This window comes from Agelaius phoeniceus, chromosome 14, assembly GCF_051311805.1.
Source record: "Agelaius phoeniceus isolate bAgePho1 chromosome 14, bAgePho1.hap1, whole genome shotgun sequence".
Taxonomy (NCBI): domain Eukaryota; kingdom Metazoa; phylum Chordata; class Aves; order Passeriformes; family Icteridae; genus Agelaius; species Agelaius phoeniceus.
Window position 1 is genome coordinate 16,381,889 of NC_135278.1, and position 68,845 is coordinate 16,450,733.

The 68,845-nt window shown below is 44.2% G+C and overlaps 1 protein-coding gene across 2 annotated transcripts; it reads right to left on the bottom strand.

Annotated features, from left to right (window-relative positions):
- Window positions 1-22,165: 22,165 nt before the first annotated feature.
- RPS6KA6 (ribosomal protein S6 kinase A6) lies at window positions 22,166-60,007 on the bottom strand. Of its 2 annotated transcripts, none has more exons than XM_077185880.1 (22): window positions 59,802-60,007; window positions 51,067-51,126; window positions 47,380-47,496; window positions 44,635-44,716; window positions 43,771-43,851; window positions 42,801-42,880; window positions 39,769-39,875; window positions 39,465-39,502; window positions 38,290-38,432; window positions 37,454-37,524; window positions 36,096-36,184; window positions 35,617-35,681; window positions 34,774-34,876; window positions 33,608-33,732; window positions 33,169-33,291; window positions 32,634-32,723; window positions 31,856-32,014; window positions 30,441-30,602; window positions 29,964-30,040; window positions 29,137-29,254; window positions 27,962-28,102; window positions 22,166-27,079 (listed from the first exon to the last, which is right to left on the bottom strand). In XM_077185880.1, exons 1-22 carry the CDS (start codon window positions 59,874-59,876, stop codon window positions 26,954-26,956), a joined length of 2,232 nt encoding a protein of 743 aa, XP_077041995.1. In that variant the 5' UTR covers window positions 59,877-60,007; the 3' UTR covers window positions 22,166-26,953. The 2 variants fall into 2 exon arrangements, with proteins under 2 accessions (XP_077041995.1, XP_054497348.1); XM_054641373.2 differs by having other exon boundaries at window positions 33,169-33,294.
- Between the last annotated feature and the right edge of the window lie 8,838 nt (window positions 60,008-68,845).

Consider the following 68,845-nt stretch of genomic DNA (forward strand, 5'->3'; position numbering starts at 1 on the left):
CAGAAACTGAGTCCCTCTGGAAAGGTGAAAACTATCAAGGAGAACAACCACAATCAATGCAAAAACCAATATGGGCATAAATTGCCATCAATGTACATCAAGTCTATAAGGATAGGGGGGATATACAGGGTGTTAAGCCAGTTATTTAAAGAAAGAAGACTTTAAAAATGTGTGAAATTATCCCTGTGGTTGAAGACAACTCTCCCACAGTGTTTCCTAAAAGGTGCATAACCTAAAACTGTAAGAACTGCTCTGGTTACCCAGCAATAACAAGAGCTCAGGTGAGCAGCACAGAGCTGGCAGGACATCACAATTTGTTCTAAGAACAGTAAATAACACAGCTTTAGAACAGCTTTATTCTCTCTTATTCCATGGCAGAGTTCAAGTTTTGGTGCTGTGACAAGGAAAAGAGCACCTGAACGTGAACAGCATCACCCTGGCTTAGTCACTTTTAGTGACTTTTCTTCAAATGCAGTCACAGATACAATGATGTAGGGGAATTCCTCTTGCCATTATGGACATATTGAAGACCCCATGGCCCCCAGACCAGCCCCTAATCCCTGAGTCAGGACATGAGAGAGGCTGAAGGTGCAGGACTGTCCCTGCAATGAGATCAGCAGCACCAGACTCACCTGCAGGCTGGTGCCACAGCTCCCAGTGAAGTACAAATCTCAGGAATTGCTGTACAAATACACCATCATGATCTTTTCGGATCTACTTGCTTTTTTTTTTTCAAAGCTTAAGTAGGAATTAAGCTCTGTGATTTCTCTCCATGCAGGGATGACTTTAGCACAGGTGTCATCTGTCCCTGAGGCACCAGAACGACCAGACTGACCTCAAAGTGCACATGGAAAATTACAAAATACATACAAAAAAAAGGAAATTTAACCTGGAAGAACAAAACTATGGGCAAACATTGCTGCCCAAATATAACTCACTTTGCATTCCCTCCCAGAAGGTGATCAGTGCATCCCCAAAGGAGGGCTCACCTGGGGAAGTTCAGGTGGCACCCACGGGCGCAGCTCCATAACCTGGGAGCTCCCAGTAATTCCCAGTCCTTGGGAAGGAGCAGCCTGGAGTGACAGCAGGGAGGCACCACAAGGAGCTGCTCTTTGTGTGCCACACCAAGCTCGGCTGGAGCATGTGAGGCACAAAGGGTGGAAGTTATTTCTTATGAAATAAACTTTGCAAAGGCTTAGTGAGACACCTTTGATGTTTCCAAAGAGCCCATCTGAGCTCAGTTTTGGAATAAAGTAGCCAGCTCAATGATATCTTAATTTCTTGAAGACAGTTGTTCAGTCTCTTTTCTATACTGTATGTTCCACATTAAGTCATTATCTATGCTGTTCACTCCATTAATTCTGCTAGTTTTATTAGCAAAGTTCTGCTGCCTGGTCCTGTAGCAGTGACAAGCATTTCTAAAAGCTAATCTGACAGATAATGACTCCATTAAGTGTTGAATACTAATTGGTTTACATCAGGGGCCTGAAATTAATTGATGTAAATAAATTAGCACCTGAGCATGCATCACCCCAGCTTTGGATTTTCCTAAATACCAATGATTTTTAAAGCTTGTATCTTCAGCAAAACGCAGCAGAATATAAACAGACAGGATGAGTAATTAAAATGTGGCAACAAAATAAGACTATCAAGATGAGCTTAACAAAGATTGTTTACCTATTGATGGAAAGGGTAGTGCCTGCCTGTACAGTCTGTTTACACTGCTCTGACTCCTGGAAAAGATACTTTTCTGACAGCTTCCCAAAGATATAATTATCATTTCTATAATAACAGTGACACTGACCCCCACACCATTACTAAGATTTAGTAAAGTTCTGTGATACACAGGGAATGTGTCCTATTAATCACAACAAACACCTGCCCCCCCCTTAAAAGTCAAGGCTTCAATTATTAAATCAAGGAATTAATACAAGTTATTTTGTTTTAAAAGGATAAAACCTCATTATAGTGGTGATTTGTCATTGGAGTGACACAAGTAATGACTGATTCCTAAAGCCTGGGAGAGTGAGAGGGAGCCTGGGCTCCTTGGCCATGTCCAGAGCAGTCCATAGGTTAGAAGACACCAGCAAATATGGTTTATTTTTATATACAGATTTACTGTGTTCACTTGCACCTTTATAAGCAAAATAAAATCTAATATAAAGCAATAAAAATCTGAGAAGAATTCACTTGCCTTGGGACAGTGGATGTCATTTGGAGCAGTGAAGGAAGCTCAGCCCAGGACAATACAGAATCACAGAATTGTTTAGGTTGGAAAAGCCCTCTGAGATCATCCAGTCAAATCATTAATCCAGCACTGCCAGGGCCACCACTGAGCCATGTCCCCAAGTGCCACATCCACAGGGCTGTGAGTCCCTCAGGGATGGGGACTGAGCCCCTGCCCTGGGCAATTCTGCCAGGGCTGGCCAGCACCTCCCATGAGGAATATCTGGGCAATTTGAGGAGCCTGTGGGCACGAGCTCCATCTCCACCAGGGAACTCACCTGGATCTCTGCAGGGCTGCTGGGAAGCTTTGGGGCAACCCCTGAGGTTGCTCAGAACACCCCCATTAACTCCAGTCTGCCTTGGATCAATTCCTCATCAATCCATTGACTCCAGGTCAGAGGCACTGATGATTTCTCATGCACTGAAGAACCCTTGGTTTGACAGAACTGTGAAAACACTGAATGACTTAAAACTATCCTGCAAAGGACAAGATCAAAATTCCTTCCCAAATACCCCACCCGTCCCTGCCCTTTGGCAGTGGGAAGCCATTCCTGTGTCCTGTCTCTCCATCCCTTGTCCCAAGTCCCTGCCCAGCTCTCCTGGAGCTGCTTTGAGCACTGGGAGGGCTCTGAGCTCTAATTTCAGGTAGAATTCCATGACTGAACACACAAGGAGCTGTGGCAGTCTGAAGGGAGATGGGATGCTCTGGAGCTGTCTGGGGGAGCCGGGGGGCTCTGGAGCTGTCTGGGGGAGCTGGGATGCTCCATCCCCAGAGGAGCTGGGTCCGTCCCCTGTGGCAGCCGGGGTTGTCACTCCCTCTGTGCTCCAGGATTGTCATTCCCGTTGTGCTCCAGGGTTGTCATTCCTGTTGTGCTCCGGGATTGTCACTCCCTCTTGTGCTCCAGGATTGTCACTCCCGTTGTGCTCCAGGATTGTCATTCCCGTTGTGCTCTGGGATTGTCATTCCCTCTGTGCTCCAGGATTGTCATTCCTGTTGTGCTCCAGGACTGTCATTCCCTCTGTGCTCCAAGACTGTCATTCCTGTTGTGCTCCGGGATTGTCATTCCCTCTGTGCTCCAAGACTGTCATTCCCTCTGTGCTCCAAGATTGTCATTCCTGTTGTGCTCCGGGATTGTCATTCCCTCTGTGCTCCTTTCAGGATCTGCTTTGATCCAATGCCAAGCACCAGCCCATGGCAAACGGGCAGCCCGGGCTCTGTGACAACAGCTCAAGTGTTCCTCTCCTCTGGCTGCTCCAGGGCCAGGGAGCACCAGGAATGGCTCATCCCACCTTCCAGGGGACAGGGAGCTCCTGGATGAGCCATTTGTCACCACTTTGGCTCTGAGTTCAAGTTTATCAGCTGCCTTTCAATCCCTGAACCACTGCAGAATTCCCACCTGGACAAAACTGCCCAGCCCCGGGTCCAGGTCCTGTCCCACACCAGAGAACCATTGCTGGCATTTGCATCATGAGCTGGGGGTTTTGGGGGGCTGGCACCCCCCAGAGCACCTGACAGACAAGACATTGCCCCTGAACATTCCTCCCACACCCCCAAAGCTGAGCTGCAGGGGAAGGAGGTCCCTGGAAAGCAGCTGTGATAAAAGCAGTCATTTCTTGGCTCCAGCACCCCAGAGATTCCTTCCAGAGCTATCAGCCAGCTTTAGTAATAAAGGTAAAAGACAAAAAGTGTTAACAACTGGGAAGAGATACAGGAATGAACAAACCCTTTGCCACCTATGGAGTAAAATACAGCTCCAAGCAATTAAACATTTTAAAGTTTTAAAACATTGCCTTAAGCTACATAAGAAGTCAGAAGGATTTAGTAATTCCACATTCCCTGACACAGCCTTCCTTTGAAAGATTTCTCCCAAGAGTGTGGAAAACTGCAAAGCATCAGCTATGGGAAAACTTCAGCCAAAATTCACCATCATTCAAGTACTGGGCCCAAAACAGCAAACACCACTTAAAATCCCAGGTTGGTTTGGCTGAGAAGGACCTTAAAGCTCATCCAGCTCCACCCCTGCCATGACAGGGACACCTCCCACTGTCCCTGGGTGCTCCAAGCCCTGTCCAGCCTGGCCTTGGCCACCTCCAGGGATTCAGATGGATAAAAAGCTTCCCCCCCTATAAAAAAGCAGCAGAGCCCCTCAAACCTGAAGCAGCATCCTTGAGTTGGGGAGAATGGGGCCCTGTGTGGGTGTGGAGAGGTTTGGGTGGGGTCCATCCTCTTCTCCATCTTCAAATCACTTTTAGAGCAGCTTCTCTCTGACCTCACCTGTGCCAGGATTTTGATTCAGCCACCACCAGCAGCTCTGGAAAATCATCAGGAGTTAACCAGGGAAAATTAATTACAGGAATAAAACTTCCTCGAGTCTCCTCAACAGTATTTAAGTATAATGACTATTTATTAGTCAGGGTAATGGACAACAGAGCTGAAAGGGTGCAGGTTTCCAGTAGTCACCATGCATATGCTTAATGAGAATTCAAAAGACATAATGAATTAGGATTCCCCTGTTGGGCACTGAGTATTTCTTCATTAAATTCTAATGAACTGGGAAGAGTATCAGGTTTGCTCATGCAGTGTAATTTCCCCCCTTTTTATGGTTATGTTTACATGCATTTAGTTAATCCTCATCATCCTTATGACAAAGAAGTGCTGAAAAAACAAGTTTGTTGGGAATGGAAGGAAGATAAATATGCAGAGGCAGAAGAGTCAGCAGCACAAATTGTGTGAAATAATAGAATTTGTACTGTACCCCACAGAGCCCATAGCCCCCAACCAGACATTGCTTTTTTTCTTCAGGAATTGCAGGATGAGATGAAATCTCATTTAGTAATAAGATAATGGCAAATGATGATGTGGTTTCATTGATTACCACCTTTAGGAAAAAGAAGGACTCATTCCTAAAAACACACCCAGCACATGAGAGGGGTCAGTGCAGATAAATCCAAATTTCAGATAAATCCAAATTGCTCATCACAGAACTGATGGCAAAAACAGTTTGCCCAGGAAAGAAAAAATCCATCTCACTGAATGAGTGCCTCAAAGTGACCATGCTGTCCCCAGGACAGGGCCCTGGACAGGGGTGGCTGGGCTGTGCACACCTGTACCAGGCAGCCAGAGGAACACACCCAGGAGCCTGAGGTGCTGTGGATTCTTCTGCAGGGCATCAAGAGGAGCTCCTGTGGCTTTGGGAGCTGATATCTGCACATCCCCAGTTCCTCTGAGTGAGTTCCTACCAGTAATTTCCTATAAGTATGTGGTTGTTACAGAGCAAGAAGCATAAAACCAATAATCTGTGCTGGCATTAAGTCAAAAAATATTTTCAAAAGGGTAAGAGGGTTTGAAAGAGAGGATGAAAGCAGCTGCAGTAATCCCATGGTGTCTTCATGCTCTTCCAGAATCGTGGCAAGCTGGAAATCCATTTGCAAGCCACTTGTGGTCCCTGTATCCCTGCCGGGGTCGGAGCCACCGCCCCTGCCCTGCTCCTCCTGGTGGCAGCTGCTCAGGTGACAGTGGCACCTGGAGGGGACCGGGCCCGGTGGTGGCACCGCCCCTGCAGAGCCCAGCGTGTCTCCTTCATCAGCACCTCCCACGTGGAAATGCGGGGGATTAGAACTCTTCATCTCCTCCCTGCCTGGTGGCAAGAGTAGCAAAGCAATTAGGCTGCTATGGCAATTTTATGGTGCTTAAAAATTAATTAGCCACTTATTAATTAAAATTTGTCATTAATATTATTATTATTATCTTTTCTTTTAATTCTTTCTCTTCTCGAGCTTAGGTTTTTTTTCTGTTTTGTTTTTTTTTTCCTCCTCTTCCTTTGTGTTTCTTGTTTTCTTCCCAGGATGGACACGTCCCACCCCAGCTCTCCAACCACAGGGAGGCCCTGGATGGGGAGCTTGGATATTCAGGATGAACATCCTGGAGTTGACAGAGCCCCACGATGTCCAGAGAGTGGACACAGCCTGGCAGGGCACGTGCAGGACTTACCAGGGAAAGCCTTGGCATAAATCAGTGTTTAGGTCAAAGGACAAATCCTCTTTTTTTCAGAGACCTGGGATGTCTCCATTTCTTTAAGCAGAGGATGCAGATAAAGCCTGGTGATATGGAATCTTCCCAAAGAGGCAGTTCCTGGAGGATAATGTCGTTCAGAGGTTGGAAACCACAGCACTTGTTCTTTGTGGACACCAGCCAGAGAGTTTTTTGTTGTTGTTGCTTTTTGTTTGCTTGTTTGTTTTTTAACTCCACATTGGGAATAATCTCCGAGAGACAGTTTCATAAAATTTTACATTAATTTAAGACCAAAGTGTATTTTATTTGTACCCTTGCCAGGATTTTGAAGTCTCCCTCCCAGGCTCCTGTCCTCTGTTAAAGCATCTCCAGAGACTCCTTTGATGCTCCTAGCATGAGAGATCCCACCACCCCACAACGCCAGAGATTGTCGGAGTTGGAAACTTTCCCAGAACAAGTTTGTTGGTTAAAGGGCTCTGTTTGTGATGAAATATGGCTCAGTCCACAGGGTCTTACCTTCAGTGCTCTCACACTGTTGTCTCAGACACGTTAAGCAGCATCACACTTGACACGCTCCTCTCTCCTGTAAGAGACACCAAAGAACTTTATTATTGCCCATAAAACCCCTACTGGGGCTCAGCGTGGCTCTGCCTGTTCTGTCCTCAGCTCTCCTGGAGTTTTACAGCCCAAGTTTGAGGCCAGGCAGTGCCCTGGGGATGCGGATGTGACCTGGTGATGCCCCAGGGTGGCACTGGCAGTGACAATCCTGGGCATGGAGTGCCAGCCACGGCCTGGGCTCACCCCCAGCAGGTCAGGGAGGGGATTCTGCCCTGCTCAGGTGGGATCCTGACCAGGGATCCCAAAGGAGAGAAAGGATGTGGAGCTGCTGGAGTGAGTCCAACAGAGCCCACGGAGCTGCTCCAAGGCTGGAGCCCCTCTGGAGCCAGGCTGGGAGAGCTGGAGAGGAGAAGATCCAGGGTGACCTGAGAACCCTCCCAGAGCCTAAAGGGGCTCCAGGAGAGCTGGAGAGGGACTGGGGACAAGGGATGGAGGGACAGGACAGGGAATGGCTCCCACTGGGTTAGATTAGATGGGCCACAGCCACTCCTGTGGGCCTGGGGGAGCAGGAGGGGCAGAGCTGTGAGGGGCAGGGGGTGAGGGGCAGTTTTGGGGCTGGGTGAGTTGGGGTGCAGAGGGTACAGGGGGGAGAAGCTGTTCAGGACCAGTGCTAAGAGTGGGATCAGAGCTGAGCTGCTCAGCAGTGCTGGGTGCAGGGTCAGTGCTGGGTTCAGGGCAGTTTTGGGGTGCAGGGTCAGAACCGTAGCTGCAGGATGGGTGCTGTGGGTACAGGATTGGTCTTGGGTACAGGGCAGTTTTGGGGCTCACTCTGATGCCGTGTCAGGGCAGTTTTGGGGTGCAGTTTTGGGGTTCAGGGCAGTTTTGGGGCTCAGGGCAGTTTTGGGGTGCATTTTTGGGGCTCAGGGCAGTCTCGGGGTGCAGTTTCGGGGCTCGGGGCCGTTTCGGGCCCACTCCGGGGCCGGGCCCGCAGCGCCGCCCGCTCTCGGTGCAGCAGCGCCATCTGCAGCCGCTCCCGGGCACTGCAGCCGCTCCCGCCCGCCCTCGGCGCCGCTGCCCTGGAATGAAAACAGCAGCGCTCCCTTCCCTGGGCTGCATCCTTCCCTTCCCCGAAATAAAAACAGCAGCGCTCCCTTCCCTGGGCTGCATCCTTCCCTTCCCTGGAATGAAAACAGCAGCGCTCCCTTCCCTGGGCTGCATCCTTCCCTTCGCTGGAATAAAAACAGCAGCGCTCTCTTTTTTTCCTGGGCTGCATTCTTCACTTCCCTGGGCTGCATCCTTCTCTTCCCTGTGCTCCATCCTCCTTCCCTGTGCTCCATCCTCCTTCCCTGTGCTCCATCCTCCCCTTCCCTGGGCTGCATCCTCCTTCCCTGTGCTGTTGATGCCTCAAGTTTTGGCTTTTATACTTTTCAGATTCTGTGCTGTTTTAGCCTGTAGGTCTGGGCTTCATATCAGGGGTTGCTGAGCTCTCTGCACAGAGCAGGGAGACAAAACAATTCCTGCTCCAGCTGGGGACCAAGGACAAATGATCCAAATCTCAGGCCCAAGAGCACAAACAACGTGAGCTGAAGAGAGAAAAACAAGAAGGATGGGACTGCATGGGATAAAGCTGTAATTGGACAATTAACTCCAACATGCAAATGGAGCAGAACTGATCAAAGTGAGAGACCCCATGACCAGCTGAGCATTTTGTGACCATTTTGGGTTGTGCTGCCAAAGGTGGATCCATTGAGGCCTCTTAATAAATCCCTACTTTATTCTTTAGCCCATCTAGCCTCTCTTTTAGGTCAGCCTGCACAAGGCATCGCTGTATCCTTCTTTTTCCTGTGCTGCATCTTTCTTTCTCCTGTGCTGTATCCTTCTTTCCTGTGCTGCTCAGGAGTCCTCTGGGATGTTCCCCAGGATGGGGGAACCTCCAGACTGACTTTCCTGCCAGCTCTGACACCAATAACCTGATGACAAACCTGCTCTGGAAGTGTTTTTCCAGGATGTGAAGCTCTCTGAGGCTGATGAACACAGAGCAGCCTCACACTGTGGCAGGGAAAAGGCCTAAATTCAAACATTTCAACATTCTGTTTGGCAAAGCCATGTCAAAGCCCTGATATCTGGCAGCTGTGATATCCCAATCCAATGTTGCTGTGGGTGACATTTGATGAACTCCTGTGAGATGTCATTCTAAGGGCTGTTAAAGCATTGAAGAATTCAACTTGCTGCTTACCAAAGTCACCCTTCTGGCTGAAGTCACTCTAAAATAGCTCTGTTACCTCAAAAATAATTTGTATCTGCAAGCAATGACCTTTATTTTCCATTAAAATCTCTTTTAAAGTTTCTAACCCACTTTTCTGCAAGTCCAAAGCCTTGTTGTTCTTAAATAACAGCCAAAACCTGCCCGAAAGTTCCTGCCTTCACCCTTGGCTCTGGGTAAAACTGACCATTTTTACCATTGCCCACTTGTGTCAGGACTTCTAATAAATGAAATTTTTGGGTCCAAGCTGAGCTCTGGGGGTTACAGCAGCTGTCCCTGGCCTGGTGACCCCTGGAAATGTCCTGGGGACAGCTCCAGTGCCAGCTCACCCTGAAGGAATGTCCCAGCTGTGCCACCTTCCTCCTCCATTCTGCAAATCTGAATTGCACCAAAGGTAGTAATAAAATAAGCCTTCCCTCCTGCAGCAGAAAAATTAAATTTGCCATTATTACACCTTGACACAAGCCCTGGTGGAAGAGTGGGTTCCACTTGTGTGGAGCAATATTTCATTTTGCACTGGTTAATACCAATGTCTTTGGAGGTCATCAAACTCAACAGTTAAAAAAAAATTAATCTGAGAATTTACAGCAGTTAAATACAGCTAAATAATTAATGATGAGGAAATTGAACTTCCCATTGAGATTGGATTAGGAGCCAATGTGGGACACCAGTGCTGTAGAGCAACTTTCCCTGGGGAACCTCCCAGCAAAAATCAGCTCCTTTATTGCTTTCCATATCACTAATAAAATATGAAAGGAGAGAATACAATAATATTTCCATATCATATTAATGACCTTCAGAATGCAATCAGACTTGCAGCTCTGGCAGAGCAATTTGCTAACATAATATAAAACTGTTAATATGATATGAAGGTCACTGAGATGGTACAAAAATTAGTGTAAAGACAGCAACTAACCTGGGCCCTTCAGCAGCAGGAACAATTAACTTCCAACTTCATTTCTGCAGCCTGCACCTCACGTGGCAGGGGCTGCTGGATCCCAGGCTGCTTCTTCACAGGCTTGGAGCTCACTTTTCTCCTTCTGCAGGGCTGGAAAAATATTTTTAAGAGGCCCTGCCATGCTGACCTAGTGCCTTGAGCTCCTTGGAAGGACATCACTGCAGCCCTGTAAAGCAGATTTCTGAAGGAGGTGGAAATCTCTAAAAGATCCAGTGGGAAAAGCTCAGGTTCCAGGGGATTTATGAGAAATAAAAGAATAATGATATTTTTAATGGAACAGAGCATTTAAAATTAAAATATTTCAATATTTTATTATTTTTGCTCCTGCCAAAAGCTCATCTGTTTAGTTTTGGTAGTTTAAACATGAAAACGTCCAATAAAAAAGTACTAAACAACTTGAAAATCAAGGATTTTAAAATTATTTTAAAGAAAGCCCTACTCTGAAGCAGGAAAACTTTGCTTTTCACCATTTAATGTTTCTGAAGCACTACAGAGCATGGAGGACAGGGACCATGTTCAAATCATTCTTTTAGGGTCTTCTAAAGAACTAAGCCCAGATAGAAGAGAGACTAAACTCTGCTCTTGATCCAGTGTAAACTTTTAGGCCTCTTATTCCAAGTCTGTCCATGGCTTAAAAGCCACCAATGCAGAGCACAAACTCCAGATTTCTCTCTGAAAATTCCCAAAATGTTCCCTTGTGGGAACACAGAACAGGGGAAAAGAATATTAACATTACATGAGGCTTCTCCAGTGTTGGACTCCTCTTCCAGACCCTCCAAAATTTCTCCCTGGAGCTCCCCTCAATTTCAGCATGCACAATACCCTACAACAAGGCACTTAGAGCTTAACATGTTCCATGAAAAGTCATCTTGTTTTATTAACTTTGGATACTCTGGATCCCTTTGATGCCCCTATAAAGGACCTTCTCAATAATTTTTGGGGAGAACAAAAATATTTTTTAATCAATGAGAGATTTTTTTCTAATTACACCAACATCACCATAACAAAGTGGTGATGGAAAAGTCCCTGTGAAATCTCTTCTGAACAGCAGGAGTGGGTCAGAGCATGGCTTTGTTTCCATAAAAACAGCTTTTCTGCAGGGCTTCAGTATCCTGGATGGCAAACACAGCAAGGAAAAGAGTGTGGGAAGCCACTCTGCAGCTGCACAGTGAGCAAGAGGGGAATCTCCTCCTGGAGGTTCTTTTACTGCCTGAGCCAAAGCCCCTTTAGATGTATTTTATACAGGGATTGATTGGTATTTAATTAACCTCCACTTTATGCCATAGTCAATCTTTAATTAAATGCATCCTTAAGCGTGGAATTTAGAGCATCACCAGAATGAGTTTAAGTGCAGAAAGGGATTTTATGTTTTCCTCATAAACAAGAGACAAGGAAGGAAGGAAGGAAATTACTGCTTGGAAGAAGGAGCCTCCTCAGCCAAAGACAAAACTCTTTGCAGGAGCCATTCCCCTGGAAGGAGACATCCCAATTTCCCAGTGGCTGGGGATTTATGGAGTGGGAACACAGAGCAGCAGCAAGGCTTGGAAGGAAGGAGACCCCCTGAGCTCTTTGGAGCCTCCATTCTTTGTGCAGCCTTTGAAAAACAAACTCCAGGAAAGAAACAAGTGGGGAAAAAACCAAAGGTATTGTGGATGATTTTCCAATGTACATGATTTTAAAATATCTTAAGTAGGTAAATATTTTCTAATGATTTTCTAATATCTTAAGTAGGTAAATATTGTTTAAATAAGACCAAGCAGTGAAAAGAACATCATTATTTTGTAATTTGTAATAAAAGCCTATGTCTGCTTTCTCTGCAAAATTCTGAGCCTTCTTACACAAAAATGCTGAACATGCTGAAGATTATGGATACATAAACCAATAAATGAGTTTAACAACTTATTTTCCATTGTAACACTCATCCTGCTCTGATTGCCCTGAGTGGAGCCCCCACTCTGGTCACACCACAGCCCGATTTCAAACAAATGTGATGGCTCCAAATTTTGCCTTACACAGAGGTCAAGATTCAGCACTCAGGTTTTGAGTCATTATTAGCCAATTTACTGATATCAAAGTGATGATTTAGGAGGAATTCCCATCATGGATCATTCACATGAGTAAAAGATGTTTTTACCAAACAAGGCAATTTCGAACCATTTCCAAAGAGAAAAAAATCCCTGTATCCCCCACAGAAAAGAACCTCCTCTACAGGGCAGTGTATGCCCTCCATTTTCATTCAGATTTTCTTAAAAAAGACACTTCTCAGGCATCCCATGGGCAACTGTTGAGGGTTTTCCCTGGATGGAGCCTGACATGGAAATCCAATGAGCCCCAGAGCCCTGCTGGATTTCCCTGACAGCAGTGGGGGCTCAGAACGAGCCCAAGCAATGCCCCTCTGCTTCAATCCCACAATAAACACCAAATTAATGGGCAGAAACACAAAGACTGGCATGAAATTATCTGTTCTCTCACCTTGTTTGGTATCTGTATTCCTGTGATATGGAGAAATGAACTCTGCAGGTTAATCCTGTCCTTTTAACACCATTGGGAAGGGTTGGAAGGGACCTAAAACATCTTCAGGTTCCAACTCCCTGCTCTGGGTTGGAGATGCTGTCCTGCTTTAGAAGAAGATTTAAAACCCAAAACAAAACAACTTTTCTGGTGTTATTGACAAACCAGGAATTATTGAGTGTCACAAGTGACAAGCAGGAATTTTGTTTACTGGAAAGAGGAGCTCCACACAATGTCAGTCCACAGCTCAGTCTAGGGCAACACTGTTTATTTTTATGTGTCAAGAACAGGGAAGGAAGGAGAGAGAAGTAGAAAAGGATAATTCCCAGCTCAAGGAAGGAGGATTTGGTTTTGACCAGTGTGGGATCACAGACTATGAGAAGGAAACTTAAGAGATACTTACATTTACCTTAACCCCAGAGTTTCATCTCGCCCAGAGCAAGTGATGGTGCAGATCAGCCCAGATTTCATCTCCATTAGTGCAGAAGTGCCTTTGGGGCTGGTGGCCACGTGTTTGGGTTGGGCATTTCTCTCTGCACACAAGTATTGCTCCCCAGAGGAGAGGCCCCCATGCCAAGTTCTCATATGGAGCATTTGTCAACCCTGTTTTTCTCCCAGGATTAAAAGCATATTTGTTTTGCTTCCAGAAAACCAATTACACACAAAGCTCACCTCGCCTGAATTAAAAATAAGAAGATTGAATGTTTTCCTTGTCATATCCTAAAAGCTCAGACACCCCAGCTGAGTTCCATATTTTATTTGAAAGGAAAAAGGAACCCATGTGTCCTGGCAGATCTGTGCTAAAATCACGCCTCATTGTGGCTCCAGATTGAGGGAATTTTCCAAGGAAAGGATCTCAAGTGCAACCATTTCTTTTCAAAGCTGACAAACATTTCTATGGCTCCAGACTTGCAGTGGTGGAAGGTCACAGGCTCCCTTCAGTCCCTTTGGGTCTCTTTGCCATCGATGAAAGTCTCACTGAGCAACTCAGCTTGGAGACAATGATCCATGAAGAGACTCAAGGCTTTCCAAGAAAATAAAGTCTGTCTAAATCATTTAGGCAGGATAACGCCTTCTTCCTTCGTGGAAAAAAGTGTCTTTCACTGCCTGTCTTATCTTTGTTATGAAAAAAACCTCCTTTCATTCAGCTTGCAGCACAATGATCTCGTCCTACCAGCGCTAGACATTCCCTCTGCCCGGGCCCATGTCTCCTAGCATTGGGTCTCCAGCATGAATAATTGCTGTGCACAGGCTGGCAGTGGGCAGGGAGCAGGGACAGGTTTTCCTGTCACCCCCACCCAGGCAGCCTCCCTCCATGCCCTGGCCCTGCTCCCTCCATCCCCTGGCCCTGCTCCCTCCATCCCCAGGCCCTGCTCCCTGCATCCCCTGGCCCCTCTCCCTCCATCCCCAGGCCCTGCTCCCTCCATCCCAGGTCCTGCTCCCTGCATCCCCTGGCCCTGCTCCCTCCATCCCCTGGCCCTGCTCCCTCCATCCCAGGTCCTGCTCCCTCCATCCCCAGGCCCTTCTCCCTCCATCCCAGGTCCTGCTCCCTCCATCCCAGGTCCTGCTCCCTCCATCCCCTGGCCCTGCTCCCTCCATGCCCTGGCCCCTCTCCCTCCATGCCCTGGCCCTGCTCCCTCTGCCAGGCTGCCTGGGAAGGTGGGGAACAAGAGACCCATGTGGTGCCACAGGACCCTGAAACAAGCACTTCTGCCAGCATCCCTCACTGCCCCACAGTGGAGAGGCTCCCAAATTCCCCCAGCTGCCCCAAACCCAGGCACAGCCCTGCCCTTCCAACCTGTGGCTGCTTCCATAGCTGGTGAAACAGCATGAACTCCCTCCCCTCTCTGGGGCTGTATCCTGCTCCTCCTCCACCCTAAAAGGAGCTCATGGATTCAGCTTCACGTCCCTCCTCCAAGATTAGCCAGAAAGAGAAGCCATTTTTGGCAGAGTTAATTAAAGGGGGGGATGAAAACGCTGGTTGAAGGCAATAAATAATGAAAGCAACTCTTGGGTCAGCTGTGATGTGCTCACACAATTCCTGATGTCCCTACAAATCAGCCCAGATGGAAACATGAACCTTTCTAAAGGATAAGGGATTGTGCTAACAAAGAGTGAGCAGGATCCTTGATATTCTGACATTTGAAATATTCAAAGTGAGGAGAATTTCTCTATTTAAGTGTCAGCCTTAATTCAGCCAGAAACTCAGCACCTGCCACAGCAAACAAAACTCAACCTCACCTTTAGGATCAATCACCCCTTACAGCACATGATATGCCAGTCCCACACCATCCACACACTAAAAAAAGAGCTTTTTCCCAATAAATCAGCAACCTGAGGGCCATCCTGGCCACCTTCAGCCCAAAATTGCTGCCAAACAAAACTTTCTGCCTGCCTAAAACAGATATCCCAGGTGAGCACCTGCCTCTGCTCCACTCTTCATTTTTATGTTATATTCAGTAATTTGCTTTGTTTTCCTGATATTTAGGATTAAGTTATTACATTTCCAGATATTTCCCCATAGACATTTTCTTAAATAGCTTATGTTGCAATTGTAATAATCCTTTGGATGGTCCAGCTGATTGTTCACCTGATTTCTTTTCACTGGGGTAGGGCTGGAAATTAGATCTCTCTTCTCCAAAGTTTTCTTGGATGAATGGTTTCATTAATAAGAAAAGAAACAGAAATCGATTCCAGCATTCAAAAGGCTCTGAAGAAAAATAATTTCAAAGTGAAGAGAATTTAGGAAATTTCAAATCCCAGAGGACAAAAAAAAAAAAAAAAGGACTTAATCATTTTTCTATAAATCCTAGCTTAAAAATAAGGGAGAAATCCAGCAGGGTAAAGAAACTTGCCAAGAAATGCAAAAAATTTCACAGGTAGAGATTTTCTGTGTTGCTTTTTAGAATAACTTTATCCTCCAAGCCTTTAAGAATTTTTTTGTTTTGTTTTGTTTTAAATCTCCCTTTCTAGTCTCCTCCAATTACTGAATCCCATCTGGCCTTTTATCCCTGCATCCCAAACAATGTTTATTTCCCACCTTTGTCAAGCAGCAGGGACACCCAGCTCACACCTCATCTTGTTGGTCCTTCAAGGTTTTGTGTCTTCTGCTGAGAAGGAGCAGGGGCTGTGAGGTGTAAACCCAGCCCTGCTCAGAGGTTACTCCTTGTTGAAGAGGTGCTGGGATGTTCATGCACTTGTGCACTCCCAAAAAAAAGGGAAATTTGGAAGGAATTCCTGTTTTGTTGACCCCACTGCTGAGCAGGAGTTTCCTACAACAGGAGCTGCTGGAAAACACTTCTGCTGCACGGTCTCCAAAGTGCAGCAAATCATCCCCTTCTTAGCCCTGGGTAATTTGTGGGGACGTTTGGAGGCCTGTGCAGGGGCATCAATCACTGGCAGCACACCACTGATTCATGGGGAGTCTCAGTGAGTTCACTCTCAACTCCAAACAATTACCACTGGGCTGATTCCAGAAAATGTCTCTTCCCTTGGGATGAAAGCATCTAAATCAAGCTCAGTTTCAAGCCACAAACAATTAATGGCAGGTGTTGCCATCCCACTGTGCAGGGAGCTGTGCACATAAATCCCACCTCGTGGAATTTTACACATCACACAAGCCCCAGGTTCAAAATTTATATTAAAAGCTCACCTAAAGTATGAAAACCTCATTCTCACTATTTCATTTTCACTTAAAGAAACCCCACCACATTAAAATAATCAGAAAGTCATGGGTTTATCAAAACATGTACCTTTGATGTTGTATTATCCCAGGAAAAACTTGGATATATCAATTTTTAACAGGGCAGAGTGCTGCTCATCCAGGGAGCTGGGCTTCAGAGCAAGGTGTCTCCAGAGCATGCTTTTGTCACCACCTTGTCTAAAGGACACAAAAAATGGATTGGAGACTCCTGGAAGGACTGGAGACTCATGGAAGAACATGTGGCCACAGCAAAACTATTTGGGATTTAGTAAATTATTCCAGAATTCAATTGATCCACTTTGTATTTTCTTTCTCTTTACTTTCCAACAATTTAGGGCACTTTAAAAAAATTAAATACAAAGGCCTTTGCACGTTTCAAAAAATTAATCACTTTTGGCATTTATTAGCTATTCATTTCTGTTTAAAACATGTTTTATAATTCATTAAAGTACCTCAAAAATTAAATTCTTAACAGCCGTAGGCCCAAATTATATTTAAGTAAGAAAATTAAGCACAGTAATAAATAGTGAAGAATTCTGAAATATTAATTTGGCCTGTAGCATTTCAAATGTTTACTTGCAATAATTAATTTGAAACCAAGTTTACATTGCCTTTGCCAGGAGTTTGCTGGGAACTTTGAGTTACGTTATTAATTTCCTCAAATCTGCCCTTATTCCCTCCCTGACAAGCACTGCCAGCTCATTTAAATTAATTCTTTCAGCTATTTTGGAGTTTGATCATTTTCCATGGGGTACAGGCAATGAACAAGCTCACTCTTCCTGGGTTGGTGCGGGGGGAATTAGCAGCTGGAGCTGTTAATTAACTTGAGGTTCGTTTTCTGCTCCCCCTTCTGCAGCAGGAGCCTGAGCAGCACAAGGAAATCCCTTCTTTTGGGCTGGAAGGGACCTTTAAAATCCATTTAGTCCAACCCTCCTGTCACAAACAGGAACACCTTCAGCTTGATCAGAATGTGATTTTCTAAGCTGGCAAAGCAAGATCTTAACTAATTTTTATTCCTAAATTGTTGTCTTACGATCAGAATTTAATGAGAGTTTTTCTACCATACATTTTACTCCAGATGCTGAACCCTGGAGTACCAGAGCCTTTTAAATTGCAATAAATTTCCTAATGAAAACAGTAAACATGCACAAAGTTCTGTTTCAAAGTATACAGGTGTTGAAATCAAAAAAATCACTAAAAACATACACCTTATCTCTACTTGGACCCAAAATATTTCTATTTACCTCAAAAGACTGCATGTTGAGGTTTTTGCTCTAGATGAGAAACTTCCAGATTTGCCTGGTGCTGCTGTTTCCAAATCAGAAGTTTTTGTGCTCGGTTGTACTAATTCTGGCTGCTCAGGAGGAGCAGAGGGAAGGAAGTTCCACATCCCAGGATCCCTGCCCTCCCTCCTGCATGGAGCAGCTGCCCCGGGAATGCTCCCAGCCCAAACCCTCCCAGAGCTCAGGAGAGGCTGGGAAATGCTCCAGGCACAGGGAGGGATTGGTGGGGTGTGTGCAGGGACAGGAGCTGCACTCAGAGATCCACAGGGATCCCTCCTGTTGGGAAGGATGAGAGTTTGACAAGAAAGTCTCACAGATGTCTGTGTGTGTGCTTAGCAGAAAGATTTTTAAATGTAGAATCTGATGAAGGAATAGAGATGGAAGCAAGTTTTGATATAGAAGAAAAGAATTGCTGAGCCAGTCTCACTGGATAACCAAGGAGGCACAGGGTGTGTTAGTTAGAAGGGGTTTTTATGGCTTAGAGCTAAGGATAAACCCATCCCAAACAAGAAGATGTTTTTACCCAGCAGAAAAATAGCACAGGCAAACAAGTCAGCAAAGCTGCAAGTAGAAAAAAGGTCTCAGAATTTTCCACTGCAAGACTGAAAAACAACTTCTAGCTTAAACTGTAATGCACTGACCTTTAGTGATTGCAGAACAGTAACATGAATATGGTAATTACAGTAGTTATGATAGGCTATAGATAATAGTTAAGGGATAGATTGGTTCTGCTGTATTAAGATGCTAAGCAAAGAAAAGTCTATAATGCAATGGAACCAAAACCAAAGGGTCTCCAGGCCTGCCTGCAGCTGGAGCTGACAGCTGTGGGCACAGCTCTGTCACCCACCACCCTGGACTGCTGCAACCTCTTGGATAGAATAAACTGCATTTTGGAGAGTGCCTGGAGTCCTGCACCTCTCATTTAGGCTCTTACATCTCCCAGTTCAGGACCAGCTCTGATTTCATTATTCCTGCTCCTCCTCCTTTCCCAGTATTGGGAAATCCTTGCCAAGGTGGGACCTCTGGGTTCAGGGAGATGCTCCAAGGTTGGTCCTGCTGCTGCTGCTTCTCTGCCCCTCAGCCAGGAGCAGCAGATGTGGAGCTGTTCTATTCAATTCTTCGGGATACGGGCATGAAGGGATCACACAACCACATCCCACAGGCAGGAAAACAGGAGAACCAGGAGAACATGATATTCTCGAAAAAGAATTTTTAAAAAAATAACAAAATGCGAACTAATTCCAATAGTGAACTCCAGTTCCCGGCCGTGCCTCCTTCAGCCGCGGTGACCCCCGGAGGGTTCCGGGCGGGATCAGTCCCGGTGGGAAGGCTCGGGAATGCCCGGGAAGGCTCCGGGGCCGCTTGCGGGGCGCTGCCTCCATCTCCTGGGGGCTGCGGGGAGCGCAGCGGCTGCGCCGGGGCCACCGCGGAACGGGCACGGCAAACACCGGGAATATTGGCAAGGCAAACACCGGGAATTACCGGCACGGCAAACACCGGGAATTACCGGCACGGCAAACACCGGGAATACCGGCACGGCAAACACCGGGAATATTGGCAAGGCAAACACCGGGAATACCGGCACGGCAAACACCGGGAATTACCGGCACGGCAAACACCGGGAATATTGGCACGGCAAACACCGGGGATTACCGGCACGGCAAACACCGGGAATTACCGGCACGGCAAACACCGGGAATTACCGGCACGGCAAACACCGGGAATTACCGGCACGGCCAACACCGGGAATACCGGCACGGCAAACACCGGGAATATTGGCAAGGCAAACACCGGGAATTACCGGCACGGCACACACCGGGAATACCGGCACGGCAAACACCGGGAATTACCGGCCCGGCAAACACCGGGAATACCGGCACGGCCAACACCGGGAATATTGGCACGGCAAACACCGGGAATTACCGGCCCGGCACACACCGGGAATAGCGGCACGGCAAACACCGGGAATTACCGGCACGGCAAACACCGGGAATTACCGGCACGGCAAACACCGGCAATATCGGCACGGCAAACACCGGGAATTACCGGCACGGCACACACCGGGAATTACCCGCACGGCCAATACCGGGAATACCGGCACGGCAAACACCGGGAATTACCGGCACGGCAAACACCGGGAATACCGGCACGGCAAACACCGGGAATTACCGGCACGGCACACACCGGGAATTACCGGCACGGCACACACCGGGAATTACCGGCACGGGACCCGCACATCCCCCGGGACAGCGAATCCCAGGAGCAGCTCAGCAGCACCGAGCGGGCTCGGGGTCGCTGTGACCCCGTGAGCAGCCGGTGCCCGCTCCCCCGGAGGAGGCAATAAAGAAAGAACTGCAATAAAGAACTGAACTGCAAGAAAGAACTGAACTGCAATAATGAACTGAACTGCAGTTAAGAACTGCATCCCCCTTCCCCACGCTGCTCCTCATCCCGGCAGTCGCTGCTTTCCCACCTCAGAATGGCTGAATTCAGCCCCAAACAAGAAGATTTTGACACAATAGATGACACAATACCTGCTTGCAACGCCTTGCTACCAGACCAACTTTCAGTTTAGCTGCCAAGACCTCCAGGCTGGGCTTTCAGCACAGCCCGGTGCCAGGTTAGGGACACACAGGGCCTGTGTCAGCATTCCACAGCTGCAGTTACCATAGAAAAAGATTTGTGATTCAATACAACGGGAAGGGACCTTAAAGCCCCTTTCCTTCCACCCCCTGCCATGGGCAGGGACACTTCCCCTCTCCCAGGCTGCTCCCAGCCCTGTCCAACCTGGCCTTGGATGCTACCATGGATAGGACAGGCACAAGCCCATCAGAGTTACACTGTGATTCCCCCACAAAAGCCTTAACAAGCAACAAACCCCCTTAAATTAAGGGATATCCCTCCCTCTGGAATTCCAGCCATCCCTGCAGAGACCAGGACACAAACCTGGATGCTGAGGGCCACAAGAGCCCGAAATGCACCTGTTCAGGAATAGGGAATTTGCACCATCAGCCAGCACTAGGGCATTACACTTCTTGTTTAAATCCTGGTACAGGATTGCTCTGGGGTAGAACTCTCTGCGTGCCAAAAATCAAAGAGCAGGTCCCAAACCAGCTCTGGAGAGTTCAGGATTTGCTCCAAGGCTGGAAATGCAAACAACCCCAAGGGGAGGGAGCCCTGCCCAAGCAGTGCCTTAAGGGGCTGCAGAACTGACCTCACCTCTGCCAAGAGCTTTCTGTGGCTTTCAAGAGGCCCACAAGAAGCCCCAACGTCTGAGAGAAGCTCCCCAGAGGTTCTGGAGGGAAACTGTTAAACAAAAGCTGAAATAAATACAGTTAAATTTGTATTTTGGCAAAATTGCCAGCAGACACTTGCTCCCTCATCCTGCTACAGCTGGGGCAAGCAAAGGTGGGAACATCTTTATCTTAAAACATTTTGCACCCCACAAAAAAACCCAAAAGAGATGTAGGAAGGTGCCTCTTACAGTCATAGATTCAGGGATGAATCACGGGGAAAACAGCTCCCGAGAACCAAACTTTGCAGGAAAACAAAGAACAGGATGCAATTAAGGCACATTCTGGAGTCTTTTTTAACACTTGGCTCATCCTTGTCCTTAGTCTCTCCAAATTCAGTCAGGTTGGCTTTTAATCCATGCCTTGTCTCCTCCCACCCAGCAACACCTTCACCGAGCCTGCAGATCTCAATACCTGAGACTCAGGGCTTTTAAAAATGGTTTTTAAAATGGATTTTAATGGTTTTGTCCAATTTGGTTTGTTTTTCCTGTCTGACTTGAGTGAAATCAAACAAATCATGACAATCTAGGAAGCTTGTACCTGCTGCCTCCTCTGTGGCTCCAGGCCCCCCTTTCTTCTGCCACCGCTGTCTTGTGTGAGCAAACAGCACCTGGGAGATGGACCTGAGGCAAAGGTGGGAAAACCTTCCTGTGCATTCAAAAAAATAAAGTATCTGTAAACCACTGTGAACACCAACAGCACCAGCACTTATCAAATACGTCAGGAGGACTTTAAACCCAGTTTTTGATGCCATTCCTGACACTTGTAATGCAAGTGCCTCTTTTCAAAGGATCAGATCTTTGCAGGAAAATTATTTCCTCTTAATATATGGAGTCAAATTTAATAGACTTTATTAGACAAGTTTTATAGATTTTATATTTAAAAAGCACAGAGGTAGATGATCCCACCCTGAGGTAATACATCAATCCTACCACTGAATGTCTTGTTTTGCTGCAAGTATGGCATGAAACACTTGACTGAATATCAATTTATAAATAGCTCTTGATGTATGTGAGATTTTTGGCAAGGTTTATGAAATAATTCATATACATTTAATTTAGGAATGTTTGCTCATTGTTTTTTATATCCATTTGAAAAACAGAAGCAAGCAAACTTCCAAGGCAGAAGTGATGGATTTCTGTCAATTACCAAATGTTATGAATTTGCAACTCTTTTTATTCTAGTACTCAAGGAACTGCCAGCTAATTAAAACTGTACCTTTATGATTATTCAGGGAGTTTGACAAAAATAAATACAATTTTGAGGTTGTCTTTGGTGTGCTGTAATTGAAGGCAGCAGTGCCAAGAGAAACACCACTGCACTGCCAGACCCAGCCTTGCAAGAAGAGGAGAACGTAGTACAATGCAAACTTTAATGTCAATATATACAGAGCTTTAAAGAAAACATTTCTTTTAAAATTAAATGAAATAAATACAGTATGATACAAAATCCACAATATGCTTAAGAGAAGGAAATGACAGTTACAATATCTGATAACGGGGACCTTGTGTAGGGTTTCATCTTTGAAGTACCTCAGAGCATGGAATTCATTGCACACTGTTCTCAATTAATGCCCTTTATGGAGATTCAGCCACGTGCCAGGAGAGTTTCAGCTCTAACCAGAGCATCAGTGCAAGATGCCAAAGTGCTTGGGACATTAAGACAATGCAATTAATTAATTAATTAGCAAACACTGCTCAAAAGCCTAATGAAAACACCCAAACCTGAACACTTGGTCCTGCAAAGCAGATCCACCTCCAGCATCCTTGTGTGAAAAACCCCACAAGAGAATTCAGGGTTATTCAAACTCACTATTGGTAATAAGCTATTGCCCAAAAATTATTAATTAAGAGATATAATCAATTAAGTATTTTTTAAAGCTTTCAGAGAAAGTTTGTTTTCATTACACAGGAAAAATCTCAAGAAAACCAGCTGCTGATGATTTTGTGGGAGACTTTCTAATTATGCATATTCTTACAATATTCAATCAGCTTCAGCCATATATTAAGGGTGAGGGTTTTCAAATTTGTATCCATTCTTCTATTCCCAAGGAACAGTAGAATTTGGAGGAGCAAATATTTAAAAATATTTGGAACAGGGACAGATGTTGTAACTCCCCTGCACTTCATTCATACCAAAGCAGAAGGCTGGTATGGGGAGTTACCAACAGCTGTCAGTGCACACCTCAAAGAGTTCCTAAAGTTTTAAGGAGAATTTTATGTTTTTAACCCTACACAGCTCCTAGAGGATTACATAGGACTCTATTATGATCACAGCTTCAGAAGCTTTCTTGAAACTTTGAGAAAGAAAAACTGCTCCTCCCTCCCCTCCCACAAATATTTGCTAACTTTTAGTTCTGGATAGGATTGAAAAGCTTAAGTGCTACAGAAATACATAAAACCCTGTGTTTGCATTGATGTTTCAGCCTAATTTCACTGATACAAACCAGGAGAATTATTATAACCTTGTGTAATTAACTCAACACATCTCTACAGACCAGTCTCTAAGTACACTGCAAGGAACTCCCACCTGCTGCAGTTTGCCAGAGGTTATTTTAACTATTGGACAGCTGAAAATCAGCTTTGGAAAAGGAATTAAAACATGGAAGACAAAATTCAAGCTCAACATGACTGACTTGGGTGAGGTTTTGGATGCCTTCTCTGGCTGCAAGAACATTCAAACAGAGGCCTCAGAGGAAGAGCAGGCTCAGCCCCCGGCACCTCCTGCCATGGGCAAGGGGAATTCACTGATTCTGCACAAAATGGGGAAAAGAAGAAAACCACACAAGCCACAGATCAGGGCTGGACTGCACCCAACCAGGAAAGCTCCAAGGAAGGGCCCTGTGACCCCAGCATGGGCTCACTGTGGTGCCACTGCAGTGGATGTGGAACAGGAATACAACAGAGCTCCTCACTTTATATCCAAGGGATAACTGAAGGTACAAACTGAGATATCCTGGGGTGAAAGAACAGCAAAAGAGTCCTGAGCCCACTCCAGCTCCAGTGGGAATCTGCTTTCTGAGCTGGAACTGATAATGATCATCACCAAACACCAGAGCAGGAGCTTTTCTGGCAGGAACCCATGGCCAAAATATTCTATCAATTAAAATTTCCTTCTGTGGAAATCCCTTTAGTCTGAATGCCAACTTCTGTGTAATTATGAACCTTTGTGAAAATGTAACATTTTTTCTGACTCAGTAAGGCAGTAAGAACATCACCAGTTTGTAAACTTGAACTGTGCCCAGATGATAGAAATAATTTCCACCAACCTTTTACTGCAGCCAGGGCACTCTCCCAGTACCTGCTCTTCCATCTCAAACCTTGCCTGACAGCTCATGAGCAGACCATGCTACTTTTAGATATCAAAACCTAAGCTGGGAAAGAAAGGGATGAGAAACAGGCAAGGAATTCCCAAAGGAGCCTCACAAAGATGATCCTTAAGTACAGTAAAAGTAAACTGCAAGTGAACTCTGTGTTCCTGCATATCCCAAATATTTCCAGGACTGATATGCTGAAATAGAGCAAGGGAACTTTTCCCCCTAAATAAGGATTCTAAGTGGCACACCAGGGTACACTGGCCTGTCAGATATAACACATCCATCTGTTTTCCCCACAATAAGACAACTCTGTAATGTTATTTTTACCCCTGAAGTACCACTTGCACTAAAGGCCAGCAGTGATATAAAACAGGGATAACTTTCCAGGAAATGTTTTAAATACTCAGCAATGAATCAGAACATCCATCTTGTTTGTGTTCTTTTCCTCTCACCACCTTTGTGCTGCACATCAAGAACAACTTGAGTCCCTTCAGCTGCTTCCAACTGCTCTTGTGCAAAATGCTTTTAAGGTGCTTATTCTGTGGTGCTTCTAAGCAAGCTAAAAGAAAATACCAACAGAAACACTGTTAAATGATTCATGGTAAAGCCATTAAAGACCAGCTGCTGCCTTACAGGAAAGCTGAAGACAATTCAAGTTTGACATTTCCATTGTATTCCAGGCCTTGCATTACCTCTTATCCCCAACACAGCTTTTAGGACTACATTTCAACCCACAGTACACCTTGACCTGGGCTCAGGGGGCTTAACTTCCATCACTTTGGTGGTTTTTTTGAGTGAATTCAAATTCTTCTGGCAGTCATCTTAAAATTTATATTAAAATGATCCTGACAGAGTGTTAGACAAGAGGTTTCCAGGCATTCTTGCTGGAAAAAGGAAAAGGAGGATGAAGCAGCTGCAAAAGGGACAGATTTTGTACTAAACAAAAAGCTTTCCAGGAAGCAGTTGTGTTCTTTGATAAGTGTTCAAGCATTTCAAACAGGCACCTCAAAACTAGGCACAAATGGCCCCTAAAGCTTCCAGCATCTATCAAACACTCAAGAAATTCCATCTGGGGGATGTTCTGTGTGATACAAAGAGCACACCTATGTTTGCTATATCATTAAGTCTCAAATCTACATATATTCATAACTAACTATTTGGCCAGATAATGTCCATCTTCCCTCACCACAGCAGAAGAAAGCAGCTTATCTAAAAGTATTTCCAACACCACCAAGTCCTTCACAGGTATAAGCAAAAACCAGCCAACACCTCTTGTGAGATGTGAATTATCACCACCATTCCTGGTGCTTGGGCCAGAATTCTCCTGGAAGTTTGTTTTTTTTGCTGTCTCAGCCCTGGGGTCTTGCATTTGAGAATTCAATGATGACAAATGAGTCTGACCTATGTCTGAGTTTTGGTCACTTCACAGCCTAATGTCACTAATATATTTAATATTTCTAATCATCCTGCTATGTCACTACAACTGCTCAGTGTCTACAGCTTTTGAAAACACTTCTAAGTGTATCTCTGAATGAACTACCAGCAGTCAGCATTGGTTTGGAGTCAGGAAAGCCCAAGGTAATTCTGGCCCTGAAATGAATTTCCTCTCCACCCCAGCATTTGGGAACAGCTGCAGTCCTAACACCAGGCAGAGAAGGTGAGTGAGTGCTGGCCACAGGATGCTGAAAGGAATTTGTCCATAACTGTGAAATTTCTTGGTCAGAATTCCCTTATCTGGGCACACAGCAAGGCTTATTTATTTTCCCAAGCTACCCCTACAGTTAGGCAAAGAGAATTTTGCATTTCTGTTCTGTAATATTTGTACATGCGGCGAGAGAGTCAGAGAGAAGCAACCTTCTAATTTAAAAAAACCAAATAAATAAAAAATAAACCCCCAGTGCCAAGTTGGTTATAATAAAGTGTCAGTTTGTCTCATATGCCAAACAAACCTAATATTGGGTGTATTTAGTGGAAAGACTGCTGAGGAAAATAACACAGTAGCTGTATTAATGGATGGGAAATATAAATAACAAAGGATTGAGCTGCATGATGTTGTTTTGAAGTGGCACCAATGTTTCTGAGAGCCTGAATGTTGACAGTTTATGCACATATTGACTTTCTCCAGCTCAGTGCAGGACACAATTTGTGCTAACAACCAGAAATGTTTGTTTTCCTGTCAGAGGCCATAACCAGCATTTCTTTTGGGTCACAAGAGATCAAATTTAAGTGCAGGATCTTGCACATCCCTTTGGTTTGTATTTCCATAGAAACTCCTCAGTTACTGGCACCATGCAAACACAGACCTAGCAAATCAACAGTGATGAATTAACTCTGGCACATCACATTGCTCAACTCTGCATAATAGTCATGGACAAGGGAAAGGAATTGAGTTGAACCAACGAAGTGCCCAATTACAAAATGAAGAATTTGCCCTTCACAGCAGGGTGTGAAGGTGTGAAGCAAGAAAACTCACACTGACACTTTATGTACAACTTGGTCATTGGCAACGGTCCCCTAAACCATTTTTTTTTTAACTGAACCCAGCAAAACTATACAGAATGTGAAAGAATATTTGCAACAGATCTCAAAGGACAGTGTAGAGAAATTCATTATGGTGTACCTGATGTTTAAATTAACTTAACAGATACGGCCTGTAAAACAAACACAGTATGAACCTGTGGATTTTTTTTTTTCTTTTTAAAAAAAGGACTTTTACAGAATTCAAGTAGTGTAGCAGGAAACCATAGATGCCTTTTGATCACAGGTCAGGCAAAATAGAGCCACTTGTTGGGTTTCCCCCTAGCTTGTCTGCTCAGGTGTCCCAGTGGATCTATAAGTCTGTGGATGTGAGCTTTTTCATGCTCCGTCGCTGAGCTAAACTGGAGGCTGCCACAGGCTCCAGCACTGGCTGAAATGTCTTGTGATTCAGTGCAGAATATGTAGCAGCCATGGCTCCCTAGAGAAAAAGGAAATATGTCATAATAATTCGTGTATGTAGAAGTTTTCATCAGAAAATAAAGCAATTAAACATTAAATACTTGACTAGCTCAAATAAAACCAAACAAGACTTGTGCCAGGTCATATGAATTCTCTGAAGTTTGTTAGGGGAAAACAAATCTGTTGTTGAACCCTTCCAATGTCTAAGCATGGGTGTCTAACACTTCTTTCTCTTTCTTCTGTATTTCTTCTGTATCCCTCAGATGTAGGAGTCACCTGGTGATGTAGGTCAGAATTTGTATCTTTCAAGCCAGATTAGCACCAATTTCTCAAACACAGCCACTTCAGTGGCCACTCAGCTCCTGACTTCAGACACAGGTCAAGAACTACCTTACAGAAACCACACACAAAAATCTCTTCCCCTACACAGAGGGGGAGTAATTATTAAAAATAATTATTTTCTAATTTCATTTGTAGAGGGACTTTATACAAGGGTATGTAGGGCCAGGACAAGGGGAATGGCTTCCCACTGCCAGAGGGCAGGGTTAGGTGGGACACTGGGAAGGAACTGCTCCCTGTGAGGGTGGGCAGGCCCTGGCACAGGTGCCCAGAGCAGCTGGGGCTGCCCCTGGATCCCTGGTAGTGTCCAAGGCCAAGTTAGACAGGGCTTGGAGCACCCTGGGATAGTGGAAGGTGTCCCTGCCCATGGCAGGGGTGAATGGTCCAGCTTTTAATGGTTTGGGTTGGTCCCCCCAACCCAAACCCTTCCCCCATTCCATGAATTTGTCTCACTATGTAACTTTAATGTGCTGGTACTACGGAAAACAAACAGAAAAAATGAGACTTCTGTCTGTAGCTCTAAACCAACTGCACTCCTTGCACATCCCCCAGGTGGCTTTACCTTTACTAGATGTGGGGCATCTTGCCTGTTGAGCTGGTAATGAGGCAGCTGGTCCCTACAGGCAATCCAGGAGTGCTTCAGCACCTGCTCGGCCGTGTACCGCTGGTGGGGATCCACGTGCAGCATGTGTGACAACAAATCCTGCAGGGAAGGGAACACAGAGATTGCTCAGCCCAAAGCATCTCAGGTGGCCTTTAAAGCAGCAGGGATGGCAGCAGTGAGAGAAGCACCCGATGTGGAGGGGTTTACACAATGCCAGCACACAGAGAGCAGCAGACAAACGGGATCATTCTGTGCCCTGACACTGCAGAAGGCTCCGAACAATGTGTGGTACTATTGGAGCAGCTCAACAGAGCCAGCCTTGATTGCAAAGCAACTCACTGTTGTGCCTTTCATGTTTATTATGAATATCATCTTTAAAAGACTAGGAATCCTATTCAAATGTAGCAGGCAGATTTTATGGAGGAAAGCTGTTATTTGCAAATCTCTCCCTTCTTTTTCATTCTGCACTTTGGGCTCTGCTGCCTCCTTACTACAAATTAATTCAGGGACAGTGAGACACCAGCAAGGAATTTTTCCTCCAAGAAACCACATAAAGCATAAAGCCAACAGCAATGGACACTTGTTTTTGCCTGTTAGAAGCATTAGCAACAAGCTACTGATTAATTACAACGTTGGTCCAAAGGAGAGGTGGGTGGGAAGGGCACAGAACAGAGACAGCAACAGTTTGAAATAAAACCAAAATATGAGCAGGCTGACAGAATGTTCCCTTTGTTTTAGGTACAAAATGTGAAGCATTCTTAAATACACAGAAGTGAATTTCTCATGCTAAGACAGCAAGAGCCAACAAGCATTCTGAATCACTCCTACTGAAATGAACAATAGTGCAGTTCCAAAGGACTGGAAAAAATATTTAAACATTAATATTTAATATTAAGGCTGATCTTTTCAAAAGGCAACACTGGTGATTAAGATACCCACAGAGTGGGTCAACACCATCCCAGGGAATCTATATTCATTACAGACAGAGTCTTTAAATAAAATGTTGGAGCAGATATCCTTCCCTGCAACGAAGTCTGCAGATAATAACTACACTTACAGAGCAGTCTAGCTGATAAAGCTCAGTAGATTTCATTGGAATGCTACAAAAATATAAAACCAAAACACATTTACACCTTTGCTGCATCTGAAACAGTGTCCCAGTTGCCTCCACTTAGAGAGAATTTTCCACTGCCTATCCGTACTAGGATCTCCTCAGGAGTATCATTGGGACCATTGGCAAATGGAGTATAGCTGGGGAGAGGAAGAAAACAACAGAAACACCTTGTTATACATAAAAACTGCAAAAAATTGGTAAAATCTTGTGAATCAGTCAATATCCCACTGCCAACAGAAACATATCCACATATATGAATATATACATAGAATAGAGAATATATACACATGCTATTGAATAGTAACATTTCTCATTTTTAATGGGAAGTACAGATTTATCAAGAGAGTAATTTCCCATAGACAGGATTTAGTCATAGGACTAAAAACCTGCTTTTCTTCTGCTAGAGAAGGATTCAGCAAACATCTCTCATTTGGCCACTAGATGCTTCCTAGAGCTTCATCAGGTTTGGATGCTGAGCAAACTCCAGAGATCACAGCCCAGAGTGTTCGACACAGGAATGCAGCAGGGGCAGGAGACACAGGGTGAGCAAAGGGGGTGGGGTGGGAGGACAAGAGGCTAAAGAGAAACCCAGCACTCATTTTCACAGACTCAATTCCCTCCTGAAAACTGGGGGAAGTCTCTGGCACCTCCAAGTCCTGCACTGGGAAGAGAAACCTTGATCCTACTTTGAGCTAAACGTGGATTATTTGGCTTTACTCAGAGCTGCCTGTCCCACCTGTGTCTGTGTCATTCCATCAGCCAATGCCTCACCATTTCTATGGAAGCAAGGATTCAGGCAACATTCTGGGATTTAAGGTAAACAAAACAGCTCAGAAATATTCTCACCCTGCCAACATTGTGTAAAGGAGAACTCCCAAGCTCCATATGTCACAGGCAGCATCATATCCCTGTCTCATGAGAACCTATGAAACAAAGAGTGTTAAATACCTGTCATATATTAAAAAAACCACCCCAAAACAAGACCTCAGCCTAGGGAAGGGTAAGACCATCCCTGGATCATGTGAGAGATTTAATTATTGACTTTCTAATATACAAATTGCAGTAAACACCAACAACACTTCTTGTTCCCAGATTATCTCTTAAGATTTTCAACAGGCTCACATCTTATTTTTGAGGGTGGACTCTGCTGTTTTTAAAGCAGGTTTATTATAAACACATGTACTCATGTTTAAAAAGCATGTGTGATTATATTTAAAGAAAAGTAGCAGAATTGTTGAGGTTTTTTTCCAAGCATTGCTGAAAAGTTTTAGCATCTGATGCACCAAAAACAGTACAAAGAAAACACAGAGCAGCTTGAAATACCTCTGGTGCCACAAAGTTTGCAGTGTAGCAGGGAGTTAGAAGCAGTCCATTTTCTCCTCGGAGTTGTTTTGCAAATCCAAAATCACAAATCCTGATAGAATCAGCATTGTTTGAATCATCAGTGTATAAAATGTTACTGGGTTTAAGGTCTCGGTGCACCACCTTTAAGCAAAGACATTTGAAAAGCCATCATTTAGGAGGAGCAGGTACATTTGTTTGTAATTTACAACTTATAAAAGCTGTTCTCTAGATTAATATACTTATGAGAGTTTTAAATAATTATATAACCTTAAAGTACCCCAAAATAAACAATTATATAACATGAAAGTACCCAAAAATTCTAGTTCAAGTAATGCAATAAAAACCTCCTGGCTCATAATGCAACTGGAACCAGCATCACCCTTTGGCAACAAGAAGCTGAATGCAGAGTCCAAAGGCTTTGCCAGCATAACAGGACAAGTTGTTTTTGTTATTCACCTTTATGATAAAACACAAAACCTCTTAGCAAGAAAACAAGCCAAGCAAAGCACAGAGGGTGGGGGAGTGGTGATTCCAAGCTGTGCCAGGGCTGTGGCTGGCAGTGCAGGCAGTCCCTCACTCACCCCTGGCAGTGCAGGCAGTCCCTCACTCACCCCCTGGCAGTGCAGGCAGTCCCTCACTCACCCCTGGCAGTGCAGGCAGTCCCTCACTCCCTCACTCACCCCTGGCAGTGCAGGCAGTCCCTCACTCACCCCCTGGCAGTGCAGGCAGTCCCTCACTCACCCCCTGGCAGTGCAGGCAGTCCCTCACTCACCCCTGGCAGTGCAGGCAGTCCCTCACTCCCTCATTCATCCCTGGCAGTGCAGGCACTCCCTCACTCACCCCTGGCAGTGCAGGCAGTCCCTCACTCCCTCACTCACCCCTGGCAGTGCAGGCACTCCCTCACTCACCCCTGGCAGTGCAGGCAGTCCCTCACTCCCTCACTCACCCCCTGGCAGTGCAGGCAGTCCCTCACTCACCCCTGGCAGTGCAGGCAGTCCCTCACTCACCCCTGGCAGTGCAGGCAGTCCCTCACTCCCTCACTCGCCCCCTGGCAGTGCAGGCACTCCCTCACTCCCTCACTCACCCCCTGGCAGTGCAGGCAGTCCCTCACTCACCCCCTGGCAGTGCAGGCAGTCCCTCACTCACCCCCTGGCAGTGCAGGCAGTCCCTCACTCCCTCACTCACCCCCTGGCAGTGCAGGCAGTCCCTCACTCACCCCTGGCAGTGCAGGCAGTCCCTCACTCCCTCACTCACCCCCTGGCAGTGCAGGCAGTCCCTCACTCACCCCCTGGCAGTGCAGGCAGTCCCTCACTCACCCCCTGGCAGTGCAGGCAGTCCCCCACTCCCTCACTCCCCCACTGGCAGTGCAGGCAGTCCCTCACACCCTCACTCACCCCCTGGCAGTGCAGGTAGTCCACGGTCTTGGCGATGGTGAAGAGCACTGCGCTCGCCTCCCGCTCGGAGAAGAATTTCTGCCGCAGGATCCGGTCCAGCAGCTCCCCCCCCTTCATCAGCTCTGTCACCAGGTAGATGAATCTGCCATCATCATACACCTGGGGAGAGGTTTAACAGGGCACTCACACTCAGAGCATTCTGACAGGGGTGACATCTGCAGTTACACGTGCCCATAAATGCCCTCCTCCCACAGGAGGGGCAGCACAAACAGCAGGGGCTGCCAGAGCAGGGAGGGCAAGGCAGCTCCTGTGTCACCCTGGGAACTCATGACTCAAGCTGCTAATTCATCACTCTCCATTCAAGTTGTTAATTCATCACTCTGAGTTACATTTTTTAGTGTAAGAGCTGCTGTTGGAAGGAGAGAGCAGCCCCACACTCCTGCCTGCTCTTCCCTTCCATTCTGGCACAAACAGGACAACGTGCAGGCCACTGCTTTCTCAGGTTACCAACACATTGGCTGCTCCTTTGAAACAAGAAGAAATATGGCATTTCTAACCTTTACATCATTCCTCACTTCAAGCTGCTTAAACAGACTTTAGAAAAAATTAATATCAGGACAATGCTGTGTTTTGATACACTCCCTCTACTGTTACATACTGCTCTCCCAGGAATTTTTTCTATGTAAAAGAAATTTAATGAATCCAAATAAACTGTGTACATCTGCATTTCTTTTTTCAGCACTGTCTAATAAGAGGGAGCAGAAAAGGAGGTACATACATCCTTTAAAGTAATAATGTTTGGATGTTGCCCATAACGCATGAGAATCTCGATTTCTTCTGAAGGATCCCTTTTGCTTTTATCAATTATCTGCAAAATAACAGGAAAAACAACTTGCATAAACGAAGTCTATTAAATACACACGTTTTTTGTATTTATATTCTCATTTCAACAACAGAATAAAAAAATTCTAGAGTTCATTACTTCTTACTAATCATGAGTAATTAATCTTCCAGCTTCTCATCCCATTTATTAATTTCTTGCTCTATCCTTGTTAAAATTCCATCATTAATGCAGCCTGTCCTGCTCCACTGAACAAGGAAATGCACTGGTCTGAAGCATCAATAACTCCCTGCAGCCCAGTTCCACCCTTGTGAATCTCATTTTATTTCAGGTATTCCCATCATTGTACACTATTTTCAGCTTCCAAGAATGTAACTGATAAACTCATAAAAACACAGCAACTGGAAAACTCACAAACCTAAGTTTTCAAACCTACTAGCCAATATTTTCAGAGTGGAATTGATGCCAGTACCTTCACAGCAAACTCCATGTTTGTAGCTATGTGGATACATCTCTTGCAAACAGAGTAGGAGCCCACACCAATATCTTCCTTCAGTTCATAGACATCAGTGAACTGTGCACTGTTTCCATGAAGCTGCTTTAAAAAAAAACAGGCAAGTGGTTATCTAAAGCAACAGGATTCTCTTTGCCATTACAGGATTCTCTTTGCCATTCTCTTTACATTACTGGTACCAACAGCAGAAGCTTCTCCTGCTTGCTCGTGATTTTTCTTTGAAATTCTGCCTCCAGAAAAACAGCCACTCACTTTTTAGAATTAAAAATACCCCATGGAAGTATGTAATGGGACACATTCTATAACAGTCTCCTCAACAAAGCAGGAAGAACTGTAAATAGTGAATATTGGTCAGTCTTTGGCACGCCAAGAAGTTTCCCAAAAAGCAAAACATTACCTGGACTATGGGCAGGATGTTGGTGAGGGGTGATATTTTATGGTCTTCTACAGTAGTAGTTGCAACAAAACTGAATCCCTTGAAGAGCTGGTGGGCATTTGCACTGGGTGGGACCCCTGGAGAATCTGGAGGCACACAGACACACAGGATTAGTGTGGCTACAGCCCAGCAAGGCCATTTCAGAGCACTCAGGACAGGGATGTCAGAAAAACCATCTTGAGGGAAGGGAAGCAAACAAGAGGAACACCAACATTAAATAATAAATAAAACTTCTGGTTTGTTATCTGTGCTCTCCTCTCTTATTCAGTAACAAAACACAAATAAGAATTGCAGAGTTTTAGATAAAACTGCAAAGCACTGCAGGAATTTATGTATGAACACATGTTTTAAGGAAGAATTTAACTGAAACAGAACTACTTATGGAAAAGAAATAAAGATCATTGTCTTGTGCTCAACAGCTTTGTAACACAGAAGAGCAACAACAGAATGTGCTGCTGGCAAGGCACAAGTGAGGCAACACAAGAATATCCAATTGGTAAATCTTCACTGAAAAGATACCCCTGAATTATCAGAATTAAGTTTTCCTCAGGTTAAATTCTGTGCACCTCTGAATTCACTGGCTGAAATCTCACAGTGAGCACAGCTCAGTAACTTTGTGCAGCCTATTAAGAACACAGACCTTCTCCAAACAATCATGAGAAGAGGGTTTAAAAGCTCGATGCAGCAGAAAGGAAAAAAATTCACAAAAGAAAACCTGAAGTGAAACTTGAAGCAGACCAAGAAATAATAATTATAATAGTTAATGCTTCTCAAAGCAAGGCATTCTCAATGCAATACTGACCCTAAAAGGAATCACTGCTGCAATCAAATTGAGTTTATTTTAATATTAAATACTTCCCCTCAAACACTGCAGCCTGACTTGAATCATAACTAGAAACCATAATCCAGCTTTTAATTTTCCATTCAATTTTATCTTCCTGAGTCAAAAATTAGCAAAATATTCAAAGAACAGAAACCTGCTATGGGGAACATCCTTCTTCATAGGACTGGAACCCTGGTGCATCCTTTCCTTTTAAATTTATCCCTGGCTTTTCTGCTTGTTGTTTTAGCATTAATGCGACCCTCCTGTCCCACAAACCTCACCAATTTATAGCCTGCACAGTTACCTTTTGGTGTTTTTGCTGTGAATTCTGGATCAAAACAGAAAGTATCTTCTGGCTTTCCAGAGGCAGGTTTGAATGGAGGCTGAATTTCTCTTCTGAACAGTTTCTGAAAAAGAAGGACAATGATTTAAGGGTCACCAAAGCTTCCATGGGTGCTGTTATTTTGCCAAGATAAAGGGTACAGGACAAAGATCTCAACCCATGTCAGGCACATTCCTCTTGGCAAGGAACTGCCCATTCTCAAAGCTCTATTCCAGGTTTTTCGTAATCCACCAAACTACATCAGGGAAAGATCTCAAATCTGCAATAAATCCCATTTACAGCTAAGGAACAGAAAACCTCATGTCAGAAGATGTTGAATCCCCATGCAAAATCCAGGAAGTTCTAAGAGCATTTCCTTGCTATTTCTTTCCTCCTTTCAGATCTAGTTTTTGCAGTTTTTTTAACTCAACCTTCCTGCACAGAAGTATACAGTATATTTTAGTTTAAAAATACAAACCAACTAACCAATCAAAATCAAAGAAAGGGACAGACCCTTCCTGCAGGATTCCTGGGAGCACCAGCAGCCTCTCCCAACTAGAAATGCTCTAATGGACCATTTCAGCTTGAGAATGCTGCAACTCCTAATTATTTAAAAAGTAAATGCATAATTCGTAATGAATACTCTCTATCTGCAGTAAATACTGCAGCTCCAGATGCCAAGGAATTAGAGGAGAAGCCAGGATGTGCCAGGCAGCAGTAATGCAGTGTTTGCTGTGCCCCATTCAGATGGAAATATTTCCACAAATGCTACAACACACAGAAAAATTAGCAACAGCTTTATCATTCAGATCCTTTTGTACTCACATTCCAGTCAACAGTAGAAAAAAAAGGATGTCTCTTGATTTCTTCAACTCCATCTGAACCAGCTCCTGAACAAAAGAAATTTAACACACTTGTGGGCAAAGTCTTTGAAGACTGCACTAAAAACCAGTTCATTTCTAAAAAGTTTGCACAGACATGGTTATTTGAGGGGACTGTGAATACAGAAATATTCTAAGGATGTAAAATACCCAGGGAGGCAAAGAGAGCAGAAAAAGCCCATAAATACAATGTCAATATTCTTTGCTATGATACTGTCAGAGCTTTGGCTCACTCCTAAGTCACTGATCCCACATTTTGACCATTCCTTGGCCAAACCCTGGAAGCCATGACCCAAACTAACAGGAAATGGTACCCAAATGTTACTGATCACCCAGAGCTTGAGAGTCTCTAGCAACTGCTTTTCTTTGAAATAAAAAGTTAGGCTGAGTTGATTATTCAAAGATCCAAAGAAATGAACCAACCTAATCTATTTGATGGGTTCCTTTTAAACAACATCCTCAGGAGACTTTGTGCTTCAGGGCTGAGGAACTGAGGCATTCCCAGCTTTGCTCTAAAGGAAAACAGAGAACAAGTCAGAGGAAGAAACTTATTTTAGTAAAAACTGTCTACATAGATTTCACTGCACAGTTTGATGTATCAAGGATCTATTCCAAAGCCTTGTAGAGAGCACACACTCAACTCATCAACTTTTTAAGTTTCCTGTTATAGGAGTGGTTTAAAATAAAACCCAACAAAGAACAAACACATCACACCAAAACCACCAAACCCCACCCAAGCAAGCTTTCTGCTCAAACAGAGTAAAATAATTCTCTCAGGAATATATAAGTATTTTCAAATGTATCTTCATGTCACCAGGAGGTTTTTACCAAAATAATACCAGTAACAGAAGAGACTCACCAAATCCCCAATTACCTGCCCTTGAAGTGATTGCTACTATTCCTCCAGGGCTCATTGAGCCACCATATAAAAGCTCACTGACTTTAGCATTTATTGTATTTAATGAAAACTCTAAAGCCAAGGCAGGAAATGCTTGTGCAGGACTGCAGCATCACTGGGAGTTGCAGGGAGGCAGTTCAAGGTCTGAGCCATCCTTCCACAGGCAGAGCACCAGGAACTCCCACTCAGGGCAGGCCCCAAGTGCCCTGTGCTGGGAAGAACAGAGCTCAGAGCTCCTCCCCATCACCCCTCAGAGGGCCCAGGGCTCTGCCTGTGCCAGGAGCAAACTCTCTGCTAGCTGAGCACAGACAGATGAGAACATATTTGCCCAACAGTTCCACTCAGTGAGCACCAGCTCACCCAGTCTGTCCAGTCCAACAGCTTCTGTTGTAACTGGGGCAATTTAAGATGAGAATTCGAGCATGTAAGGGCTCTCCACACATCTGTACACAAAGCAACACCTGATCCCCTGCTGCTTACAAAATAAGGTGTGCTGTAACAGTAGCAAGGGAGTGTAACAACAACAGGGGTGTAAATCAAGCTGCTCTCAGTCACTGCACTGTTCTTATCTTCATTATACACCCACAATCAAAGTACAGATTCACCCCTGAGATTTTAATTGCTGGGGGTTCTTAATGGTACTTCACAGTCTGGGATCTAAAGCTTATCAAGGGGCTTTGCTGTTTGCTCCTGCTGCAGCTCAGTGCTCTTAGAATCATAAAATGGTTTGAGCTGGAAGGGACCTTAAAGCTCATCTTGCTCCACCCCCTGCCATGGGGACACCTTCCACAAGACCAGGCTGCACAAGGAGTTACAACAAGCTGTTAAAACATGTTTAAAATGACATTTTTGGACTTCTGAAAAAGGAAGGAGATGTACTTACTTCAGTATCATATTCATAGTCTCATTTCGATCTTTACCTTGAAATGGCAGGGTACCAGTAAGCATTTCAAACTGGAAAGAACAAATGTTAATCTAAATCAACACTTCTTCCCCCAACTGCTGAAACAAAGTGTTAAACACTGCACTATTTCCTTCCTCTACACCACACTGGTTGAACTTTGACAAGATTATGGAAGTGTTCCCAAATCTAAAATTCTGCTCTCACTTGCAGTTTACAGGATGAGAACAGTGGCAAGTCTAGCATGATGATGATGGAGGAATATTATACATCAAGAAGGTACTTGAAAGTAATAAAATCTCCTCCACAACCAGTTTTAGATGTTGCCATATTCCAAAAACTGCAAGAATGGTAAACTCTAGAACAGTAGTTTACTTTTCAAGTCCATCTCCATGTCAGGCTGATGCTCTAACACAGCCCAGGAAGGGCAGAAGTGGTAGCAGTTACTGACTTATCACTACTCCACTCCAGCATTCCTTCCACAGGCTCACTCTCACAGAAATCCCATTAATATTCCTTCAAACCAAGCCTTCAAGTCTGTTTTTAAATTTAACTATCAAGTAACATGCAAAGTAAAAATACAAAGTGAAGTCTCACACTGACTACAACTGATTTTAACTACTAATTCAACAACACAGGATTTTTCAGGTGCCTGATAAACATTCCTTAGAGGTGAAAAATCAATTTTATTCCACCCTGTACCAATTCAGCCATTGAATTGTCCCCCTTACCCAAGCATTCCTAACCTGAACTGGACAAGCTTATTCTAAGTGCATTTGTGTGAGCTTAGCAAGGGAAGCAAGAGGCAAATACAGTACCATGAGGACCCCAAAGGACCACCAGTCAGCACTCTGGTTGTGCCCTCGCCTGTTTACCACTTCAGGAGCCATGTACTCTACAGTACCACAGAAAGAATAGGCCTTCTTCTCTTGGTCTACTGATTCCTTGCTGAGTCCAAAGTCTACAACAACAGCACCACAAGAATACAGCCAGTAAAGAATGGCAGGGGAACAGGAATAAATCAATAGATGGTAACTCAAAATGCAAGCGGTGAGAGGTTTGGGTTGGTTATTTTCAGAAATGTGATTAGCACAGCTCTCCATGGAACAAGAGACTGCAGCTATCTGGAGAGAGCACACTTATTTTACTACACACCTCCAAAACCATTCTAAAAGTCATTAAATTCATGATTAGCCATCAAAGTTATTACTGAATTAACGTGGCATTTGAAATCCTACACCTTTAGAGCTCTAAAACACTCAGTTCTCATTTTCTCTGTTTACTGCCTGCTTTATTCACACAAAAAATTGGATAAAAGTAAAAATCAGTTTCAAAGAGAATGCAGTCTGCATGGTCTGGTCTTACTGAATGATGAATAAATAAAATCACACTAAAAATATTGGTGTTACATAAGGCAACATGGTTCTGTAACCTGCCTCAAGTTCAGTACAGAACAGCCCTGCATTCCCAGAACACTTTTTTCCCTGTTGTGAATACACAAGTCCTTGACACTGGCTCAGCTCTCAAATATCCTTTTTTTCACAGGAGAAGATGATTGCTAATCAATGATCCCATCCATTGTTTTCACTTTCAGAAGGAAGTGACAAATTTAGAATTGAATTGTGTTTAAATATAGCAGAATTTTAAAAGGTCTGCATTTCATAAACCTGATCCCCATCACCATTATTCTATCAAGTCTTTAAGGGCTTAAAAAACATTTTTCTCTTGGAATCTAAGAGCAATACCTTAGATTAAACTATATGATGAAACCTCTAGTACAAAATCATCACCTTCAATGTAATTTAAAGCTTCCAGAAATTTATAGTAATTAGTTTTCTAAACTGTCTTTTATATACATCATTTTCTAGAATATATGTATTTGGATTGCTCCTTACAGAACTATTTTCTGCAATTTTATATGCATTTAAAATTGATAATACAGAAACTCAAAAAAACTTATTTACAAAGGGCTGTATTAATGAGTGGTGCCTACCTGTTAACTTGATATGTCCTGCTTCATCAAGCAAAATGCTGAAAATTAAAATTCACATTCACCAAAACACATAAAGATCAATGCTTACATAAAACATTTAAAATACAAGTGTTAAAAATTATGACATTAAATTCTGTTATTTTTTAAATGAGCTAATATTATTTCTTTTAAAGCACAGATACGTGTTTTACATTTTGTATTTGTTTACAAAGTCTTAACAAAAATACTTTTAATTTTTTATAGTGGAAAAGGTAAAGCAACAAGCAAAATACACATAATAGTGGTAAAATACATTTTACTTTACTTTTCTGGCTTCAGGTCCCTGTACACAATTCCCAAGCTGTGAAGGTGATCCAAAGCAAGGGCCAGTTCTGCGAGGTAGAATTTCACATCTTCCTCTGTAAACATAACCTAATAAGAACTGTATAGATTTACCTTCTGATCTTGTCTTCAGTTTTTAAAACTGCAATCTAAAAAATATATATTCCTGTCTGCCTAGATTTCAAAGTTAGTTTTGAAAGTCCCTTGTGAACTCATAATTCATGAGTTCAGCCAAGAGAAATTATTTACTAATATCTGTTAATTATAAAGTACACAAAGAACTACCTGCAATACTTAAATAAAACCATCAGCATTACTGCAGAGCATTCATTAACTTTTAGATAATAAATTGTTATATTTGGTGTAATTGACACCCAGCACTCCTCCTGCCACAAACCCAGACAGTTTTCCACTGCATCATAAAATTTAATATATGGCTGCTGTATTGGGTGAGTAAAAATTCACATTAACAAGATTTAGGAAAAAAAAAAAGCAAAAATCATTTAGGGAAAAAACATGGAGAATAAATCACTGGTGGCAATGACAGCCTGGGAGTTGAAGAACCTGCTCTGCTCTTAGGAAAAAACTATTAAAGAACCCTGGTGAGACACTGAAATATTGATGTTACTTCTAGAGCAGAGATGCACTTCTGTCCTGAACACTCCACAGGTTGCTTTAATTTAATATAAAAACTCTGCCTGCTTTGGCTCTTGCCATGTTCTATAGATTACTGGAGGAGCTTGGAATCTTTAAATGGCTGGACTGAATCTGGACTTTAGGGGGAACTATTCCCTTATTTGCTGAGTCCAGAACTTTAGGGGGAACTATTCCCTTATTTGATGAATCCAGAACTTGAGGAGGAACTATTCCCTTATTTGCTGAATCCAGAACTTGAGGGGGAACTATTCCCTTATTTACAGGATCCCAAGCTCTTCCAGTAAGCTGTAGAACACGCCAAGAGCCAAAGCAGGCACAGTTTTTGTATATTAAATTACAGCAACCTGTGGAGTGCTCAGAAGTGCAGGGCAGCCACTCAGCTCCCAGGTTCCTGTGCTCTGCATTGCTCAGGTGTGATCTGTTCTCCAGGCTCAGAATATTCCTGATTTCCATAGTCACAAGGTGAACAATGGAGCTGTGGCTCCACACGGTGTCACCTGCACACCTCTAAAGATCAATGCTCATGCTGGGTTTCACCTCTTGCAAAAGAGCAAAGGGAAACCTTGGATTTCATTCATTACTCCTTGGATTTCATTACTCCTTGGAGCAACCAAAATGCAAATCTCAGAATATAATGATGCTAAATGCTCATCTGCCATCTCCCCATAATGACATGTCAAGCTTCTCTGGGTCAGGTCAAACATGATGCAAGTCAGCTCCATTAAATATTACCAATAAGAACTTCATTACACACTCATCTCACCGCCACAGCTGAAACTCTCATGCCCACATTAGACTTTAAAGACCAACAAAATAACTTCAATAACTTTAATAACTTCATACTAAACCAAATGAATTTAAAATAATCCTGGTGTGCAAAGCATGGAATGCCACAGGGAATTTATCCTCATGTGCATTGTCCATAGGCTGTGTTTTACCATGGACTTTTGAAATTACTTCCCACCCCCACCAGAAAATAAAAACCTGATTTTTTCATATCTATATACATAAAAGCCAGTATAAAAGGTAACTTAAGTGTTCCAAAAAACAAGGGGAGCCCTAGCAGTAAGAAAACTTGAGAATTACAACTTCTTGATTCCCCCAGGGAACACATCTCTCTTTCAGCCTCCAGCAGAGTCCTCAAGGACAGCCTGGCATCCCTTATTTAAGATGTTCCACAGGGGATAACCCAGCTGGGTTAGTGCAAGAGAACAGCTCTTCCTGCTATTCCAGAACTCCCTCTGGAACTGGACATTCCATATCAAAGCCTGACCCCTTTCCTACTCCTGCTCCAATAACCCAGGACAAGTTGGTCACTTCAAGTTTCTAACAGCCATTTTAGCTTCCAGATTAATTAATTCTGAGCTCAATTCTTAGATATAATCACTGTGTTACCAATCTCAGCTTTTAAAAAAAATGCCTTTGAATTCTCTCTCTTTTGCCTGTTCCTAAAGTAAAACTTTATTTTTATGAGAAGGATAAGGGGAAAAAAAACTCTCCTGGCCTTACATACTGGGAATAAACAACCTCCCCCACCCCATGAAAAAGATCAGCTAACACAGTTTTCTCATTTAAGAAAGTGGCTTTTCCTGTGCTTTGGCAATATAAATGGATTTACAGTGGTGAAAACACTGAAAACCTCACTTGCTGTGAAGCTGTTGAGAAACTGCCATTAAAAATTTAGATCTTTATAAAAGGTTTGCCAAAAGAAAATAAAAGTCTTCTAAACGTGTTCATAACACTTAAGGTAACATGTAATAAATATTTGATGGCAAATGTTTAAAAAAAATAACAACAGCCTGTAGCTGTATCCCATTCCCTCCTCTGGAGCTCTCTGTCCAGGAAACAAAAATAGAAATGAAAAATTCAAGGTCCAGTTGTGTGCCAGGGTTGGATGGAGGGGAGGGGGCTCAAAAGCACTTTGTGTTCCCACTTTGTGGGATTCAGGATGAGCATGGGCATTGCAGCAGCAGGCAATTTTACAGTGCAGCAGAAAGCTCTCAGGGCTGCAGGGTTCCAGGAGCACCTAAGCTGACTAAGAGCATGAGAACTACACATCCCCTTCCTTCAGTGCTAAATATTCATTTACTTCAGTTGTGTTTCCAAGCAACAAAACATTTTTAGACAAAAGAACTGTACTTTGCAGATGCCAAATTAAAACTTGGGCTACTCATCAATACACACTTGGGTTTCTTAAGGATAGAACAGAACCTAGGATATGTAAGGAAAGCCCAAAAGTTATTAAAAACTTCACTATGACAAGAAATATGGGGGAAAACAGGTTTAGAAGCCAACCCTGTACCAACAAAACCCAACCCCTATCTAAGAGTGAGTGGAGATAAAATTTTAGGTACTTACCTCTTTGGATAATCGTGTGAATACATCTCCTCCCCTGAGAAAATCCAATATTAAATAGAGCTTCCCTTCAGTCTGAAAGGCTTAAAAAAATTTTTAAAAAGTAAATAAAAATCAATAGTTGTATGACAAAGCTACAAAACAAATCTGAATGCTTTTACAACTAGGAAATTTCAACCACAGGCAATACTGTTGTTTGTGGAAGGGAAATAATTCAGCACATGAGGTAATTTATTGAATGATTCCTTGCTTCTTCACAGAAGAAATCTTAGTCATGAGAGATGATTAAAATAATGTTTTTTATTTCTCCTTTGTCAAATAGGGAAGCAGCAAGGACATCAATCACTGTGGTTTGGTTTAAATCAATGAAAAGTACAAAACCTCTGCAGAACTTGAACATAAAGATTCAGGAAATTCTTACAAGAGCACACGTAGCCACATTTCTCTTCACAGAGAAAAGCAAGAATATTCCTGAGATTCACATTCTCTGAACCTCAGAGAAAGGAAGAACAATCCTTATCTCATTGGCTGTGCCTGTGTTTGTGCAAAAGTAGAATGCAATATGGAGATTGTTTACCCACAGTGATGATGTTTTGTTTCCTTGGCCTGTCAGGGCCAGGTGTGTGTGTGTGTCAGGATGTTGGCTGACAGTCACAAGATTCTGGGCAGTTGAGTGCTTGGCAGATTCAGTTTGGATGTAATGAAATACAGTATAGAATAATATAGTCTAAAAAAGAAATGAATTAGCCTTCTGATAAGATGGAGTCCTCCTCATCATTCCTCCCAGACATAGGGGGGCGAAAATATCCACTATAAAACTCTTCCATAGCCATGTATTTACACTGCTTTCTTTATTTTCCCAAGTTGCTAGAGCCTCATGTGGGCACCCCAAAAGTGAGGGAGACCAAGAGCAGCTGTGGCCCGAGGCAGGGGCAGGAAGGGGGGCAGAGCACAGGGAGGGATGGGTACCCACCATAGTGCAGCTTGACGATGAACGGGTGGTTCACCTCCACCAGGATGTCGCGCTCCATCTTGGTCCGGACTCTGTCCCGAACTGAGGGAGAGCAAACAACAACAACAGTGAGGCACAAATGCATTTAGTACCACATAAAAAGACTTTGCTGGCTAAAGGAATCTCTTCCCTCATCACCTGATTTGTTTTTTTAATGTTAAAGTCTCCCACAAAACTCCTCCTTTCAGGCAGCAAGACTCAGGTTTGTTTCCTGCCTGCCCCAATTTTCTTCTTTGCTTCATTGCATTTCCAGCACATCCCCATATTTTGTGATAATCCATATTGCTTTCAAGAAAAAAGCTCATATCTACGTTCCCAACTTCAATTTATGAATTAACTCTCTGTCCTGAATATAAAATATTTTTAAGATTATTTTTTCCCCTTTAACAGTAAAGCCCTGTTTACACACAGTGGACTCGCACCCATTCAAGTGTCTCCTGAAAGCCAAAACACTGAATTAAATTGTTCTGGCTCCTGGAACAAGGGAATGACTTAATTTTAACCACAGCAGAGTTCTGACTTAACAAAAGACAAAAGGAAAACTGTTTATGAAATTAACTTGTTTGCATATAATGAAAAGCCTAAACAGAATTAAATAATCCAATTTTAAACTTTGAAAGAACATTTCTGACCACATAATTAAAGCTACCTGGCCAGATTTAAAATAATACTTAAACATGAACTTACAAGTTACTCTAAAAATAAAACCTACTGTCAGAGAAGAGTTATGAACTCACTGACAAATATTTAAGATTAAAAAAAAGCTTTTAAATACAGGTGCACTAAACCCCATGGTCCAAAGTCTCAGCTGAAAGACAAACCTACCTTTTAAAGAAGCTTTTTTCAACACTTTCATTGCATAAAGCTGCCCAGCATCAGGCCCAATTATCTTCCTCACGAGGAAGACCTGGCAATACAAAGCCCATTTTTAAATCACTGCAAGCTTGGCAATCAAACCCAAACTCTCACAAAGCATTTGCAAAGCTCCCATTAATGTCAGGCAGCTTCCAGTGCTCTGCACCAAGCACACACCTTTAAAGGAAGAGCAAAATTCCTTGATCAGATCAGAGCTGCAAAGCACCAAGCTCTCTGAAGCATGATACTGCCCAGAAACTTTGGATTCTTTCTTGATTTATCAAAGAAGTTCTTACAGAAAGATGTTTCTTTCTATCCCTTTCTTGGAGAAGGACAATTCTGCCTGGTCTGCCACCTCCCAAGAGGTTTTTGAGGCTTAAGACCCAAGTCTCAAATATCAAACATTCATTTTTATTAATGAATTCTGTACAAGTGGTGAGATGAAAGCAAGGAAACCTCACCATTTAAGATCAAAGCACCCTTTCCCTCTGGAATAGCAACTCCAACAGGTTTTTCTACTTTTTCTCTCCAGAAGAGTTTTAAAGATAGATGGGATACAACTTGACACTGAGAAAAGCATATTAGATAAAACACTGCAGTACAAAGACACGGAGCTACACTAATTTTTAACCACCAGATCTTCCAATTTACAAAATGGTTTGATATGTGCTCCTACTTCTAAACTGCTGTTCTTGTAATAGCAATTTTTAGTTATGAATTAATAAGTTATGTTTACAAAACCAAAAAACCACAACATACAAGTCGCAAGAGAAAGCCAAGAGCTCCCTACAATTACCTCTCTGATCTCACCTTACCCAGACTTTCATTTACAATTCATTTATTTATATCTAGAAATTATATTTTTTTTTCAATGATCTTGTCGAATTTTCCAGTCTAGAATCAGAAATTCAAGCACTGTTATGACTAAGTTGTACAAGGTTGGGAGAGGAGTTGTTTTTATTTTAAGCTCTGGTTAGAAGAAAAATATCATGTTTCAAGGTTGTCTGGCTTTTTGTTTTAATAAGTTTTGCCCAATAACTGACCTACAACAGTGCTCTCCCATCGGCCAAGGTGATAGAAAATAGTAAAGGGAGTAATTTGAACACCAGCAACTAAGAATACAGCTGTGGATGAATACAATCACAATTATAAAATACTAAATAATAAGCACATGGGAATATTTTAGTCTTAACAATCAACAACTTGTGAGGACATAAGGAATTCATGTGCAAGTTACAAATTTTAGCTAATAAGACTCAAAACAGCTGCAAACTACTAAAGCACCACCTATTTATTTAATTTGCAGACAAATCCTCCAGAATTCCATGTCTGCTTTAGAAGGCACTTCCTCCTTCAAAGAATGAGGAGAGAATTCAGTAATTCAGGAGGTTTTACTCTTTATTTCTGTGGAGTGATTAAATCCTGCACTGATGTCAAAAGCAGGATCCAGGTTTAACCCTTTATTTCTGTGGAATGATTAAATCCTGTCAAAAGCAGGCTCCAGGTTTAACCCTTTATTTCTGTGGAGTGATTAAATCCTGTCAAAAGCAGGCTCCAGGAAACCCCCCTGGTGTTTGCCAAACCCAAAGGAAGGACCCTGGGAGTAGGAACTGGGGAGAGAAAACACCGTGAGGGCAGCAGCCACTGAGCCTCCTGGTTTGTTTTCTCTTTCCACTGGAAAGAACAAAGAGCTCTGAGCTCAGGTGTGCACATTCCAAAGCTCCTGAGCACCTCTGGAGTTTGCTGGGGTTCCACACAGGAGCCCTCCTGAGGCTGGCACTACCCTGAGCTCTGGGAAGCCAAATCTGAGGCAGGGCTGGCTGTGCCAGATGTGCTGAACCCTCAGGTGGCTCCAGGCATCTCAAATCAGGAGTAATAAATATATGGAGCCTTTTCAGGCTCCTGCAGTGAGAAGTGTGTGAGGGAATTGGCAACCAACGTTATCAGGTAAAGAAATGTTTCTGCAACCTCAAAATACTAAGAAATATTTCAAGTCTGTTCTCTACACGATCACTTTGTGCACAGAATGCCTCCCTAATGTGAATTTCTTCCTCTCTCACTGTATTTTATGCAGAGGTTTGTTCCTGCCTAGAGACACACACAGAATCAGCAAAAGAACAGGAACAAATGTAAAGCTGATTGACTACTTCAGATGTTGCAAAAGATGTAGTTTGAGACTGGTTTTAAAAAATTAATTACCTTCCTATACACTAGGATTAATATTTCAACTACTGTGTTTCAACACAGTAACAGAGATCAGATTTTCAACTTCATTTCTGCAAAGTGACACCCAGTGGCACATTACAAAAGGAAAATATTGTAACAAAAACCCTGCCATATTTCTTCTCTGTGCCATTTGAATAATTAGTGTCTTTTAGCTGGAGATCACTTGATAAATACAGCAAACTAGAAAAAGTAAATCAGCTGGGAAATGTATTTCAGGTTAAGTTCCCAACTGCCACAATCAACTCTCCTGTAGCTACATAAATACAGATTTTGTGTCTTGAAAAAAGCCAAACATGCCCAGCATGTCAAGTCCCATCACCAGAAGACAAACCAGCATTTCCTTCAGAAGGTTCTGTCCATGGCTCTGGAGCAAGGCTGGGAGAGGATTCCATTACTCAACACATTTTCAAACATTCCCAGCAACTCTGCTGGCCTGTCTGCTTCCCTGGAATGTCTGGACAGGTCTATGGAACAAGTTTATCATCTTACCTTTCCAAATGATCCCTGTCCAAGAACCTTAAGTAGTTCAAACTGTGCTGGGTCTGCTTTCTCACATCCTTCTTTCACATGATGTGTAATAGGAATTTCTTTCACACTTCCTTCATCCTGTGATTTCAAAGCAAACAAAATACAACAGTGAGCAGGCCTGCAGTAACTAAGTCTTGTTAAAAGTGCATGTAAATACCTGGATTTTTCTTTGTTTAGTTTTATTTTAGTAAAATATTTAAAATTCTAATAAGGTTTAAAGAAAAACTGCTCAAATGAAGAATTTTCCCATCTAGCTTTTCTTAAACAGATGCATCTAAAATTTCTAAACTGAAGAAAAATTCCCAAAGAATGCTCATTTTCTTTTGCCATAAATATTTCAACTACAGAAAAGCTGGATTACTTTACATGAAAGGAATAAAAGCCCAGATTTTTAAACCAAGACTTCTGAGCTTCACCTCTGCTTAGCAGCTTTAGTTTTCCCAGTGATTACTCTTCTCATCTTTCCCCCTTCCTGAAGTAAGTCTTAATGAAAGCCAAATTGAATTTCATCATTTGGGGTAATTATTGCTTTTCACAGCAGCAAATAATAACTCTGGTCATCCATTTGTAGCTGGAGGAACAGGCAGCATTTGAAGACCATAAATAAGAGATGAGTCATCTTAAGGACTCTGAGAATTCTTGCATCCAAGGGAAGAAACAGCTCTGGGGTGCAGAGCTCCTGGGAAGATTCTCCTGTGTGGGGACCTCCTTCAGACAGCTAAGGGTAATTCTGAGCTAGGTGAGTGATTTAATGTTCTCCTGACTGTCTCATGTGCCTCTCATCTTTAGCAAAGCAGGGCACAGCAGCCCCAGTTGTGAAAAGACAAACATTCCTGATGATCCAAATCCCATGATGGATTGCAGCTTTTATGGTGTAAGAGAAGTTTCTGAGAGCCAAAACAAGCAAGGTGTCAAAATAAGCACCCTTGGAATTAAAAATTGAAGCCCACAACAGCAACCTCAGTTTGCAGGTGGAAAAGGAGCAGCCCCCTCCTCAGCCCTAGCAAGAAGATCAATAAAGTTCTTGTACACAACAAAATCACAAGTTAAAATCCCATCTGATTTGCATGACTTCACTTTTGGGGCATCAAATGATTATCAGCTGTCTCCTATCCTCTTTTCTGGCCTCATTTTGAAAGCTTCTCTTAGCAGAGACCAGAAAAGCACCCTACCAACCTCCTGTGAGTTACAGCCCCTCCATGAGAAGTGCAAACAGCACCAGGAAAGGACCTGGGCACTGATGAAACAGTTTTGGAAATAACATCATTCTGTAGTCAGGTGAACTTACTGCCCAGAACTCTGCATTAAAACTTCCAATTAATCAGCTTTGTCACAGTTCATACCACAGTTCATACACCTGGATCAAATTCTGGTTTTACCCAGAAATTCAGAGTAGGAATCTGCTCATCTGAATTTGTACATGCTGCAGTAATTAAAGAAAAAAAAGAAGCAATCATCACACTGCATTAATTGCTTCTGCCTTAATTGCTTTGCTCGTCCAGAGGGGGAAAGAGAGTTCAAACAAACATCTTGGTGTATTCCCAAACTGCAGTCCAGCTGTTAGAGCACACCAGTCCCTTCCCCTCCCCTCTCTGATTTCATCCTCCTTCTGGGAAAGGCCTGTTTGTCCTGCCTGCTTCCCACACAAGGTGGGTATGAACACCAGACACTGCTGGAAAACAAAGTGAATTCTGTAATTCACAACCAAGGCACTTTATTTCCCTCTTTGGTCACAAACCCCCATCTCACACTGATGACACACTGTAAAATCCCAACTTCCCCTCATCCATCCCCCCTGGTGACTGTCATTTATGCACTCAGAGGACAGATACACCTATCTTTCCATTTTCCTTTACTTTTTAAACACATGCCTAATTTAAGGCAAGTAAGAACAGCAGCATTTCGAAGTCATCTGATGACAGATGAAAGCAGCAAGTTGTCTAATTACACACCAAGTTGTACAACAGACTTAATGGCTGCTTCTTCCTATGAAATATGTAAATATTCTATTTAGAAGCCTTTTTTCTTCACCATCCTAATTTGTATTCCCTAACACCGTGAAACTTTGCATGAGAAAAGCTCTTTAAGAGTTCAGCCTCTCCTGTGTTTATCACCCACCTCGAGCCATTAGCCTGTGACATCACACGTGGTTGCTGAGGAGACTGAGAGGATTTCTAAATGTGAACTCAGGAGAGAAATGTTTTCCATGCAAATAAAGACTAACTTGAGATGGATTAAATGAGGTGTTTTTTTATATAAAGTGTTTTATCTTCACAAAAGATGTCTATATAATTTCACTTACTTAACTATTATTAAGGTACTAAAAATTGGCATGACTGAGGTGTGAGAGACCTTTTCATCACCACCAAGGAGTGAGCACACAGAGCTGAGCAGCTCCAAGCCACTTTCATTTTCATTTCTACTTTGGCCTCCACGAACTACAAATTTGGTTCTCTCATTTTAAGCAGCAAATTTCTTTCCAAGCTGAGGCACCAGCTCCCACCCAGTGGCCTTGCACAAGAAGGAACTCAACTCTTCCCTGCTCCCAGCAGGTTCACCAGGAGCCAGGGAGCCAAAGCAAACACCAGGATCAGTCCTGGCTTTGCCACAGCTCCCTGGAATGTGGGTCCAGAGCTCAGCAACCTCCTCATCCTCGTTCTAGAGCAGTAGAAAACTCAGATAATCCACTGCTCCTTTCTTTGCTACCTGTGAGACCACTCTGACACTTGATTCACCCACTCCACACCAGGAACTGTCCAGGCACCACGTGGGTCTGTGCCCAAGACTTCATTCTCCAAATCCCTTCCTTATAAATGTTGTTACTGTACCACAAAGCAGTGGTTACAGCTGGTGACAAGATCGATTTATGCCACAATCCCAGGCTGGTTTGGGTTGGAGGGGCCCTAAAGCCCATCCAGTGCCACCCCTGCCATGGCAGGGACACCTCCCACTGTCCCAGGCTGGCCTTGGGCACTGCCAGGGGCTCTCTGGAATACCTTTGTGACCCTGCTCAAAAATCCAAGGAGGAGGGTGCTGAGAAATGCTGGCCAATGTGGCCATGGGCAGTCAGGCATTTCACCACACACAGGATGAGCCTGAATTTTAGTGCAAGGTTTAGCCACACACAGAACACTCAACTTCAGCACCTCCTAAACAAGCACTGGGCAAAATGCACCTCAAGAGGGGCTTACCTGGGATATTTCTCCATAAAGCACAATGAACACACTGGTGTACACATTCATTCTGCTCTAAAAAAGCACAATTAAGTCCCTTTGAGCTGAAGGTACAGCAGCTCCACTAAAAACTACAAAGCAGAACAAGGGATTGCAGCAAGAGCAGCATTCACCAGTCTGTGTGAAAGGCCCCAGGTTGGCCTGGGTATTTCTGAGCTTGAGAGATGCACAAATGCTCCCTCCAGCACATGAAGCTCTGCCTCATGCAGCACAGTTTCCCAAACAAGGCATTTACAATAGTCCCTACCTAGGTACTAATTTCCAAAGCCATCTTTGAGACTTAGAGTCTCCTCAGATATGGTTCAAATGAAATGATGGGTTCAGAAGATTCTAAAGAGCAGGGAATGCATCAATTCTGCTGCAACAGGAGGTCATGCTAATGAGTGGCTGAAGTGAGCAGGAATCAAACACTTACATGGTAGGAATAGGGTTCACCTTCTTCCATAGGCTCATCTGCCATTTTAAGGCCATTTAGCTGCAAGAAAAAAAAAAAAAAGAAAGAAAGAAAAACATCATTAAGACCCAGCAATTTCAAATTATTAAGAGTTCAAAATTTGACCAATTTACATTTCAGAGCACACAAGTGAGAACTGGTGGTGGGGTTGCTCTAATTTAAAGCTGTAGTCTCAAACAAACACTACTACTCAGTAGTTATATTTAGCATCTCCCTTATGTATCATTTAGCATCTCCCTTTGTAAATGCCATCATTATTATGCCAGTGTTATTTAATTGGGATTAATTTAAAACTCCTTTAAAAGCTAGATACCACTCCTACAAGATGACACTAATGCAGAATTCCTCAGTTATCCATGAAACTTATGCTGCAGATGCTTTTCAGAAACCTAGAGTTTTCGAAGGAAAATTAATTTGCAGCTTAAAGGGAAAATATGCAAAAGTGATTCCAAGCCTTTTTGAAAATACCAAGTCCACAGCTGCAGTAACAAAAAAAAAAAAAAATTAAACTCAGTTTAAGCTTTCTCTAAGTCACAAATAATTCAATGCTGAAACAAAACAAAAAAACAACCAAAACCCAGAAATATGAAGGACATGTTCTGTTCAGACATGCAAAGCAAGCATTAAAAACTGGAAATACCTGACAAAAATGGGTGAATGCCATTATGGATTCTGCTAGTAATAATTGCTAATTTATTTATATATTAATTGTTCAGCATCTCTACATTTATGTGGCACAGGTCTCACATTAAAAGTAACTAGAAATGACATAAGAAAACTCAAACTTTTTTTTCTGAAAACCAAGTTGAACCAATTAAACTCTTAGGCTGGGTAATGACTTTTTTTCTTGTACTTCTGAATTCTTCTAAAATCCCTGCCTCAGCTACTGGAATATGGTGTTGCTGTCAGCATGGGAGTTGGTAAAACACAGAACTGTGGAGAATGCCCCCAAATTCCTGTGCTCTGAACCAAAGCAGAGTCTGGAGGAGCAGGTGGGGCTGCAGGGACAGGCTTGTACCACGACTCTGTCACCCAGGCAAACCCTCAACCACGTCCATGCTGCCACAGACCCCTGGTGTGGAGTAGAGCTTTTAATTCACAGATTAATGCTTTTGATAAAATTGAATCTCCAGTTTTTGTAGCAAGATACTGGCACTTATTTTTGGACTGTATCCTCACTGGTGAAAAAAAAAAAAAGACAAAACAGCAAAACAGAGCAAGGAAATAGCACAAAGCTTCACTTATTTTCACTCCACAAGTTTCTATTCACCATAACTCAGTTTAACCAATGTTCCTCCAACCCAAGCCCATCGTTCATCTCTCATGTGTTGCCACCTCAACTCTAACAGCCAAAAATCACCCCTGCATTACCCTGGATCCAGAAACCAAAGCTACTCATTTGCTACATAACTTATTTCTTTTTTTGCATTTTTTTTCACAGATTAGACAGTGGGAGGGACAAGACACTCACTGTGGTTGTTATTGTACAAATTAACTGAATAAACCCAGAACTGACACCAAAGTTCAGCCCAGCTCTGACCTCCATCCTCATTTCCATGCAATTTGTTTTCACAACACCATAAATTACATTCAAGTGTGAACCAATGTGATGCCCAGCAGAATTGTCCAAAAAGCTTATTTGGAATGAGAAATAAACTGGGTTTCTACTCCAGGTGCTCAGAAACGTAATAACATTGTTCCTTCATGGACTTCAATTCAAAGTGATTTTATTGTGCATTTCACCTTTTCTTTCTAGAAAGATGGGCAACATTTTCCAAGTTTTGTTACTTAAATTTAAGCTCTGGAACCAACACCACCAACCAGAAGAACTGCAGATACACTGGAAACAATACAGGTACAAAAAATGGGGCTGGAAAGGGGTTTTGAAGCCAAAATCAGTGTGTTATTTCATCTAGGATGCTCCTGAGAACACCATTTAATGTACTTTCAACTTGCTGGCAAATCAAGTACAATAAACTACTGGATTTTTATGGCAGGTAATCATCTTAATTAACAATTTCCTATCATACACTTTTCCCCTTCACTGTTGCTCCTTGGTTTGTGTTTGTTTTTTCCTGTCCAGTCTCTCTGTACTGATACAGACTGGGACACCTGCCAATTTCTAGTCCAAAGAATTTGATGTTCAAGGGCATGAATCTGCTTTTATTGCTTGATACACACAACTACACTTTTGCCGTATTTGTTTGTGAATCCTGGTCACTGTCCGTTAGAAAAACCACAAGGAACAAAAATCTGCAAACTTGTTGGAATATAACCCAAAGTCTGGTGGCTTGTTAAGTAATTCAGCTAAAAAAAGTCAATGACAAAAATCAAATCATTACTGTCTTGTACAGTCACTTAATTGGCTGAGTTTCAATAACCAGAAGCTGGCAAAAAAGAAAAGTGACAGTTAATACTTATTTCCCACCTCTGTGGAAACCAGATACAAAATGCAGCTTCCACAGCCAAGTGAGGCTCCTTTTAAAGATTTATTCATGAATATTTATGCACAAACATATAGAACAGAATGATTTTAACCTCTAAGTCACTACTTACTAAATATCTACAAATGCACAAATGTGATTTATTATTGAGAATTAAAGAGCACAGCTCTCTATAAAAAGAACAGGTGAAAGGAGGCAATACTATGATGGTGAAGGAGATTCCTTCATCTTTCAATCATTTTGCTGTTCAGTGCTGCTCAAGTCCTACAACTGAGCATTTTAAATATTAACTCCCATGAAAACACAAACTGAGCTCAGACTTTTAGGCAAACACTGACGACACTTTCCAAACACACAATGTGGAAATGACACAAAGTACCCCAAGTTGTTGATTAGTAAAAAATAACAAAAGGAACTATGTAAATAGATGAGCTCAAAGTTTAGGTCAGAGCACCTGGCAGGTCAGATACTTCTGCAGAGGTGCAGCCTGAGGGTCCCAACTGCCTGGCAAGGAGCAGGGAGCAATGTGCCTCTGGATTAGATGGATCCCAAGGGGCTGGGACCATCCCTGTTATCCTGCAGCAATGTGCCTCTGGATTAAATGGATCCCAAGGCTGGGACCATCCCTGTAACCCTGGCAGCAATGTGCCTCTGGATTAAACACATCCCATGGCTGGGACCATCCCTGTTATCCTGCAGCAATGTGCCTCTGGATTAAACACATCCCATGGCTGGGACCATCCCTGTTATCCTGCAGCAATGTGCCTCTGGATTAAATGGATCCCATGGCTGGGACCATCCCTGTTATCCTGCAGCAATGTGCCTCTGGATTAGATGGATCCCAAGGCTGGGACCATCCCTGTCATCCTGCAGCAATGTGCCTCTGGATTAAATGGATGTCATGGCTGGTATCATTCCTTCTCCCTTGGCAGCAATGTGCCTCTGGATTAGATGGATCCCAAGGCTGGGATCATTCCTTCTCCCTTGGCAGCAATGTGCCTCTGGATTAAACACATCTCATGGCTGGGACCATCCCTGTTATCCTGCAGCAATGTGCCTCTGGATTAGATGGATCTCATGGCTGGGATCATTCCTTCTCCCTTGACAGCAATGTGCCTCTGGATTAGATGGATCCCAAGGCTGGGACCATCCCTGCTACCTTGGAGAATATCCAAAGGGCTGGGAAAAGGCTTAATGAGAATTGCACATGTTCTTCCTCTGATTAGAACAGCAGAACAGAGTATTCCCAGTATTACCAAAGATTGGAACCATCTTCCCCCCTCCCATATTAAGGATGTTTTCAGTGTTTCCATGGTAAATTCCTTAGGACTTGGTGGGTCTACAGGTTTTGGTTGAAAGAGGCCAGGCAAAAGGTCAGCAAAAATGCCTAATGCCAGGTAAAGCAGTGGAAGATGTAAAGCAGGTGCATCCTGCCCTGGTTTTTACATGTCTTTGCTGAGAGATTCAAACAGAATTTTAAAAATTCTAGAAAAAGCAGAACTGGGAATTTTATCATCATACTATAATTAGAAGTAAAAAGCAATATTCAGCACCACCCACCTAAAATCTTGTCTGGCTTCAAAGAGGTAAAATTCTACCCAAGGGTCACCAAGAGCTCCTGTATCCGCCACAGCTCCTCCTTCCCTGGCCTCCCCTTGGGAAGTTATGGGGTGTTCCCAGAGCTGCACCCCAGTTCTCCCACATGAACACAGAAATAAGCACTTTCCTTCCCCACAAACAGAAGGAACCCTTCAAGTAGTTATTTCAAAATATTTGAGTGGAAGCTTACATCAGAAATCCCAATTATGTCAAAAAGACTTTGAAAATAGAATCCTGACAGGACGACCACATTTGTTCCTCATTTATTCTTAATTACATCTATAGAGAGTTTGCACCATTAATTTAATTAGCAACACACTGGCCTCCTGAGGATTTCCTGAGATAGGTCTGAGCAGTTTGAGGGTTCTGGGCACATCCACTCCCCACCTACACAAACTCTGGGCCAGCCCCACTCCCTCGTTTCCCCCCACAAAAGGAAGAGGCCTCTAAATCCCCTCACACTCTTGAACACACCACGTGAAAAAGGGAGATAAAGCAATCTAAGACACCTGAAACCCATAATCAGTTACTAGGGAGAGCTACAAAGTTCTTTTCCTGTGGCAAATAAATCATACATTCAGACAGGACACCAAACCTTCAGCAACGTATAATTAGTGATTTTAAAAGAACATTTTGATCCTTCCCTTTATCAGATCAAGGGAGAATTACGTGTGCCTCCAACAAGTTCCAGCTCTGACAAGACACAAAGCTGACCTCAAGCACAGGGATCACTGAATTAGCAAAGGACTTGAGATCTTTTCATTCCTGCCTGTGTACATAACCTCAACTCCAGAATCAGAGGGCACAAAGCAGCCAGTCTTCAAATTATATTTAATGGCAGGTAATTCTGGAAAAGGATGAGATTTAAACTTGAGGAAAGCAACTATCTCACATTTTATTCTTAATGTAGTGAAGTACTACATCAATGGCAGAATTCTACCTATGATGAGTGAACAAATCATATCATTCTTTGGATTTGGGGTTATTGTGAAGTGCCTCCAAAGGTATCCTGCAGGAAGCAAGGTGAGCTACCTGCACCACACTCCTGGATCTGCTCAGAGACTCAGAACACTAGAGCAGATTTCCAAAGCAAATTTCAGAGGTGGTACACAAACCCACCATCATTATTACTGTATTGCAGCACTTCTCAGTGCATAAAGACACTCATTGTTTTCTCTTTAAGAGCATTAACGTGCATAATTTTTATTTTTTTTTAAGGCAACTTGTCCTCCGAGATCTTTACAAAATCTGTGCATTGTAGCAATGTCTGAGGCGCTCAAAGGAGGGGCAAGGTTTTACTTGCTCTCCTGACAGAACACCAGGCGATTGTGGAGATTCTGGGAGATGCACTGAACTAGGTAGAGCTGAGTCATCCACGTCACTGCCAGTAATTACTCACAAAGGAGTTATGCAACTCCTAACACTGACAAAATTCAGTGGCCTTTGACAGACCGGGCTCAGAACGTGCTCCAGAGACGGGACTGAAAACACTGGCCAAAATCAAAGATGTATTTATCTCAAGTGGCAAAGGGAGCAGCTAATGCACAACAGCAGCAGAGCTCAGCTCATGAAAAATCCTTTTGGAGGGCAGCAACTTTCAATGCAGCCCCGTTTTCCAGTAGAATACTTTAGTTTTCAGTCACTTTTTTGTTTCAGCCTTGTCTTGCTTGTCACAATCAGGCAATTAAGCAACTGGTTCTTGAAGTATTTATTGCAAAAATAAGTATTTGAGAAGGAGGTTGCATTTATGCAATTCACAATCTTCATGTCTTGCAAACAGCCATGTGCTTACAGCAATTACAGACTCATTGTAAGTGCAATCCTCCCAGTTCAAGGGGCAGAAAGTGCCCAAATTCCTGTATTCTGCCCAATTCCAACTATTTCTGTATTTCATTCAGCTTGGTCAGTAAAATGTTAACGTTTACTTTCCTGTTTCTTTGTAGACTGTAATTACATTTTCATAATCTATAACAGTTGATTATGATCAACACCCTCATACCTATTTTTATTACCATGGAAATATATTTATTAATCCAATATCCAGGGGGAAAGAAGTTCACTGAATATTTGAAGCTTTAAGAGCACAACATTGATCCTTCCTACCTAGGCTTAAGGAATTCCCAGAGTCACAAAACAGCTTCACAAGTGACACTGTCACAGCAATATAAACACTTGAACAGCACAGTGCACAGCCCCAAATCCTCAGCACTTCAAAGACCCCCCCAAAAAGGGCAAAATAATTCAATTCTGACCTTCAATAATTTCTCCCAAAAGTTCTGCTGTTCTTGTCACTTGAAGCATGAAAATTTGTTTCCTACTTTCAAGATCACCTCCTTTCCTTGCCAGGTGTTTTTACTCCAAGTCGACACAAGTGCTACTGGAAATGCACTTACTGCTAATAACATAATCCTAAATTTAGTCAACAAGCAGAGTCTCAGAGAAAACCATTCCTCGGATTTCTCCTCCTGTGCCACAGCTGATGGACAAGAGCACCAGAAGGCACAAGTTAATCTTCAAAATATAAACCTATTTCACAGTGGCTCTGTTGACTGCAGCTCCAGCAAGGCCAAGGTCAGAGATCTCTCAGACTGCCAATACAAGGCTGTAATGAATACTATGAGCTACACTTAATTCTGTAAAATTTAAGTGAAAGGCCACACCAAAATTCATTTTGACATAAAATGCACCTTTGTTGAATCCCCAAGCCACGTGGATGTAGAAATCCAACAAGTGAGAAGTGCAGCACACCCCTGAGATCACTTATAGAAAGGGTTATGACAACACAAGTGTTTGTTCCTGTCATTTGGGAACTTCACACTCAACTTGAAGAAACTGGTTTGGCACAAATGGGCTCTAAGTGCTGCTGGCCAAACCCAACACGGACACAACAAACACCTTTTAATCTCCTTTTAATCAGAGCACAACTGGAGGAGCTTTACACAGCCCTTGTGAAATACAATTTAAAGAGTGACTGCTGCAAACAGTTGCCCTCAGATGTTACACACACAGAGCCCTTTCAGCTGGACACCCCTGCCCTGTGCTCTGCTGGCTCCCCTTGCTGGGGAGCCCAAAAAACACCCAGGGATGCACATCCCACTTCAGCTGCAACACTCTACTCTTGATTATTCTACCACTGATACATCATAGTCTCCTAATATTTCCTAAAGATCAACAGGACCAAGAAAGTTCTCAGACCTTTGCTAAGTTTCATACCTCAATTACAACAAACTGCTTTTAAAACAATATGAACAAGTAAACCTTAATATTTCAGCTGACTTTCTGATATCTGATGCATATCCAGTAATTAGAGTACTTGGCAGTGGTACTAAAATCCCCAAATATTAAAAGCACAAAGAAATTTGGGGAGTTTTTTCCCCTTTGAATTTTTATCAGGGAAAATAAATTCAACAACACCCTTTAATGGGCATCCTTTCACTCTTGCACATTTTGTACTTTGAGATGGTTTTGCTACAGACCCTTTTCACTTGCAATAAGAAGAGTCTGGTGCACTACAGAAAGCAAGTCTGACCAGTTTTAAGCAACTTTGTTTAGATAACATCTTTTGTGTGTCTAACAGACCTAGGTGTAATCTTTTATTTGTCATAGCTGACGATACCTGATACACAACCCTTCACTGCTGATTTCAAAGTGCAAGAGTTTTAATGCTCGAGCACCACGTTCTGCTGAGACACAGGAATCACTGCAACAGAACCAGTTTTACCTTTCATTTTCTTTTAAATTGCGTTTGCTCCTTGCTGATGAAGCACCTCGAGCACTAAGCAATACCTCGAAGTCGTTCCTCGTTCTTTAACACTTTTAAGCATCCAAACCTCAGCCAGGCACTCCTGGTTCTCTCTGCTCGTTGTATTTATGATAACCAAGGCAGAGTTGGTTATTCAACGTTTAAGCATCCAAACCTCAGCCAGGCACTCCTGGTTCTCTCTGCTCGTTGTATTTATGATAACCAAGGCAGAGTTGGTTATTCAACGTTTAAGCATCCAAACCTCAGCCAGGCACTCCCGGTTCTCTCTGCTCGTTGCACATATGGTAATTAATGTATAGTTATTCCAAGAGAAGGCAAAGGCACCTCCGTAGTGACAACCCACCTGGATGCGCAGCCACATTAGCGCGAGCAAATTTCCCGCAGAACTTAAAGTAACTTTTCACAGGATCTACGGCCATAAAAGTGAGTTTACAACCCCTCGGATGCTACGTGGGGAGGGACACCTGTGACACGAAGCGGCCGGGAGGCGACACAAAGCCCCGGCCTCCCCGGGCCGCCGGTGCCGCTACCTCCACACGTGTCACGGCCCGCGCCCGGGGGGCACGGCCGGGCCCGGGGCGGCCGCGGGGCTGCGCGGCGGCGGCGGCCGGGCCCGCGGGACGGCGGGGGCGGGCGGGGGCCGCCGGCTGCGGGCCGGGGCCCCGCGGCGGGGCCGGGCCGGGCCGGGCCGGGCAGAGCGGGCGCGGGTCGCGGCCGTGCGCAGGCCGGGAGGCCGGGGAGGCGGGGGCGCGGCGGGCGGGCTGAGGGGGCAGCGAGGCGAGGCCGCCGCAGCCCCGCGCGGAGGAGCCGCGGGAGACCGGGCTGGGCGCAGGTGCCGGCAGGGCGCGGAGCCGGCCCGGCCCGTTCCCCCCCTTCCGCCCCACACTGACCTCGGCGCCGCTCACGTACAGCTCCATTTTGTGGCAGGGCTGCGGCTCGTCGTCCAGTGGCGCGCACGGCACCATGTCCCGGCTGTGGGGCCGCGGCGGCTCGGCCGCTGCCGGGGGCCGTGCGGGGCGGCGCGGGGCCGGACGCGGGGCGCGGAGCGGAGCGCGGGGTGCGGGCGCTGCCGGCCGGCGGGGGCGGCGCCGCGCTGCGCTGCCCCGCGCACGCCCCCAACATGGCGGCCCGCGGGGGCGGGGCCTGCGCCGCACCGCGGTGACGTCAGGGCGGGACGGAGAATCCCCTGCATGGGGAGGGGGGGAATGACGCGCGGTGACGTCACCGGGGCTGCGGGCGGGCGGCGCCGCGCTGAGGGGGATTGGGGATGGAGGGTTGGGAATGAGGGGATTGGAGATGGAGGGGTTGGGGATGGAGGGGATTGGGGGTGAGGGAATTGGGGATGAAGGCATTGGGGGTGAGGGGATTGGCGATGAGGGAATTGGGAATGGAGGGGATTGGGGTCAGGGACAGGTCTGAGGGGGAGTGGGGTGGATGGATGGTGGTGAGGGGTTGGGGGTGAGGGACGCAGGATGAGGGGGATTGGGGATGAGGGACGGGGGTGAGGGAATTGGAGTTGAGACTGCTGGGACAGGTCTGAGGGGGATCACGGCTGAGGGGACGGGGATCAAGGGATTGGTGATAAAAGGGTTGGGACGAGGGACAGGGATGTGGGGACGCGGACTGTCAGGGGTCGGCGCTGAGGGGCACCGGCTGCGCGCCCCGCACAGCGAGGCTGTTCCTCCCACGGAGCTGACAGAGAAGAGGAAAAAAAAAAAAAAAACCCACCAAAAGTTTCGCTCGGTTTTGTTTTTTTCGAATGTGCGAGGCGTGGGGACAGGAAGCGCGGGCGGCGGGGAGGCACAGCCCGCTCCCCGCGGGGCCGTGGGCAGCGGGAAGGAGCCGGGGCGGCCGCGGAGCCGCCTCACCGGGCTCAGAGCAAACCGGCCCCGGAGCCGCCTCACCGGGCTCAGAGCAAACCGGCCCCGGAGCCGCCTCGCCGGGCTCACAACAAACCGGCCCCTGAGCCGCCTCGCCGGGCTCACAACAAACCGGCCCCGGAGCCGCCTCATCGGGCTCAGAGCAAACCGGCCCCCGAGCCGCCTCACTGGGCTCAGAGCAAACCGGCCCCGGAGCCGCCTCACCGGGCTCACAACAAACCGGCCCCGGAGCCGCCTCGCCGGGCTCACGGCAAACCGGCCCCGGAGCCGCCTCACCCGGCTCACAACAAACCGGCCCCGGAGCCGCCTCGCCGGGCTCACAACAAACCGGCCCCGCCGCCTTTGTTTGCCGGCGTGTGTTCGGAGAGAAACACGGCAGCACTGCCCGACGAGGGCAGAAGGAGCGTGCGTGAAAAAATAATATTCCCATTTCACCATTCGATTTTAGGAGCTGGATGGCACTAGATGATGCTGTCAAAAGTGTGTTTTTAAAGGCTAGAAAGGTGCCTCAATGACAGTTTGTATTTGAACATGCTGCATGACTTATCAATAAGCCCTGCCCTCTAGATAGAGCAAAGGAAGACTCAAACCGTTCTTAATTGCCAAATAATTTTTTATGAAATGAGCAGAAACAAGGGAACAAGCTGGTGCACCCCATAGCTCAAACACTTTCCATGCTGATTTTTTTGGCTCAGAAGTCAACCAGTGCACAGACAAGTGTAGGATGCTGTGCTGCTCCAGTCCTTGATTGGATCCCATCCCAGTCCCCCTAAGGTGCCCATTCCCAAAGGTGAATGAAGAGTTGCCTGTTGTGAATGTGTCACTGCAGCCAGCTGGCACCTCAGCATTTCCACTGCAAGCCTGTTTTTAAGGGTCTGGAACTCAACCATGAAAGACAAATGTTTTAGAGTGTGTACTGGGAATGCTTGTCCTTCAGAAAATAAAAATCAGGTGAGAAAATGGAGGAGCAAAGTCACAGGAGTTGATGTCGACAGAGAATTTATGCTTTAAATAAATATAGAATTGTTCAGGCTGAGTCACTTTATTTTTGTTGTGGTAGGAACAATTTGCAGGCTGTGGGTGCACACGTCCATATCCCAGTGCCTCCATTAGTGACACTGGTGTGGCCAAATCTTCTGTGAGATCTGTACATACTTCATCAGTGCCGTCAGGCACTTCATTTAAATATAAAGGAAATCAAGTGAGAAGTGAGTTTTGAAAGTTCTCAGAGTGCTCAACAAGAACTTGTGTCGAAACTCCTGCAGCAGATGCTGTTTTCCTGCATCTGACTTCTCCCATTGCTCCAAATAATAACAGGCTGCAAACAAGTGTTCTGCATCCCCAGGGATTTGAGAAGTTCAGAGGAAAGCAATAATTAAAGGAGTTGGGATTGTTATTTGTGTCAAAGGCTGGAAAAGGGAAATTATTATGTATGTAGATATCAGAAAAAGGAAATTCAGGATTTCTGTTATTCTAGGTCTCACAATCAAACAAGCAACAGGCATTCAATAAAAAGGCAACAGTATGTCACTGAAATGTAAAAATTAGCAAGATCCCCCTCAAATGCTCTTTTATAGAGAAATAAACTATCAAAAATACGTTAGCAAATCACTGTTTTAGGAGGACCAGGGCTCCATGTCTTGGGTTTCAAATGAATATTTCAATATTATATACCTGGATATTATATGCTCCTATTTCTAGAGCATCTAATCTGCCTGTAGGGGTATCAGATCTCATTTGGTGCCCAGGTTTCAGCTGGGGGTATCACATCCCTGCTGAGAAATTTGCAGCTGAATATTTCTGACACTTCAGCACCTTCATCTGTTCAGCAGGTTCTGCCCATTCCATCCCTCAGCAGGTCCTTGCAGGAGCAGCATGAGAACCTCTGAAGGACTTTGATTAGATGAAGGGTTCAAAATAATTAGTTTCTTAATATAGATTTGCTTCAAAATTCACTCTACTGCATGGTAAAGTTGCTGAGAGTAGTATTTTACTGAGCCTAATAGGAAAGGAATAAAAATAAAAATAAAAGTAATAATAATATAGTAATACATGGGATCTGCAGCCAAAATTCAGCTTGTTCAGTATCAGTAACATGAAATCCAAGCACTCAAATGTCCCTTTTATGCACCTGCAGCCACCTGACAGCCTCCATGCTTAATTTACTTATTCAATTTCCCTGAAAAATCACACACTTGAACATATGAACAACAGTTTATTTATGAATTTTAAAAATCCCTGCACAATTCTCTGCATGTCATTCCCAGCAGGACACTTCTAAGAAAGGCCAATTACAGACTGAGGTTCCCTCTCCAGTTTTCTGGTAATCTGTAGCTACCCTAAACAAGACTATTTCAGAAGAATCCTGTAAATTTTGTGTTCATTCACCCAGCAAGTTTTCCAGGGAAGGAAAAATAAAAAATATTATCATCAGGCCAGTGTCTTTTGTTCCCCTCCTTCCCCAGCTTAGTGACCCTGAACCCAAACCACAGCAAGGACAGCAGAGCTTTCCCCTGGAAGAGCTCAGGAAGGAAACTGCAAAAAGCAAAGTCTGAGGATGCTGCCCTTGCTTTTCCATTCTGCTTTTACAGCTCTGGTAACGGCCCTGGAAGGGAACAGGTACAAACCTGGCTTTGGGCATTCAGCTCAAGGCAAGCTGAGCTCTAGGACTGATTGTGAAGCTGGTTTGGGGGATACAGGTGATTCCTCAGGGCGAGTTTATTCCAGTTTTTCATCATTTCACCTTTGATCTGTTTTACGATACAGTTCAGCACATTTTCAGAGTCAGAGCAGCACAGCCCTTCCCTGGTGTGGGGATGAATGCTCGTGGGTACAAAGCACGTTCGTGCCACTCGCTCTCCTGAGGAGGAAAAACAACTGTCCTGATGCAATAAAGATGTGTCCTTGTGTCCCTGGGTCCCTGCCAGCACTGCCCCAGAGGAGGGACTGCCCCACACAGAGCCCAGGGAGATCTCATGTGGGCTCTGTGGGACTGCTGTGGCCTCTAACATGTGGAAATCCTCTCCACTCAGGTCCTAAGGAGCAATTTCCAAAAATACAGCAACATTTTCACCATTTTAGACACTGATATCCCAATACCAAACATCTGTATACAGATTGAGTAATGGAACAGCATCAAGACAAAATCTTCAGTCAATGCTGTGTGTGAATGTGAAACAGAAATGTGAGAGTCCCTATCCCACCCTGTATATTCTGATATTTAAAATATGCACCTAAGCCAAGCTCAGATATGGGTATGCACAGGGATGTGGTATCAAATACAAGCAGTGTGAACTTGTTTAACAGTTTATTGTGTGCTCTGCCCCAGTGTGAAGGCAAGAGGAGCCACTCACACGAGGCAGCAGCCAGAACCTCTCTGTTGTGGTTATGTCAGAGCAAAAAGTGTGAGGGAAGAGGCCCTTGGTGAGTCCCTGCCTCAGCTTCATTACATCTCCCCACCTCATCTTTGTGCTTCTGTAGCAAGGCTTTAAAAGCTCACTTAGGGATAAAAAAAGGAAACCAATTTGGAGATGATGCTCCCAGATCAACACCTTAAGAAAGATCTACTATTCCACTCTCACCGTCAGAGCAAACATATTTTGGGGGATATTTTGGAACCACAGGACAGACTTAGCAGCAAATTTTGCCACATTTGGCCAAAATTTTCTCAAGAAATATCTCAGCCATATGGAAAATACAATGAATTTATCTCTGCTGATCACAGTGCTTTGACAGTAGAAGATGGAAACTGCACATAGGCACAGTGAATGAAGATCCTACTAGACTTTATTTATGCTTGTATATACTTGTTTTCACTTAAAACTATTTCGTTTTCCTTCATTTTGAAATCAAATGTCCTACAGTTTATATTTTTCCCCCAAAACTGAGTGAATGCTTCAAACCAGCCAACTAACACATCTCAGTTCTTCTCTACCCTCAAAGAAAAATATAGATTAAAGATGTAGTATCCTGTCTCCACACTGGCCAGGAAGCAGATGCCAGACAGAACCTACAAACAGGGTAAGCAATAGCTAAAAATACAGCTCCAGATTTGTGTTCTGGCTCAAGCAATTCAGGTTTCATAAACCAAGGGTGAGATCCTGCACAGAACAATCTTGTGGGGTATTTCTTCCATCAGTTTGCCAAAATCTTCTGGAGTATCTGCAATTACAATGATCATAACACCTCACAAATTCCACCTTTATCACCAAAGTACCTCACTCTGAGCCTGCTGCTAAGTTGGATCTGCTGTTCCCTGGCTTTGTATTGCAAGGGAGAGGGGTTAATCCCCTGTGCACATTTGGGATTTCACACAGGTGTACATCCCACCTCCACCCCCATAGCAGGCACTGCTCCTTTCCCCATTCCTGGGCTGGTCACTCACTCAGAGCTGGAGCGGGGAATTCCTGTTTCCCTGCACACATTTTCACTGCTCCTTCGGAATGAACATAAAATTGGCACAAAAAACATAAAGTTGGCACAAATTCCAAAGAGAAGGAAAGCAGTGAGCAGCTCCCCAGGTGCTGTGGGAAAGGACAGGGGACTCAGAGCACCCCAGGAGGGCACACAGGGATGGAGTAAGGAGGGGCTGGTTCCACAGCCATGACTCACCCTGCAGGGATGGACACTCAGGCTTTGTGGGCACTTGTGGAGCCTGAGCTTAGGAAAGGCCAGCAGAGACCACGGGAGTCCTGCAGCCTCCACCACGACTCAGTGGAAACCCCAAGGCCCAGCTTTGTCCAAGCTCCTCCTAAGGACTCATCAACAAGAATTCCTTTGGTAATTCATCTCTTCCCAAAAGCCACTGACGAAAACATGACCAAGTGTGTTTCTGATGGAAACTCCCAAGCTTAGCTGAGCCAAGTGCAGTCAGAAAACGTCATTAAATACTGAAATAAGTCACTGCAGCAGTGTGCACACACCAACAGATGGCAAATCTACCACAAGCAATTGATCCTTTTTTTAAAAAAACTGAATCTCACATACTTTTGTCTTTTTCCAGAACTTGCTTCGTTATGGTTCTTCAAACCTGATTTATTCTTGAAGCTGAAACCAAGCTTGCAAAATCCAACTGGAATTCAGAGCGAATTTCGCCTCAGAGCGCAGAATAAACCACCATGGTGTTCCAATATGCAAATGTATCAACAATGATGAATACTTAAGGGATTGATTGCATCCAAAATCATCGTGATCTCCATCTTCAGGGTAGTTCTTGTGACAGCAGAAGGTGTTACTTCTGCAGTGAGAGAGAGCCAAAGATGTTGCCAGTGCCTAACTTTAGCTAGGAGCCCACATACCATGCCTCAAACCAGTATCCTAATCATCCCAGGTGAAAATTCTTCCCGTTTTGGAAGATTATAATTAACTTCCTACTGAGCCATGCTTAGAAAAATGCCTCAACCTGAAAGATTAAATAGGAACTTAGTATCTGTCAGAAATAATTCAGCAGTAGCTGTTTGTGTCTTGCAGTATAAAGATACCAATTTAAAATTATATATTTAGAAGTTGTTTTCTCCTTATTGTGTAACAAAAGGACTTGACTGGATGAGTAATAGCTGCACTGCTGGAGCAGGGAGGAGGTCCTGAATGCCACTTGAGGCATATCAGTTTGGCTCTTGAGGTAATTGCTGCAGCAGCAGTGAGTGCTGAGAGGGTCCCCACTGCTGGGGGGGCAGAGATCCACAGGAACATGAAATGCAAGCACTCACTGGCCAGCCCCTGCTGCTCTGGGCTCCTGGGGGTCACCACAGCTCCTCTGCTCTCTTCTCCACCACAGTCAAGGTTATTTTCCAGCCGCCTTGACTTTGCTCCTGCTCCAGTTGGGGCACATCTTGACTCATCAGTTCTTTATTTGGAACACACATCACATTTCTGCACTTCATCAGCTCTGCTCCCAGTGAGGTCACTCATTTGTGGCCATTCAATACTTCCAGCTCTCAGTTTCACCCTTCCCACTGCCCTGAGGCTGGAGCCACTCTTCAGCCAGGGATGCTCTTTGTAGCCCTGTGACTTTGGGTTCGGCAGGACACAAGCTGAGCACATTCTGGAATGTATTTCAGAACCAGTCTCTTAAGCCCAACTTCTTTTCCCATTAACTCTGGTGACAATATTCATAATAACTTCAATGGGAGCATGATAATTCTGTAAGTAATTGCTATCAGGAATTTAATTTAAACCTCATTTGACTGACATTTCTTGTTTGCAAGATATCTATTTTAGGAACAATGTCTTGCTAGTATATCTCTCTTCATCTTAGTCATGACTGATAACAGAATAATCATCTCAACCACTTTTCTTTTCCTGCATAATGGCTTTACTGCATTTTTACATAGCAAACACACAAGAATAGAAACAATTAGACAAATAACAGTATTATATGTAGATGAGCAGGTAAGTGACTAGAACTAACTTGAAACTCTTTACTAGGCTGAGAAGCCTCTCGAGCCACAATGGGGTTGTTGAAAAGACTAAGGAAGGATGCAAGTTGTGTTTGTCTCAGCTGGGCTTACCAGGTGTATTAAATACAGAATATCAACGTGCCAGAACTGCAGCCTGCTCCTGATTTCACTGCCAGTAAGGCACTGAGGGGCTGGAGCGTGTCCAGGGCAGGGAATGGAGCTGGGAAGGGGCTGGAGCACCAGGAGGGGCTGAGGGAGCTGGGCAGGGGCTGAGCCTGGAGCAAAGGAGGCTCAGGGGGGCCCTTGTGGCTCTGCACAGCCCCTGACAGGAGGGGACAGCCAGGGGGATTGGGCTCTGCTCCCAGGAACAGGGACAGGAGCAGAGGGAACGGCCTCAGGTGTGCCAGGGGAGGCTCAGGTTGGAGATCAGCAGGAATTTCCCCATGGAAAGGGAGGTCAGGCCTTGGGAGGGGCTGCCCAGGGAAGTTTGGAGTGCCCAGCCCTGGAGGTGTCCCAGGAATGCCTGGATGTGGCACTCAGTGCCCTGGATTGGTCCCAGGCTGGATTCCATGGTCCCAGAGGTTCTTCCCAGCCTCAGGGATTTTGGGATCCTGTGCTGCTCTGCAGGAGTTCCCTGCCCATCCTCCAACACTGCCCAACAGCACAGCAAAGTCAACACTGCCCCAGTCACGTCCAGGACAAATCTGAAGCAGCAATTTCCAGGCAATGGAGCTTTAATCAGTGTCTTTGCTACAGGGAAATGCCACAAAACACTTTGCAGGTCATTGACTTGCTCTCAATAACCAACAGCAGCCACGGGGGAGCGCTGAGCAGGGAGGGACAGGGCTCCCCACCACTGCCGCTTCTTTCTCATATTTCCTCCTTGGCTGTAAATCCACAGGGACAAGCAACTATGAAGAGTCTTCCACAAGCTGACTTTGACACTGAAAGAGTTGCTTCTGTCACTGAGGGGCTGTCACAGGCATAGGTGGAGCTGTGGCAGAACAGCTGAGAGGGGTAAAAAATTGAGAGACAAGCAGACATCCAGGGATCAGGAAAAAATCCAATGCATGCCTTGTGAGAGGCCCCTAATGGGAGGGTTTTTAGTAGATGTTGTGAGTTGGCTTCAGTGAGAAGCAGAGCACTCAGTGGAGGAAACATCTCACAGGATGAGGTCAGACTTGTAAAGAATGGCTCTTAGCCACAGCCCAGCCCAGCAGCATGAGCAGAAATCACCTGTAAGCAGCAAGGATAATTCTGGTGGGGCACCTCAACCTCCCTAACAAAGCTACAAAACCTCAGCTCCAGCTCTTTTTGCATTTCACCAGTTTGTGGTGTTTTGAAGCAAGTTGAAATAATGTAATTCTGAGCATCAAGATTTACCTTGTAAAAGGAGGAGAAACAATCTTTGATTTTTCTTCCTGCAACAAGCACAGTGTGGTACCTTCCCTGGAAGGCCAGCAAAAAGCACCAGGGCAGGACTCTTCAAAAGAGGAGGATCTGCTTTTTTAATACAAAAGATTAATAAGCCTCGCTTTTAAGATCTGCTAACAGTAATCTCGAGGAAAAAAGAAATAATGCTGGGTTTGTGTGGGAAGGAAGCAGATTTAAATCTCAAATGAATGACGTACCTTGTAATTACAGGAACCATTGAAA

Coding starts and splice junctions, on each gene's coding strand:
- RPS6KA6 (XM_054641373.2), bottom strand. CDS start 59,876: ATGGTGCCGTGCGCGCCACTGGACGACGAGCCGCAGCCCTGCCACAAA. Junction 47,497..51,066: donor GTGAACCCTATTCCTACCAT/GTAAGTGTTTGA, acceptor TTGAAATCACAG/GATGAAGGAAGTGTGAAAGA. Junction 32,724..33,168: donor ACATGGAGTTTGCTGTGAAG/GTACTGGCATCA, acceptor GTTATTTTGCAG/ATAATTGATAAAAGCAAAAG.